Consider the following 71,475-nt stretch of genomic DNA (forward strand, 5'->3'; position numbering starts at 1 on the left):
CGGCACCATGACACCTGGTGTAGTGTGGGCAGAGGGTGTCTGCTGAAGAGGGTGAAAGCAAGCCAGACAAGGTAGGGACACGGAGTAATGGAGTGCTTACCGGGAAGGCAGAGAGTCTGGGTTTGACGTGGGAGAAGAATGTGAATGAAGACGTAAAACCTTGGTGTCTGAACCCCAGAGTGAAAGAAAACAGCGATTTTGTTTTTCCAGTGCAGACAAGAATGAGTATGCCTGGAGTCAATCCACTGCCAGAGGCGGCTTCTTGCATTCCTAAACGAGGAAGGATAGGCTGTACTAGGGAAGTAGACGTGTGCACAGGACCGAGGGCTGCACAGGAGAGCTCTGCGGGAAACCTATTGGGTTAAGGTGACAGCCCTGCTACGGGAAAGGTACAAGGGGTTGGAAGGCAAGCTCTGAAAGGAGTGATGAGTGGAACCCCTGAGCTGGTGGGGAGTGGGGCGCAGCATCCGGATGTTGGGTCTGAAGTGTTACACATAGATATATTCCTGGTCACCAAAGACAGGGAAGTCTTAACATAGGGAGTCAGCACCCTTAAAGAGGTGGCACACCTTTGAAGATAGCCACGGGATGCATAAATATGGAAATGACCAGAAATGGCAATGGTGCATTACAACAGGGACATTGGTGAGGAGTGGATGGGGGAGAGGGGACCACGTTCCTGGCCTAAAGGGAATAATAGAAAAACGTTACATTCAGGCTCTCAGCAGAGCAGGGCGGTTATGCCCTCTCTCCAGTACCCTCACAGATGAATGCAAAGTAGCCTTCTGCTCACCAGCCCTTCTTGGCTCCGGAGCCCACTTCTTCTACTTGCACCCTGCATCCTCTGCTCTTTCTATCTCTTTCAGAGATGAGGAGTGGCTCTGGGATGCTCAGGTTCGAGTCCCAGGCCCAGAATGAGCGCCCACTGTGCTGCCCACCTGGTCGGTTCTGCATCCCACAACTAGTTCCTGCTGCAGGCCAGCGCCCCTCCCGGGGGTGGGGTTTCCGCGGTCCCCCCCCCCACGCCTTTGTTGCAGGGTCCCCCAAGCCACAGACACCCCGAGTCTTCTTTTGAGGTGCCTGAGGATTCTTGGTGAGGGTCCGGGAGAGGACAGGGATGCCAACGGTGCTTGGAAGCTCCTGGGCTCCGGGCGGGAGCCGGGAGGAGGGAGCGCAGCGGGAGCCGCGGGGGTTGCGCTGCAGAAGGGGAGGAGAATGGGGAGGAGCTGGGGGGCCGGCAGGCGGGGAAGGAGGGGTCTTAAGGGGCGGCGAGCCCAGGTCGGACTTCCTTGGAGCCTGGCGATCAGCGAAGAACCCACCTTCTACTCCAGCTCTCTGCCCTGCTCCGCGCCTTCCGGAGCCCCGGACCCGAGGAGCACCGTGAGTGCGGAGAGGAGGTTGGGTGGCTGCGGGCCGCTGGGTTGCTGGGAGGAGGGGACGAGTCTGCGGGACCCGAGTAAGTTTCCAGGGTCCGCGCAGGGCCCATAACCTTCAGTCTCACCCTATTCTCTCTTCCGCAGATGTGGAAACGCTGGCTGGCGCTAGCACTGGTGGCCATCGCCCTGGTCCACGGAGAGGTAGGTGACCGGTCTCTGGGGTTTGCGCGCCTGGCGGTCGGACTTGCGCCCCAGGGATGCTCTCTGGGGGTGGGACTGGGTGTCCCCACCCTTTCGATAGAGTGGGACTCTGGAGTGCTCCCTGCAGAAATTCTACGTAACAAACTTAAATCTCAATTCTGAAGTAGTTTGGGACATTAAGCTGGAGCCCCACCACGCCTAATATGGAGGGAGGCTGGGGAGTGGAAAGAGGGGACAGACTGGGCGGATAGAAGCAGAGGCGGCGGCCAGAGCAGCAGCAGAGTTCAAAAAGGCGCCGTGAGTTTTTCTGTTCACTTCAGAGGAAACTGCGAATAGTTACGCACTTTTCCTTTCCAAGTTTTTCCTGGTGGGGGAGGATTTAAAAGATTTTTAAAATAGCAGAATAAAATTTCCTTTCTCTTTTATAGAGTGAATTGTGATTCCCCAAAATGTCTTCTCTTTGTAAAATGTCCTGGATTTTTTTGTTATTATCTGGGCTCCATAAGAGCCCTTCATTCACAGTCCAAATTTTCCCTCAAATTCTGTTGAGCAAGTGTGAGAATCTGGGTTCAGCCCTGTGCGTGGGGCCTCTGGTTCCTAGTTAAAGCATGCAGCAGTGCTCTCTCTCTCTCTCTCTCTCTCTCTCTCTCTCTCTCTCTCTCTCTCTCTCTCTCTCTCTCTCTCTCTCTTCCTCCCTCCCTCCCTCTCTCTCCCCTCTTCCTTTCTCTCTCTCTCTCTCTCTCTCTCTCTCTCTCTCTCTCTCTCTCTCTCTTTCTTTCTTTCTTTCTTTCTCTCTTGTAATGTTTTCTTTTCAACTGCAGTGACCTTCCTGAGACACTACAAACAAACCCTACACTCACAAGCCCCTCCATTAACTCAAAGGTTTATGGGCAGAAAATAAACAATTCTAAATTCCCTGGGCTCCAGTCTCCAGAAGAGTGAGGTCAGAAACTAAACATTTGATAATTATGGCAGGAAATGTGGAAGGAATTAAAAAGCATGAGAAAGAAGTGGAATGTGTGTTACAAAAGAAATAGCTCCCTGGTGGGTGGTTTATAGCCCCTCTTGGAGTGTTTCTTTCATATTACAGTTCAGCCCCGCCCTTTACATCACAGCTTGATTCTGCCCCAGAATTCATAAATGCATGCAGTCTTCTTTCTTCCAAAAAAAGAGACAATTCTGTACTGATGTTTTCTTTAATTCACTGCATTATTGATTGAGGTAGAAACAAGCTATTTTTACTTCCATTGAAATAAAAGCAGCAAGTATTTATTGGTTAGCTACTACTTGTAAGAAAATTCTTTTTCAGTCATAAAGAAACCGAGTCAGAGAAGTTTGTGTAACTTATCAAATGTCTTCAGTTACAATAGTGGGGGCAAGATGGCAACCAAAGCCTTCTAGCTCCAGACCCCAGACTCTTAATCACTGCCTGACCCCACTTGTAAGCATGAAGGCTTAGAATTCCGCCAGGTATTTCGCCATCAGACACTGGGTGCTTTTAAAGCCTTTCAAACCCTGTGAGGTGGGCTTTGCTACTTTCATCTGGCAGAGCAGGGACAAAGTTAAGGAAACTAGTTAAACCGTCCATGTTCATATGACTGATTAGCTCTGAAAGTGGATCAGTATGTGCCCATGCTACCCCACAAACCCTCCTTGAGCCCCAGCCTGCTCCTCATTCATTTTTCTTCAGAGTCTGAGTGGAGGAAATAGCCCCGATTTTTTTTTTTAGTACTGGTTAAAGAATACTCCTCCATCCCTGTTATGGCCCGCAGGGTGTTCGCCTCTAATCCTGGCACTTGGGAGGCAGAGGCAGGCTGATATCTGTGAGGCCAGCCTGGTCTACATAGTAGATTCCAGTACAGCCAGAGCTACGTAGTGAGACCCTGTCTCTGATGATGATGATGATGATGATGATGATGATGATGACGATGATGATATAGATGATATAGAAAGGCAGCTGTGCTCTGTGGTAGATGAAGTGAATCCCTGGTTACTTTTATAGCCAGCTTAAGAATTGCCAACCCCTTTGTGAACCAGCAGGAACTCTTTGCAGAGGTAAGGACTGTGGGGACTGGGACTCTTCCACACAAGGCTATGTGCCCCAAGGTCCCTGTCTGTCCTAGATAACCTGCCTTTCACTCTGGCTTCCTCTGCGCTGCAGGGAACCACTCACCCAAGGTAGCCAGGCCCTCAGCTGCAATGTCCTGCTGGAGCTCTAGGGAAGAACGGCCAGTATTCAGTTCCCAGGCAAAACCTTGGCGCCGCAGGGTGGGGGAGTTGGGGTGCTGAGGCATGAAAACCGAGGAGTTGATGCAGAAAAGAGGCAGTGAAGTCGGGACACCCACACAATGAAGAGGGGTCGCTGACGTGAGCCACAGCCATGCTATATTTCATGACTTCACTTTATTAGGGATTATTATCTTTCTGTCAACCCAGCCTTTATTGCCTGACCTTTCAGGTAACTCTTGGCAAGTTTTAATGCACGTGTTCAGTACGGCATCTCTAATCACGGCGGAAAAGTAAATTAACCCTCTATGGGAGACGTGACTTGGCACACATTTTAAACACTGTATTTGCAGTTAATGATGCTTGCAGTACAATTTTTTTCCTTGTTAACCATAAGAACATTCGGCAAACACTCAAATATGGTATTTCTAGTCTTTTGGCGTGAGTCCATTTTAGTAAAATTTAGATCTGCAGCCTTTGTGCAAATACTGTTGAACTCCCAAAAAATGAAACATAGAAAATAAGTGAACTTTCTTTGTGCTTTTCTCTGTCATAATCAAACCCAAGGAATTAATTCGCTTCTTAAAAACTGTGATGGTTCTACAACTTCTGTTGGCTTTTGAAAATCCAAAGCCTTTGGAGTCAACTTTCAGAAGCAGAGCTGTTCCTTCTCAGGGAAGGGTGGCCAGTACCTTCTTAATGCTAGTGTGTAAATTCTACTTGGTTACAATTGAGAAACTATTACCAAATCTCACTAAGGGGAAGTATTATATTGTTTCCAATATTTTCCAGTGGTGTCACACCTAGGCCCTCAAAGTAACAATGTTGGGGCTGTTTGCTCCCTCCTCCCTTTCACCTTGTCTCTACCACCAGGTTGTTTTTTCTGCCAGCCTCCACCAGAATTCTGCCCCTTCCGTGTGAGCACACACACGTGTTCTTCAGAACTCTGCATGTCTCTAGATCTACACATATTGGGCAGGCCTAGGCTGGGGGGCGGGCAGCAGCAGGTAACCATCACACCCGCCTGCTTTTTCTTTCCAGGCTCCTCCCACTGGGAATGACCACTGTTCTTTGGGAAGCTTTGGTAATGCAATTCAGGGGTGATTTAGAGAATTCCAGGCATCAGTTTGTGTGCCCATGGCATCTTGAGGAGTGAGTGTAATTTAGTTCCTTTGATATGACAGGCTAGAGGGGACACATAGCCCAACTGCCTGCTTCAGGAGGACAGTCTTTTTAATTGATTTTATTGAGCTCTACATTTTTCTTTGCTCCCCTCCCTCCTCTCCCCTTCCCCTCTCCCATGGTCCCCATGCTCCCATTTTACTCAGGAGATCTTATCTTATTTTACTTCCCTTGTAGATTAGATCCATGTATGGCTCTCTAGGGTCCTCGTTGTTGTCTAGGTTCTCTGGGATTGTGATTTGTGGCATATTTTTGCTGCGGTTCCCAGCATTCAAGGTCTAAAAACTCATTATTGTAATACACACACACACACACACACACACACACACACACACACACACACAGAGGACAGGTTTACAGAGGAGATCACTCTTTCCAGTAGGGGATCCATTCTTGAGCTGTGAGCTGGGAATGTGTCTCTTGAGACAGTGGTGAGGACAAACAGTAACAGCTCTATAGATAGATGCACTCTGCTTAGCTGTAGGTGTGCCACGCTAGCGGACTGTGGGGCTTTGTCCCTTGGAAGCCACAGGGCCTAATGTCATTTACACCTCCCTACCTGCCTGTAGTTAACCCCTAGGGCTGTCTCTGCCAGGATGGGAAGGGCTGCGAACACCTCTGCCTTCTGTAGAACCGAGCACCAGCAGCTCGCCACCAAAACCGTCTTCTGTTTATCCTGTCGCAAATCAACTACTTGCTGTGATTCTAAAGGCACTGTTGGTAACAGAGCAGGGACACCGCTGAATAGCCAAAACAGATGGGCAAGCACCTGGCAGATGGAGGCGCCGCTGCTGCCAGTGTCTCTAGAAGGTGGACCTGTTACAGTTCCTGTCAAAGAAAGTAGGGTGGCAGGAATCTCATGGGAACAAGCTGAAAGAGCTGTCCTAGGAAGAGGCTTGGGACTGTGGTTCAGGTGGATATAAGGACCCCAGAGGTATATCCCAAAGAAGTGGTCAGCTAGACAGTAGCACAGGTCTTGGCAAGAGGAAAAAGTAAAAGATGAGCTATAAATACTCAGGGCCACATTGGTGGATTGGTTTCTTTCTTTCTTTTTCCTCTCCAAACAGCTGGACACCCAGGGTAATATTTTGAACAGACACTTATTTTATTGGCATCATAATATCAGATATCATGCTCTTAGAAGAAAAATATGTTCATTTTGTAAGTGAGGTGGTGAGCGACCTTGGAAGTTAAATGCTGACGTCTTCCGAGATCGTGTAATTCCACCCGTGGCTCTGGCAATGGTAGTTTCTCCCAGAGTGAGCCATGAGTGGCACCAAGCTTCCCTTCACTGTTTTCAGACAAAGCACTGTCTGGGTCAGGACAAGCTGCCCTGCACCCGTGCACAGAGTAGAATCCAGGATGATGTACAAGGCTTGGTCTCTGCCCTCTGAGTCCTTAAGGTCCACTGGTGGTCCAGGAGTCTTCAGTGCTAGCAGATGAAATATAGATTAGAATAACATAATTAGCAAGTGAATTTGAGGACATCTGGTCAACATAGAGAGTTCTAGGCCAGCCAGACCTTCATGGTAAGAACTTGCTTCAAAAAGAGAGGAAGAGAGAGAGGACTGGGGGGGGAGGGGGTATCCGAAAGGTCCTTCCACAATTTTTTGAAAATTCCCATCTTAAAAAAAGATATATTTATTTTATATGTATGAGTGTTCTGCCTGCCTTTATGTCTGTGCACCCCCTGTGTACCTGGTGCCCTTGGAGATCAGAAAAGGTCACCAGATCCCCTGGTTCTAGAGTTAGAGATGGTTGTGATCCGCCATGTAGGTGCTGGGAATTAAACCTGGGTCCTCTTCAAGAACAAGTGCTCTTAACCACTGAGCCATCTCCCCTGCCCATGAAAATTCCTCTACATTAGTAAAATAGGCACATCTATAATGTGTGATTTGATACACTTCTATCCCAGACCTTCCCGGGTAGCCACTCCCCAGTGAAGACAGAGGGCATTGGTGAAGAAGAGCTGTAAGCTCAGAGTAGGAAAGCCACGCAGTAGAAACTGTGTGTGCAAGGCTTTGGCCTAGCGCACACTTCATCGTTCCTTGTCCATCAGTGGTTTCCTTTTAATCAGTCTCTCGGTGTCTAGCAACATTTGGCAAATTTTTAGTCCACGTTTTAGCAATAATGAGTTTTTACGAATCAGTGCAAAGGTTAATTAATTCTCTCAGGAGTCTTGCAACTCAGATGTTATGTAAGTGTTTGCATGAATGTGTAGTTGATTATTCTATTCAAGGCGAGTCTTCCTAAGATGCCAATCGTGTTATTTAGAACAGCTGTAAACTTGGAACTGCCATGACAACTGGTAGGAAAAGGGAGGGCACAGGCATAGGTGCCCCTCTGAGCTGTGCTCAAAACCTTACCTGTACATGGTGGGGTTGAAGGTAATTTTATGTTATGTGCATGTGATCTGTGTGTATGGGTCGGTATTGACATGTGTGTGGACACTTAATGGGGTGTCATGCATATGTATGTGTGTGTGGAGACCCAAGATCGATGCCAGATGTCTTCCTCCATTGCACTCCACCTTATGAACTGAGCCAGGATCTTCCAGTTAAACCCAGAGCCTAGAGCTAGGACTAGATAGGACTTGCTCCGGGGATTCTGTATCTGCCTTCAAAGTGCCGGGCTTATAGGCGGGCCACCATGTCTATCCATCATTTGTGTGGGTTCTGGGCATCTGAATTCTGTTGCCCACGTTTGCATGGCCATTGCTTTTCTGCTGAGCCATTTCTCCAGCACAGCATTAGGAGGATAAATTCTTCCTGGAAAAGGAAATGGTCACAGGAATCCTCATGACGTCAAGGCCCTAGATGAAATACTGAAAGAGGAGGAGGAACAGGGCTTGCTTTAAGAGAAAATATTGGATGACGCTCTATAGCTCCCAGGGAATTGATCAACTCAGTAATACGTGATGATTTGATTGAACACTATAGGCAGTGAAAATAAGTACTCCCAACACTGGAATAAATGGCTTGCCGAGATGGCATGGACAAAGGCTTCATGCAGTCCCTACTTGCCCTTATCCATGACAGGCATTACTAATCAATCATAGAATCCTTTCCTGCTGAATTCAGAGGAGGTTTGAAAATCTTATTCAACAGTATTCCATATAGCCACTAGCAATCAGTCAGAGTCTCTGTGTGAGATGAAAGCTGTTTGTCATTCCTCAAGCACTGACAGATTTGAACCGAAACTAGGATAATAGGAAGGGTGAGTTCAGAATGGTGTGACTGACGGAGAGAACAAGAGGTGGTAGACCAGAGGTGGGAAATGTCGAGAGAAGTCGCTTACCGGTTTCTGGCCCAAGCATCTACGTTGTTTGAGTTACTGTAAACACCTTAAAGTAAGCGAAGCCCATCATGTTAGCCATCAGCGAAGACTGGCAATGGGAGTTTTCTTGGCTGCCCTGGTGAAACACGCGCTTGCTCTGCTTCAGACTGGAAAAGAGGCTACTGTCACGGATAGCGGCTTCTGCGTTTTAGCAGAGTCTGGCAATAACTTGCTAATAGAATGTTCTCTGGGTGGTTATAATGCAAAAATATAGCCTATAAATTTGCATTTTCTGCTGTGGTTGAAAGATTTCCGTGTAATCTCTTCGTGGACTTTTTATGTCCTCATTTGGGAGTAATCAATATTTCGCTATTTTCAGGAATAAGCCGGAATTTATGCTGCCTGATACGTCCTGTGTTCTGGATAATGAAGGCACTATTTGTGGCCACTCGGGCCATTGCCAAATGAATCACGTAATATATGGCAAAAGCTATGTTGTGTTGCAGGCACATGCATGTGTGCATAGTGTGTGTGTGTGTGTGTGTGTCTGTCTGTCTGTGTGTAGTGGGATATTTGAATCCATGTTAGGGAAAGTGACTCTTTTCTCCTTTGTTATTTTTGAAATTAAAATCCTGTGTCTAAGGAAAAAATTGTATTTCCCCAGTCTTTTCCGTATCCTTCAGTGATACTTAATAAATATGACTTATTAATCTGCAGAAGCCTCGGGCCCTTGCTGGGGTGTGATATCAGTCACTTCACACGTGTCTTTCCATTAGCAGCAGTGTGAGACTCATAGGACTACACAGGTCTTTTCCTGGAGGCGCTGTCTCTATCACAAATGGTGTGCAGCCCGAATGGGTCTGGCCATCAGGGATCCCTGGAATGAGTAGCCAGCCCTTCCTGACCTCTTGCCTCTGCTTTAGACAGTTCTGAAATGCAGCAGTGAGATGTGTGGCCCGTTCCTGTCCATAATTCCAGAGGCTGCCCGAGGCAGTCGGTATCATTTCTGCCTCCCAAGCTTGTTTTCTATATCAGCATGTCAGCTGAGGCTGCATTTTGTAGAGAGCTTTATCTGAGATGCTGTCTCTTCTTGCCTAGTGTTTTCTCATTTTCTTGTCTTTCAGAGGATCCTCAAGTTCCCTTCTTCATTGTCTCTTGTTCTCAAACTAGGTATCTCCAAGTCTGTTTTGCCTCCTTTCTTTACCTGTTTTTAGTTATGTTAACGCATTGACTCCTGGCCCAACCGAGCCAAAAGCTCTGCCACCGAGTTTGTCCCCCAGCCCATGTGGCAGAATCTTGCTGTGCACCTCAGACTGGCCTCGCCTTTGTAAGGCTCCTGCCTCTGCCTAGCAAATGCTGAGGTGACAGCCGTGCCACCATGTCTGGCCTTCAAGCCTGTTCTTTAAATAGACTCTATTGCAGAGCGCTTTTGCTATTAAGTGACAGTGTAGAGTAATAAAATAGTTCGTGGTATGGGAAGTGTTCCCCGACAGCGAGGAACACAGCACTGGTTCTCTGAGGGAACCCGGAATTCATGCCCTCACAGCTACCCAGTCCCAGGCCAGGGCTCCTCACCGCCATCTTCTCGTGCTTTCTCGTTCTTTTCTGTCTAGCCTTTTCCTTCTCATGTTCCTCCTGCTTTCCTTCATCCCAAAAGGTCTGGTTCGTGTTAGGAGCTGACAAAATCCCTACAGACTTCCTGATGGTCTCCACACGGTTTAAACCGGCAAACCCGTACATGCTGCTTCTATCACTCGTCCGATACAGTTTGTTTTCTCAAAGTCTACAGGAAAGAGGGGAGTCAAAAGTTTCACACTTGTGCCCCCTGTGGGGTACTAAGCTAGTGCTGGTCAAGCAGGCCCTGGTCACAGGAGCCTTCAGTCTAGTGAGAGAAGTAGTAAGGGATGGTCACACACGGCCTCAGAATAGTCCAGTGTGAGAAACAGTAATACGGGGCTGAGAAGAACCTCCCCGCGCTGCGCTTGGAAAGGGGCAGAAAGTGAAGGAACTTCAAATTAATTTTCACGCACTGATAAGTAGCTATTCTAATCCTCATTTTACCTATGAAGAAACTACTCAGTTACCCCACATCAGCTAGGGGCAGGATGTAAACCTAGGGTTTGAAGTCCCTGCGACTGTGTCTTGTTTCTGGAAGTCCACAATCTGAAACTCCAGGACTTTGCTGGTAGCGTGGACTCTGTAAAGACCTAGTCACTCCCCCTTCCGGGTACGCCAGTGGCTGGATGGCTTTGGTACCTGAGTTGATGCTGCTGCCTCGCCTGCTCCAACCCCGTGAATGTGGTCATGATCTGCGCTTGAGTCCAGCCCCAGCTGTTTCTCAGACGCATGCTGAACTGCAGTTTTTGTTTGGGAACATTGGTAGCTAATGGCCAGTGAGTTACTCAAGATATTTTAAGGCAGTTTCTGTGTCCTTGAGGTGTATTCATAACTGTTCTATACCATGCGAGGCCAACTGAAACGGCTCTGACCTCCAATCTAGTTGCGAAGTATGATTGTCTGTTGCGCAGATACACCTGGGTGAGGGGCCGATGGAGCCAGTTCCATCCTGCACTGTACTCACCGAGCCATGTCTCCTGGCACAGGCCCCGTCTGCTACCCAGCAGAAAAGGCCCCTTTTCCCCACCGACTGGTTAGTAAAGCCTCCTAAAGCCAGCATTACCTCAGAGTCAGGAGCTTATTGGATGGTGGTGGCCATTTCTACATCTGTACCAGTTTTGATCAACTGTTTTCATCAGAGGCTTGAGGCCTTCATCAAAAGCTAGTTCTTCACAAGGACAAGCTAAAACAACACACTGGAAAGAATTTTAAAATGCAGCCCTTAGCCCCTACAGTGTGCCTCTTTTGGCTGTCGCTCACTTCAGTTTCCATGGGGGAACTAAGAGTTCTCAGGAATGAAGAGAAGCATCCCCAGCTCCCCTCTGATGGATGGATTACCAGAACCTCCCTCAGCCTGTAGCTGGATTCCAGCTCCTGAGAGCCCCCAGCCTGGAGCCTGTCAGGTTGTGTCGTATGTTTGCCTTAGCTGAACAAAGAGCTGCAGGCTTTCTGGCCTGGCTCCCCTCCTCCCTCACTCGCCCCTCCACTGGGAGAGGCCAGCTAAAGTCTAGACAGTGTCTGTTTGGCACCGAGCCTTCCCAGCAGCCCCGACTGCCTCAGCGGTGCTCGTACTGGTTCCTCTCCTTGCTTACTTCCTGCCTTTCTCAACGTCAGCCCTGAGTTGTCTTGGGGGACTGGCATGTACCCACACATGTAGGAAGCCAGTGAGAGGATTATGAGCCTGCCCAGGATTCAGCTGCCTTGTGAGGTTCTGAAGGAGAAGTGCTGGCTGACGATGTGGTGCCCTTGGTGGAAGCTAGCTCGAGGAAGCCTCCTTCTTTGCCCAGAGGAGGCTGGAGTGAATAACTCAACGGCACCCCACGGGAGAACTGAGACAAACTTTTACCCCCATTCCCCAAAAGGAGTGAGAGTGAACTTCAGTTTATAGTCCACCCACTTTGGGTTGTCAGAATACTCTATTTAGAGAAAGTGGGATATTTGATTACTTCCTACCTTAATTTTCCATCTTGGGGACCATTGAAAGAGGTTGGCTAAGGAGTAAGAACACAGAGTGAAGGGAAGCAGGATGCCCCTGGGTCCTTCTCTTACGTACTGAGTGCAGCATAGAGGTCCAGGGTGTGGTGTCTGAAGAGTCTTCATGCTCCAGAACCCTGAATCCTGGTACTCCACAGATAAAAGTCATTTGGTTTTCTACTTCAAGTGTCAACTGTGTACGAACACCAAGAAAGAAAGAAGAGATGCCAAATCCCCTTGGGATCGAGAGAAAGATCTTTTTAAAAAATATACAGAACAATCCAAAATCCAAAGAGTACAATTTGAGATTTTGGTTTGGTTTGACTGGTTTTTTGAGACAGCGTTTCTCTGTGTAGTCTTGTAGACCAGGCTGGCCTCGAACTCATAGTGATCTGCCTGCCTCTGCCTCCTGAGTGCTGGGATTAAAGGTGTGCGCAACCACTGCTCAGAGTGAGATTTCTTGACACAAACAACTTTCTTCTGATTTTTTCAAACCTTCACACTTTCTTTCAAAAAAAAAAATGGTGCAGTGTTGCAAATGGCTTACAAAATAGCTGTGTAGAAAAGTTGCTTGGAATTCTTCTTGTCTCCCACCATGTTGCCTGGCCCATGACCAAGATTCAGGAGTTCCTGGACAGGTGCTGAATGTCCTACCTTGGTCCCCTGGCCTTGATCTATGAGTCAGTGTTGAGTGTTTGTGGCTGTCTCCGGCACTGGTCTTTTTGTCTCTGAGATATGCACGCTGAAATCAAGTGACTTGTTGGAATGGCCTTCCTTAGGAAGCCAAGGCCAACATGGATGCTTCAGTCCCACTGATGTTGGTGCCCTGTCCTGGCTCCTGTTTCCAAGCCCAAGTAGATGGCCAGGTGCTCAACTGCCCCGACGTCTGGTTCTGAATAGGAGCTATTAATGCACTGTATGTGTCCTCCCTGAGAAGGGGTCTTGTACAGGTTAGAACATGTATGGATTTGCCCATGCAACTGTCATATGCACACCCATGCATACTGACTTAAATTTCACCCCTGGGGGGAACACAGTCATCTGCCAGTATCCCATAGTAAAACTTAGCCTCAACAACAAATTCCTATGGGAGCTAATGGAGAGGGGCAAGTGTGTATGGGAATTCCCTCTGCTTACCTCCCCTGTTTCACTGTGTGATTTCTGTTGTACTGCCATGTCGTCACTCTAAGCCTAGGTACAGTGCCTACTTTTGTGACTACTAGTGAACCCATATGTCATTCATTCAGTCAATCATTCCATTTTAACCAAAAATGGCCAGAATGCCTGTAATTAGTTAAGCCAACTACATTTGGAGAGAGATCCATGTTTGGGGCATAACATTTATTAGACAGTATGAAAATGGATAAGGGACTCAAAGACAGCCCAGAGGAATTCCTGGCCACTGTCACAGGGATGCTTGGAGCATTTAAAACTTGGGGTGGTACTGATACAGGAGGAATTTCTGCTGGACCAGCTACTAGACAGTAAGGGAGATGTGCAGGTGTTCATGGCGACCGTCACAGATGCTCGCACACCCAGGTCCCCTTTACTGATGCAGCCTCGGTCGTGAGGGCCCAGGGAAGCTTCATAGCTTCTCCCTGGCCCAGCTTAGTTCCCAAACGCTTCTGTGGGAGAGAGAATTTGTATGCACCAGTTCCTGGTGGGAGCAGGTTTCTCAGAATGCTGCAGCTATAATGCTGCAGCAGTCAACTAGGGCTGGGCCAAGCTACCCAGAAACTCCAGGCTCCTGGGTCCCGAGAATCTCAGGAATGTGAATATACCCCATTGCTCTGTTCCTCCCCCTCCTCTTCTCTCCTTCACTTTCCACTTCCGTTCCTGTCTTAGCCTGCCTTGCCTTGACGTTGCTGACAGGCATGCAGGGAGTCAGAATTCCTGGGTAGGCATTTATTTTAAAGGCAAGACTTTCTCTTTCTGCATCAGTCGTGCCTGCATCTTGCTCAGCAAGATGTCTGCACTGCAGCGCGGGCTGGCTGAGGACCAGGAGGACCCCGGCCAAGGAAGACCCGCTGGCCTTGGCTTCCTCGGTTCCCTTCCGGAAGATGGCAAAGGGAGAGTGAGGCTCGGGTCCAGGGGCTTGCCAAGGTTGGACGTGTCACATGCGGCCTTCCCTGTGCGACCGTCGTGGCAGGAATGATGGTATCCCACACTTGTGCCCTACCCTTTGGCTATCAGAATAACTGAAACAACTGGCCCCGAGAGAATGGACTTCCTCCAGGAAGCTCATGGTGGAAAAAGCTGAAGCCTGGGGGTCGCCAGAGGGGGACCTTGTCTCCTCGAAGACGTCACACAGTTCTTACAACTTGTCAGGCCACTTGGCGGTAGTGTCTGGAGCCAATGGTGAGGGGGGGAGGACCCCACCTTTTCTGGACTCCTTAGCACACCTTATATTATCTGTTTAAACCTTAATATCACTAGGACCTTAACAATGGACTTGTGGGGGAGGTGATACTCTCTCTAATGTGGCCTCGTTGAGGAAATCTCCTTTTTCTACTTTCCACTATTGCTTGTTTGTTGATTGGCTAATCGAGGATGGGAGGCCCAGCCTGGCTTATCTTAGGGGTTGCCAGGGCTGAGATTATGTCCCCAATGACTCCAGTTAATAACTTCAGTCTATTCCTTTTCTAATTTTATTTATTTAGGTGTGTGTGTGTGTGTGTGTGTGTGTGTGTGTGTGTGTGTTTGTCTGTGTCTGTGTGTGTAAGGGCCCATGGAGGTCAGAGGCATTGGTTCCCTGAGCTGTAGCTACAGGCGAGCTACCTGATGTGGGTACCAGGATTTGAACTGAAAAACCTGCATGCACTCTTAACTGTTAACTCAGTCTTCTCTCCAACTTGCTTGCTTCCTTTCTTTCGACAAGTTTTCTTTGTGTAACGCTCTGGCTGTCCTGGAACTCACTCTGTAGATCAGGCTGGCCTCAAACTCACAGAGATCCACCTGCCTCTGCCTCCCAAGTGCTGAGATTAAAGGCATGTGCCACCACTGCCCAGCCAGCTCCTTATTTTTTGATAAAATTTCCTAATTTTTTAAGGGGCCATATTACTTTCAGGGCAGTTATAAAGTTAACAGCTTTCTCCTAGAAATACAACTGGGAAAAAGTCTGTTTATTTTCTACAAAAGGACCTGTATAGTTTGATCTGGATGAGATGTGGCACTGACTGTTATGCATTCAATATCATCTTTTAGGCATTTTTAATCCCCCCAGAAAGCCATAGTGGTGATATAAAGTCCCATTAGAATAACTAACTTTCAAGGATTTTGAACTGGTTCAGTCACCTTACAGCTTAGGAAATTGTATTTCCCCTCAAAATCCCCTTACATGTTTAATCAAACAGAAGGCTCCTTATGTCCTAAGTTGTTCCACTGAATGGTGGTTTAATTAGGAGCCTGCTCTCCACACAGGCTGTTCCCTTGGTTGGCTGCATTATTTTTACAGGTGCTGCTGTCATTGTGCAATGACCTTAATTGCTCATGTCACAGGGACCTGAGATGTGAAGACCTCCTCATTCTCAGGTGGCTGGTTTTAATTATAGGGAATGTCTTCTTTTTGCTTGTGCTGGGAAGTGGGGCAGGGCTGGCTTTCTGCATGGCTGGCTGGCTCTTTGACGTGTTTGTGTGTGTGTGTGTGTGTGTTTGTGTGTGTGTGTGTGTGATGTGTGCACGAGTGCGTGTTCATTCGTGTGGAATGAGAGTGTGTTTGGCTCCTGGGTACCTGGATACTATCATAAGCCCTAGACAGCCAGCCTGTGACCTCAGATGTGACAGGAGCCATATTCAGAAAGCCATAAAGTTCCCTTTATGGGAGAAAGGAAGTTAAGAGCTTCTATGGCTGGGGTATTCGAAGCACCAACTGTTCCATGGTGAGCTTGTCCTAGAAATGGGGGCGGGGAAGCGCAGATAGGAAGTGTGAAGGCAGAATGGGCACCACTGTGGGGAGGAAGGGGACAGACAGGAAGAGGATGGGAAGGGGAACGAGGAGCAACAGAAATGCCAAACAAAGTCTGTATGAAGTTGCCGTGGTGAAAGCCAATGCTTTACACAGCAGTAAAAGCCGGAAAGTAGAAAATGACGAGGAGGAGGATGGGGAAAAGGAGAGCAGCTGCCTAAACGCACGCACGCACGCACGCACTCACGCCGGTGCTGCGGCTAAACAAACGAGGAGGGGTGCTAGGGTGAAGAATTGCTGATCCGCCGTCAGTGTTTCCTGAGATAAGCTGTGAGAGGACACTGTGGATGGCATGCATGGTGGGAACGATACCTGGGTGGGTGGGTGGGTTGTTTTTGCAAAGTTAAGATAGGGTCTGAGAGGAAACTTAAGGAGAAATGATGTTTCTGGAAATTTAAAAAGCATCAGTTTATAGTGTGTGGCCAGGGAGGCGAGGGATCCAAAGTGTCTTGTGGAAGATAAAAGCTCAGTTGAGACCGCTTTGGTTCTGGCAGGCCTTCTTTCTCCCAGCATTCAGTTTAGTTTTCTGCCCTATCAATAGGCTGAGATAGTTTCTTTATTAACCAAAGGTATCCACAGCATACAGAGGGGAATCCCTCATCACCCCCCTTTTCTGTTTAAACAAAAAGGAAGGTTTTAACTTTAGCATAGTAAAATTACATATAACAAAACAGGTATCAAGTAAGAATTACAGTTACAATACTTATATATACTTTATCTTTTATCAAAACTAAGGAAAACTATAACTATAAATTCTTCAACCTCATCAAAGACTCTAGAAGATATGATATTAACTAAGTAAACAAGATGTGTATTGTAAGCAACTTCCAAAACTCTAGAATTGACAGAGACATCTCGCTGCCTGGACATTCACCCAGATTTCTTTTGTACCATTGGGGCATCCATCTTCAGCCTACAGGCCCATAGTATCCAGCAGACTTTTCCATGAAGCAGGAAATTTTAAAGACAGTTCCACCTATATTGGCAGTTTGTCACTCACTTTCTTCTGTGTCCTGCAGAATATCTAACAGACTCCATGAAGCAGAAACCCCGAAGGACCATCTCTCCTTTAGGCAAGTTCAACAATCATTTCTCTGCAGGTCCTGCATGTCCAGTTCACCCAACATACTATCAAATGGCTAACAAACTCTATAAGGAGCCTCTTCAATGTCCATCACCCTCTTGAAGTAATTGGTGCTGCTAGGAGCAGATGTGTCTCACTGTCATGAAAAATCCTAACTGCTGGAAATATTTAAATGACATGTTCTGAAGGTCTCTGAAAGATTTGAAGAATATCTATCTAAATAAAATATATCTATATATATATCTAGGAAACCTAACTAACGTGACTAGAAGCTTGGCTATTATAAGTGATTATCTATTAACCTATATTTCTTAATTATACATTACATTTTTAAAATGAGCTGCACAAACATAATACCTTAATCAAGAGCAGAAATATATATACACAGTATAACAAAATTGACCTTAAATTTGTATCAATGAACCAAAATCTAGACCAATGCTAATCTCTGTATCATATTCCCCTTTAAATATAAACATTTATAAACAATATTTGGGAATATGGGCATGGTTCTCTTCAAACTGCTTTCTGCTGTTTACTAGAAGTAATTTTTTGAGGGGTGTTCAAGGCAACCTTTCAGGGGCTCTTAATCCATCAAACCACATTAGCCTGGAATGAATCCACAGGTTCTCATCATGCTATATGGAAATAAAAGAAGAGCATCTTTTCCAAAGCAACATATCCTTAGACCCAAATTTTGAAGACAAGATACCTTTAAAGTATATATGTTGGTTTAGCTTTGCAGCCCGTACAATTAAAGGCTCTTGTCACGTAGCTCTTTAACAGTCAAAAAAATTCAAAGAAAACACAATAGTATACATAATCCAGACTCTCTGTATATATGCCATCTTTATGTGGCTTATTATTTTTCCCAAGCCTATGTACATTTTTTAAAAACAGTATGTCTTTTTTAGAGGTTTTTATGAATCTTTCCTATTGTGTATCTTAAATCATTTTCTGTTCAAGAATACGTTTTAAAATGCTAAGCAACTTGGTCTCAGTGGCCCTGGGTGCTTGCTGGCTTCACCTCTCTCAGGCTTTAAATATGGTGGAGGTAGTTTACCACAGGTTCTAGGACCACCGGGTGGGAGCCATCCTCACCACTTCAACTCTGGGTAGCCCTGTGCAGCATATAAAGCCTTTTTATCTGAGTAAAAGCTGAATCTGTCATGCAGTGCACTGTGCAACCTGGATATATCTCTGTGTATGATGTCAGAAATCCACCATGCTCTCCTTCCTGTGCACTCCTAGCAGACCTGATTCAGCCACCTACCCAGGTTGGAGGGCACTGAGCCACAGGCATGGTCTCAGCTACTTTTCCTCCTAACCCCAAGCATACAAGCATCTGGGCACACAAACTCCATTCAAGTACTCTGTAGGCAAACCATCTAAAAGAGTCAGAGCCATTCATGCTGGTGAACCAGGAAGCCGCCATCTTGAAACCTCCTGGGTTTTTTTTTCTGCTGACACTGAATCAGGAAGACCTCTCTTGAAGGAGCTGCAGCACACTGCCAGCAAGCAAAAGCCAATGGGGGGAATGTGGCTAAACTTTTTTTTTGTTTTGTTTTGTTTTTTTGTCTAGAGTTCCTTTTTAAGCTTTCTCAGGTTTTGTGTGGATATAGCCAACCACTTTGGAGCACCAACACATACACACACACATGCACACACACACATATATGGTAACACTCTGTAGCCCAGGCTGGCCTCAAATTCATGGGCCGTTCTCCAACTTCAGCTTTCAAATTCTAGGATTATGTGTGAGCCCCACTGTCGTGAATATTTCAAGGCTAATGTTCCAGGAATAATCCGGACAAACTTCTGCAAGCAGAGCCTATCTGTATCTATCCCTGGGCCGTGTGGAACTTGCTTCCCAATGAACCCCTTTCATGAGGGTGATATAGGACCTATATGGAATCCAAGGCAAGCCCAAGGAAAAGTCTTCTGGGAATGACTCGGGTTGGGGCCAACAGCATGGCTCTGTGTGTAAGTGAAAATATTCAAGAATTCTCTCTGAATTAAGACAGGGTCTCAAGTTGCCGCTCTAGCTGTCCTGAACTCACTGTGTAGTCCAGGCTGATCTAAAACCCACCTCAGTGACGGGGTGAAAGGTGTTTGCTGCCACATCTGGCCTTCCTGGTATCTTATTTTCATTACCCAGTCTCTTGACAAACTCTGCTACAGGCTCTCCTGTCGGATTGCATCACCTGTGTTGAGAGTCCTCTGTCTCCACCCCCACCCTCATTGCATGCCTGCAACAATCGCATGCCTGCATCACTATAGGAGCATCCTGGATGCTCTGTATTTTCTCTGTATCTCCTGGCCATCTGCCTCTCTACACAGCATCTCTAGTAGCCTTGGTAAAATCCCATCTACAGTGCCACTTTCTGTGCACTGCCCTCCGATGTCCCTTATTGTATTATTTATCTTCTCAGTGACCTTACGGCCCTCGATGCTCTGGCCTTTGCCAGCCCCTTGCCCCCTCTCTTCCCATGGTACCATGTATCATAGTCACGGTGGCCTTCTTCCTGCTCTGGGAGCAGAACACCTGTTCAGGCTTCAGTTTTCAGCTCAGATGTTACCGACCATACGAGGTAAGGTCTTTTCTTCCCCAGCTTTCGGTAATCCGTACCATGTGGGCCTCCAGCATCGAGGTGCGAAATGGACTTGTTTTTGTTTGTTTACTCTCCATCCTCCTAGAATACATGCTCCTTAAAACAGCCCTTGTTGGCTTCACTTACCCCAGAGTCCCCAGCTCCCCCTAGAACTGTGTTTATGGAATAATGGGTTATTAAATGGGTGCCTAGTAAGTGCTGGTTGCATTGCCCACCAACTGGGCGATTAATGAGGCTGTTTTCCTATGCAGTGTGGTGCCCTGCCTTTTATTCTGAATCCCAGGGTCATCATCTCTGTGCCAAGGGAAGTGGTTGACTATCCCGGCCCATCGACCCTTTGTTTAACCTTGAACATCCTAGCAACACTGACTTTGCTTAATCAGACTCCTGGATTCTAATCCTTTTGGGTCCTAAAGAAGCTGAAAGTTTAGCAGAGGCTGGCTGAGTAGTAAATATTTTTTTTCTTTAACTTCCATGCTCAGCAATTCTGGTGTAACTGGGCACCATTCCCAGAGGAAGCGAATGCTCCCCAGAGTACAGCATAAAGCGTGACATTCCGTTGCTGGTGGATTCATTTCCTGCAGCCTACGAGTTACTGTCCCTCTCCTGACTGCCATTTACTGTGACCCTCACTTGGGGAGGTCCTTCCTGTCCTGGCACTCGCATGCCACAAGAAGCACAAAGCCTCCAGTGCTGCCGGATGGATACATGTGGGTCTCGTGGAAGAATTCCTTTATTCCGGAAAAGACTCCCCCAACACAGTGAACAGCACTGAAGGGAGACCAGGCAAGCAGGGAGCTGCCCCTCCCAAACCCCAGCTCTCCTGGTACCCGGCTTTCCAGACTCTTACATTTGACCCACAAATCAGTTTTTTCCTGACTTATCACAGCCTGTCACTCCACCTTTGAGTGGAGTCGGAGGTCTCTTAGGGCAACCGAAAGCAGCCAAACATGTGGCATTTCTCCCGTGCCGATCAGTTAGAAGCAAAGAGAGGTGGTTTCTGGAACTATCCTGTTACATAGTACTTGGGCTATTTTTCTTCCATAAATGCAGATCTGACCGTAGCAGCTAAACCAGGACAGCGATGTCAGCCTTTTGCCCAGAAAAGGAGGTCTTTGTGCATTGTGGGTGCAACATGAGGGTCTCATGGGATTTTGTTCCCTGCAAAAAACTAGAGGGTTTTACTGCAATGGAACCAAGTTCCTCACCCTCACCATCTCTCTGTAGGCTTCCTGTTAGCTGGGGCCTGGGCTAATTGGGCAGCACATGTCGATTTTCCAGCTTTTTCTTCCCAGCTGCACCAAGGGAAGAATGCAAGGCAGAAATGTTCCAATAGTAAAACGTGTGTTTTCAATGCTTTAATCTCAGAACACTAGTAGTGTGCATCTCTCTCTCTCTCTCTCTCTCTCTCTCTCTCTCTCTCTCTCTCTCTCTCTCTCTGTCTCTCTCTCTCTCTCTCTGTGTGTGTGTGTGTGTGTGTGTGTGTGTGTGTGTGTGGAGAGAGAGAGAGAGAGAGAGAGAGAGAGAGAGAGAGAGAGAGATGTAAATGACAAAGAGGGAAGTTTTTGACAACACATAGCCACCTTATTGTCTAATGTGTCCATGAAAGCTCAAAATATGTTGCTTATTTAGCCGTTTGTTTATGTGATCCACAAACCAAGCTGCTCAAAGTCTAAACGTAGAAAATAGCAAACTTTATTTTTGGACATTTTCACTTCCTTATGTGGGAAAGATTGGTGTGTGTGCCATGGTATGTGTGTGCGTGTCAGAAAGCAATATGCTGGTGAGGTCCCTCCTTCAACAATGTGAACTCGGGGATAAACAAAGATCATCGGGTTTGTGTGCACGCTCCTTCACCTGCTGTGCTGTCCCACTGAAGCCAGCATTTTTCTCATAGAGGAAACCGTCCTGCTGATGGACCCGGGCTCTGGGCATTGAAAGCAGAGTCCAGGTGAGGCTTATGTGCCCACAGCACTGGCCCACTGCAAAGTCTATTCCTTCCTTCCACATCTTGCTCCCAGACACAGCGCAGTCTGCTGCCTTGCCCATATCTTCATACCATGTGTGGACTTCAGTTATATATACCTTCCAGAACATTCAAAGCTCCTCTGATTCAGTAAGGTCAGAACTGAGCACTATCAAGAGCTGTGCCCTTTAGTATGAGTGGCTTCTCTAGCCACCGAGTAGCTATAACTGCTCCAGTATGGCTAGTTCAGATGAGAAATGTCAGGATGGATATTTCTAGGCTCACAACAAAAAATATAAGAGAAATATCCGGTTATCTTCTTACGAGTTATTCATTAGATGAGCTCAGAACCCACCCACCCCGAAAAACCACAGGCTTTTGCCATTCACTGCCTTCCCCACCAGACCGAGTTGAGAAGATCCTATTGCTGATGGTACTGCACATGTTCACTGCAGGATGTAGAGAAATCAAACTGGAGCTGAGGTGGATGCTTCCTGCAGGCTCTCTAGCTTTCAGAGTTCCCAAAAAGCCACTCTGCAGGCTGCCAAAGGCATCAACGACTTGAACCAACTGAATCCTGCAAACGTCAATGACAGGATATCAGGTAGGAATTCCTGCCTGGCACTGTCATTCCAGTCAAAAATCCATTTTTGAGGAGGTCTGAGGTCGTAGATGGTAAGTCACCATTGTGTAGCTAGATTGACATGTTCCTGAACTGTTGTAGAAATATTTGTCTGTAAGCATAGACACTTGCTGCTCACCTGTATCCGAGGGTCATCCTTCGGCAGTGAATGGTGCTGACTGCAGAGATCCACGGCTACTCCGGGTTCTTGGAGCAGCCGAGTACCCAGTTCTAACCAGGACACTGATATCCCCCTCTGTAACTCTTAGGGAACTTTGTAGAAGAGGAGACAGGAAGATGGTAAGAGCCAGAAGTTGGGGGGTAGAACCTGCCAAATGCTGTCTTCTGGGCACCATTCAGCCGTTGCAGTTGTGACATCACAGCAGCTGAGGTTGCAGCCACTGGGCCTACTAAGCCGAGGTCTGTCAGTCATTATTCAGGGATGGCAGAGGTGACTCTGGGGGAAGGGCACTCATTGTCTTCGGTCATCTACCCATGATCCTCTCTGGCTGCAGCAGACAATTCCAAACTCATAGTCATACAGCTCGCCCTCATTAAATGTGGATCACAAAGCAAAACAGAAAGACCTCCACAGAAGGGACTTAAGGAATCGGGAGTGTGGCAGCTGTGGGTGGAAGGGAGGAGAGGATGGAAGGAAGGAAAAGATAACCAGAATGCATTGTGCTCCTGTATGAAATTGTCAGAAAAGAAAGTTAATAAAATTATTTTTTTTAAAAAAAAAAATATACAATTAACAGCCGGGCACTGGTGGTACACGCCTTTAATTCCAGAACTCAGGAGGTAGAGGCAGACAGTTCTCTGTGAGTTCGAGGCCAACGTGGTCTAGAGAGGGAATTCTAGGATAGCCTAAGGCTACACAGAGAAACTCCGTCTTGGAAAAAAAAAAACAATTAAATCAAGACAGTATGAAAAAAATACATAAGCTTTTCTAATAATACATTGAAAGGGTAACATTTGGGAAATATGGTTTAAAATAATTTTTTGCTTCTATTTGTCTTTGTAAAGCACTTCTTTTAGCTTTATAGAAAAGTGACCAGTATTAAATTAATAGACAACGGTCTGAAGCTGGTATTCCATGTTTGTTAGTTAAGTGTTGTCCAAACAACTCTCACTTACGTTGGTTGCTTTTCTGGCCAACAAACAAACCTGACAGATCAGAACAATTCCAACAACAACTTAGAGAGAACAGGCTTCCTCTGTCACACAGTTTCAGAGAGAGTTCAGTCTATGACAGCAAAGATGGTGACAGGAATGACAAAGTCCCTAGTGCTGGGAACTTGCTCCTGTGGCTTCTCATCACATGGCCACCAACCAAGAAGCAGAGAAGAGATCGAGTCAGGGACGGCCTAACCGTCAAAGGCCTGCCCCTACTGGCCTGCTTCCTAGCCAGGCCCTCCCTCACCAAGGCCCCATCACCTTCAAAGCAGTGCTGCAAGCCAAGGGTAAAATACTCGAAACATGACCCTGGGGTGGGAGGTCATTTCGGATTTGAGCTACAGCCTCGCTTAGCCATAGATTACATTGGCCTTGCATTGTCTCGAGTCAGCATTGTTAGACCACAGTGTTTCTGTTCCTTGAAAGCCCACATACATGTTCGCTCTTCACCTGTCTGTGAGCTGTTCAAACATGTACTGTGCTTTGTTCTTCTTCGAGCCTCCAGCATATGGATACAGCACGGTTTGGGGGAGAAAGGATGAAGGTGTGCGTGCGTGCGTGCGTGCGTGCGTGCGTGCGTGCGTGCGTGTGAATGTGTTTGTTATTTTTACTGCTTGGTTATTTGGCCTGTTTTCGTTGTTTTATTTTGTTTTTGTTTTTCACTTTCTTAGAAATGGAGTCTACACATTTCACCTTGGAGAAATAAGGATTGTTTAAAGATTCATTTCTGTTTAGAGTCTTACCTTTCTCCACAGGAACTGGTTTTACGTAGCTCTTAATTTGTTCTAGAAAGACTGACATTTCTCTAATCAGACTTGTTAAAATCCTGGGAATGGCCAGAGCAGAAAGAGAGAGCAATGGGTAAAGACTGATCCTTGTACGTCTTAAGGCGCCCTTCTTACCTCGGGAGTCTTGGGGAAGTCCCAAACTTGGCAGAGAGCTGCACTCCACTTTTCCAATCTGAGAGTCTGAGCCTGAGTACAGGTAAAAGAGGATGGTAGCTCAATAACTTCTGGTTTGAAGCCAGACTGGAGATCAGGGCCACCGCCGGCGTGGCTGTGCAGTGACCATCAGGACTCCTGCTAGACACAGATGGTGGGAACTGGCAGTGTCTGAGACATTACTAGAGGATGCATCCTGGGTGGGCCTTACCCTCTAAATAGCCTGCAATTTTGTAACTGTGCTTGTGGCTGAACCAGATGCTCATAGTATTCAGCCTGGATCTATTATGCCTAAAATATAGTCATTTCTGCTGGTCTCCCGGGGGACCCTGACCTTTCCCTGCACTTCCTGACCACAGGAACCCAGAGCCACTGCTTTTGGTTAAGGAATGTGTAAGAATGTACCCCAAGAAATGTCCCCTCTTCTGGGGAGATTTATTAAGCCTCCCTACTGGGAATGATTAACTACTGGCCCTTTTACTGCCAGGAAGCAGCTCAGAGGCACCATCTTCCTTCGGTGACAATGTATGAGGTGGGGTTACCGTTTTAGAGAAGCAGGTGAGAGGAGTTATAATGACCAAGGCTTAGAAACATGGGTGCACCCTCTCCCAAATTTCCCAGCATCATGACTGTTGATGCAGGGCCATAAGAGGCAGCCTGTGTCCTGAGTAGTAATTTCTTAGGTTCTCACTGCTCCTAAGTACAGAGAGAGTTCCACTTGCGTTTTTTTAGTATCTGTATGACCCATTGAAATCCAGTCCTCAAATCTGTACCTGAGTTTCTGAGTACCCGCAGACATCAAGGTAGAGTTCCTACTCTATAAAATAATCTCCCCCTTCCCTCCTCTGTAGACCTCATGATCAATGAGTTTGTACTGTTGTCTGTCCCCTTTCAGTTGTTCCCGGGGATAGGATAGATTGCTGAAAGCCACACCCACAGCCCCTATTCTGCTTGTTCTTTATCACTGGTCTTCCCAGAGCCGCTGACTATAATAAAACAGAAATGGAGCGTGTGGCCTCCCCTCTAGCGACTTGCAACTCCCTTCCTTGGGATGACGCCAAGGGAGCCATTGGCTCACATTTAGCATCTCTGAAGGGTGGGATAGGGACCCAAGAGCCTGGAAGCAGGCAAGCCCGAGGAGTAGCACCTGCCTCAGGCAGTTCCCGGGAAGACTATTCCTGGGACACCAGGTTTCTCCTGGCCAGCAGTTTCCATGGCAACACAGTGTCTGCACACTTCTAATTACATCTGTCTGCGTCTCCTAGAACCCTCCCGAGCCACACACATATGGAGACTTCATTTAGTTGGGAGTTTCTAAGTTTTAACCCGTTCGACACTTTTAGACTAGGAAAAAATAAATTGTCGGGATGCTGGAATCTTGACAGCTGTTTTGTAACCACACATCCTCCAGATGAGTCTCGGAGCTCTGTCCCCTTTTTAAAGTGAAGCCTCATCGTGCTGCCCCCTATACCAGGTCTCCCAGTTCCACTGACAGAAGCTCTCTGTCTTGGTTGGGCCTCACAATCCCTTTGACAGTACCTAGTCCCTGGGAAAACACCCTCCATAAGTCCAGCTAAGTCTGGGCCTTCCCTCTCAGTTCTCTTTCCAGTAAATTACAGCCCATTACCAGACTAGCCATGAGCTAGTCTTTAGTTAGTTAGTTTCGTCTTTAGTCTTTAGTTAGTGGGGTGCCAGGAGACCCAGATGTTCTGCCAATAGCCAGAAGACTCAAATGTTCTGCCACAAAAGGGACAGAGCAGTTTTTTGAGCAGCCCAATTGTTTTTACGTCCTAGGATAATGAAGGCGCAGGGTTCCTAGGAAGAGGTTGCCAAACAGTGGCCCCAAGGAACCAGCCCACTCCACTCTTTCATCATGTCTCGCTTGCTTCTCTGACTAGGCCACCAAGGTGTCAGGCTGCATTTATCCAGCCTGAACCTACGCCCTGCAATCCCACCGGACTCCGTCCACCTTCCTTCTGTCCTTATTCGTTCAGCACGTCTCAGCTGGAGCACACAGGAATCATAGACACGCAAAGTCATTTCTGCCACCCACTGCCTCTCAAGCTGCCTCATCAGGGCACACGTGCCCATAGACACACACCTGAGGTGTCTTTCGTGGGTCGTAGACAATCTCAGATTGGTAAAATTCCAGGCTGGATATTAATGGTCTGGTGGAGATTTGTGGGGTCTTCAGTCTCTTTCTGCAGAAGACTCCACCCTTGGGTCAGTTCCAGGAGAGGAGTCAGTACTATCATTGTGTCTTGCTTCCGCAACCCAGAGTGATGGGACCCAACTCTGCCCTTTAACTCTTCCTTAAGGTTGTTTGAGCTACGTGGCTGATGCTAGGGCCTACAAAAGGACGCTAAAGCTTGACTTCTGTCCCCTAGAAGGCTGTAGCTCAGCGGGAAGGAAAATAATCAAAATGGGTTCATCCAAGGGAGAATTACAAGTCAGACAAGGAAGGAGGAGTTTATAACAATCAAAAAGGAAGGCTCATGCCGGGCAGTGGTGGCGCACGCCTTTAATCTCAGCATTTGGGAGGCAGAGGCAGACGGATCTCTGTGAGTTCGAGGCCAGCCTGGTCTACAAGAGCTAGTTCCAGGACAGGCTCCAAAGCCACAGAGAAACCCTGTCTCGAAAAAAAACCAAAAAAAAGGAAGGCTCACTGAGGATGAAGTGGCATGGCCCCAGCTAAACCTTGAAGGGCAGGAAGAAGTTAGGGAAGCCAGGTCATAAATCAGACTTCCCAGATGTGTGATAGTGTTTTCTAAGCTGGTCTTGTGGGACATTCTCTGCCCATCTGAAGGCTAAAGAAACATCTAGCCATATCTCCTAGCACCATTATTCTCGAAGGGTAATAATGAGCTCTCATTTGGACTTGGAAATCCTCAGGAGCCCAGATTTCTGCTTTTGACCTGTCCTGGCCACTTACTCTGCTCACAGGTCCCTCTCCCCACCCCCGCACTCTCCACAGTCGAGCAGTCTGAAAAGAAGAGCATCCTTCGTGATGAGGTCAAGGATGCCAAGGCCACGTTAAACAGGCAAAGTCACACAGAGTGGGGAAGACCATGTGCTGTGGATGTGTCTAAGTAAGGGCTGGTGTATGCAAGTCAGGCAGCCAACCCGTGTGGAAACCACTTTGCAGGACAGTGACGTCTCTTGAGAATAGGGGAGTAGAGAGGTTTGAATAAGAGAGCCCCCATAGGCTCTTTTATATTTGAATGCTTAGATGCTGTTTGAAAGGATTAGAAGGACCAAGAAGTGTCATCTTGATGGAGGAAGTGTGTCTCGAGGTGGGTTTTCAGAGTCTTTCTAGCTGCTTGCTCTCAGCTGCTTCTCCAGCACCGTGCATGCCTTCCACCGTGCTCCCTGTCATGATAATAGACTAAACCCCTGAAACTCTAAGTGAGCCCCCCATTTAAATGCTTTCTTTCATAAGAGTCTTCTTTGTCGTGGTGTCTCTTCTTGGCAGCAGAACACTAAGACAGGGAGCCGAATGCAAATTGGGGTAATGGAATTAAGCCGCAGGTAGGGGTGAGGAGTAGAGTTCACTATTCCCCAATCATGATAGTTGTTGTGGTTATTTTGCCACAGCCCATTCCTTTCCTGGCAAGTGTCTGTTGCCAACAGCCACCTCCCTGGTATTGCTGGAATTGGCTAATGGAGAAAGATGCCTCTTGGTTGTATCCCTGTCCCCACTCCCTCCCACCAAGTGGGAACAACGAACTCTGCATTCCACTCAGAATTCTGAAGAATAGATACTAATTGGTTCCTGGCTGGGGAAGCCTGGGGAGATGGAGGGTCAGTTTGCTCAGGATGGAGGGAGGGCTGGGAGCAAGCAGGGATGTCGGAGGTCCAGATGTGGCTTTGGCTGCAGGGGATGCTTCCAAAACGGGCTGTCTGGGATGGCTCAGCCAGCTGAGCTGGAGCCTTCGCCTCCCAGAATTGAGAGTATTGGGGATTTAGGTGTGGGGGGGGGGACTTTTTTTTTTTAAAAAGAAACTCTTGATGAGGCATTTTTCTTGAGCTGCATGTGGAAATAATTAGAGCATGAATGCCGAGTAAATGTGAGGCCTGGCAGCACCAGACATACTTCTGTGACAGGTTCTTGGCAGGAAAGGGGGCTCTGAATCGCCAGTGAATTTCCGTTAGCCATTTTCTCTTTCTTCCCCCTCTCTTTTTTTCATACAAGGCAAACATAAGTAGAATTAAAACTTTATTAGTAGCGTTCTGGTGGAGTAAAACGTTCCAGCGGGCTCCTCCCCAGGGAACTACGCCCACTTGGTCCCCGCTGTTTCTCTCCAGGTCAGTGGTTCTCAGCCTTCCTAATGCTTCGACTCTTTCTAATACAGTTGGTTCCTCATGTTGTGGTGACCCCCCAAACACAAAATTAGGAGTCATAATGTAAATATCTGATATGCAGGGTTGGTCAATCCTGCGAAAGGATTAGTTGACCCCCAAAGGGGTTGCAACCCACAGATTGAGAACCACGGCTCTAGAGTGATCCAGGAGAAAGTGGAAAAGCATTTCTAATGAAGTCCTTAGAGTCTAGGAACCTACTCTAATGCCTCCAGCCAAAAGCCTTGAAATGCCATCAAACTGACGGGTACACAGGACATGATTGTAATTCCAGTACCCTGGAGGCTGAGGTAGAAGGATTGCTACTGGTTCAGTACCAACCCTGACCTGTATACACAACACGCTTGAGGTAAATCGGGGCTAGTTAGTGAGATCCTGTCTCAAAAAGTCTGTAGACAGTCTTTCTCTTAGTGTAGGCATTCCAGTGAGCTGACTTGGGAGATAAACAGTACTGGGAGGATCACATGGTGTGGTAAAATGCTTGAGCTAGTTGTAATCTGCTGGCCTGTCACCTGGGCACACTGTCCCTTTAAGAGACAAGCCCCGCCCACTCCCAATCTCTCCCTTTCCCACCACCGAGGCTAGGGGATCTCCTGCCTCCTCTCCAGCCCCTCCTTCCCTCTTCTAAAGAGGTAACTACTGCCTCTCTACCTTCTCCCCTTCCCTCCCTCCTCTCTCTTTCCTCTTTCTCTGTACCTTCTTCTCTCCTCTTCTCCATAACACCTTACTCTAATATACCATTCCCAATACCCACTAAATAAACTCCATACCCAAGCTCTCTCCGCATTGACATATCTCTCTGCCTCCCACGCCGAGGCCTCGGATCACCTGCCACTGCCCCTCGTGGGACTGGCCTTGAATCACCCTCGTAATGAATATAACACTAGAGTTAATGGAACTCAAGCAATACAAGAGACCTGAGCATCATGTCCAACCCTTGCGTACCATAGACATTAAGCTTCTTCCCTAGGTCACACCATACCGGAGGCAGGTGCATTTTCAGGGTCCTCTTTCGGGTGTGTCTCTTGGTGACTGGCTCAGAGCTCCAGTTCTCTCACTGCCTCATCCTAACATTTACCAGATCACTTCTCACGCCATTGTGCCCATCTCTGGGGCTCTTTGGAGTGCTTAGCTAGCTGGGCTTCTCCCCAGTTTCCCGAATCTTCCTCCGCCACTTTTTTCTGGGCTGTTATCCCTTCAGAGCCCTTGGGCTGTGGGCAGACAGAGAAATGAGAGGGTCTGCTACCCAATCCAGATTGTGCTTGTCAGACTCTGTACCCTGGCCCAGCACTGCGTCTGCCTGGAGCAAAGATGTCCTTTCTGATTGCCCTGTAAGCTGGTGGGCACACGCTCTGCCATCCCTGGACCCTGCTTCCGATTCCTCCTCCCCTCCCCCTGTTCTCAGCCTCTTCCCCACCCTTTCCTCCTGAGTCCGAGCTCCTCTTTCCCCACCTCTCGTTCCTACACAGATGGCATCCAGATGTGCATCTGTCCCTATTTCTGGCTGTCAGTGGGATGTCCTCCTATCTGCTTTGACTTGTTTCCATACCTGACTCGTCCCTGCCTACCTTGTGCTCACCCTACCCTCTTGCCATGGCTGTATCTCTGACAGACTTTGTTCCCCCAAAACCAAAGGCCTCCACAGCTCCCAGGCTCATCCCTTCCTTCCTCTACACCCAGTATATTGCCAGACCTCAATATTTAGAAAGTTCTAGACGTATTTCAACCATATCTCTACCCTCCTCCCATGAGGCAGTCTCTGTGTACTCCCAATCCTTTCTTCTCTGTTTCTTCACGTGTCCACAGGGTTTGTAGTAGGCCCTGCCATCCTGCAGGGAGTGGCGTAAGCCCCATCTTATACCACTATATGCTCTATCCCTCGTGCCATGCTGGTCACAGACTGTTATCTTGATTAGTTTTTTTCCCTTTGTTTACTTGTTTTGATACAGAGTGTCCCTTTGTTTCCTAAACTAGCATGGAACTCCTAGATTTGGGTGACTGCCTCACTCAGAACTGGAGGTACAGGTGTGCTCACCATCATACCCAGCTGGGTCTTTGTGATGTAGCCCTGGCTGTCCTGGAACTCCCTCTGTAGACCAGGCTGACCTCAGACTCACAGAGATCCGCCTGCCTCTGCCTCCTGAGCGCTGGGACTGCAGGTGTGCGCTATCACACTCTGCCCCATCCCCATTCTCTAACTAATATTGGCCTTCCTCAATTCTAATTTTAAGTACATTTAAACGATTTACTTCCCTCATTTGAAGAAACCTGGAGAACTCTGTATATGCCCCACATTGGCTGTTAAAGTGGACAAATCTTCGGATGAATCTGAAGAACAAAACTGAATCTCTTGTGCAAATCCACTAGGATAATTTGGAATAGATAAGTGTTCTGTGCTTGGAAGTTTCACCCAGGAGTTCTAAACTTTGACAGGTATACATACAAAAATCGTTTGTATTTAAGGTAAGCAACTTGATGCTTTTTGCATCCCTATTTTTGGTTGTGAGCCTTAGCCTTTAGTGATTGAAACATCTCTCCAGCCCAGTGTTTTTATATTCATATACAATCAAGCTACTGTTACCTCTAAGATGTAGTTATTATTTTGTGCATGCCCCGAGAAGATTTAAGGTCCCTTTTCTTGGCAAATTAAAAACACCCATTACAGTATAGTTTAAATTTTAAAAAAAGCATCGTCTGCAGAAACTTTTCATTTTGTACAACTGAAACTTTGCATTCCCAAATGCCATTTAACATGAAAGCTGTTCCCTGAGAGGGGGTCTGTGGGCAGCCCAAGTATGCAAGCCACTTAGTGCTTGCCTGAGCTAAGCCATGTGTGCACAGGCTATTCTGCAGGGCTCTGACAGGCTGACGAGAGGCCCAGAACCGTTGTTAGAAAGCTCTTGTTAAAGAAGGAACCCATGAAACAAACGGAGAGTTGGATTGCCCTGGATGCTAATTAAGCATCTGTTTCGGTGATTTTGTTTGCCAGGTCCCTCCCAGAACCCTGGGCTCCATTGTGCATTCCCAGTTGCCTGCTCTTATCGAAGTCCCCACCAAACAGTCACACTTTGGGCCTCTCAGACCCCATAAGGCATTGGCTGGGAACACACACAGGCAAAGGACACTTAAGCGTGGAGTTGGCACAAATGCTTTGCTGACTGCCAAGCCAATCAGAACGACTGCTGTAGAGCGCCGCTCTCCCTTCCTCTCCTCCTGCCCCTGGTCCCCCTTCCTCTCCTCCTGAGCAGGGCAGCCTGCACAGCCAGCATCCTCACCTCTGTGTCCCTGGCCCCATCTCCCCAGTTCTGTAGACCCATTTGTCCCCAGCACCATGGCACTCTGCATCGGAGAGGCCCTGATAGTCTCGTGAGGTTCCCATGGCTCATTCTGGCAAAGCAAGGAGAGCCCTTCCCATGTCAAACAAGCCGCTCTGCTACAGGACAGTGGCAGACGGGGCCCGGATGGAGTGAAGGCAGGGGAGGGAGGCATGGGAAGGGGAGAAGAACTAAGATGATGCTGACCCAGTTCCAATTAGTGAAGCGATGTATTAAGCTGACATTTATGGCTTTGCTTATGAGCTTCCGTCCTTGCCAGTGCACATGGTTCCTGCAAAAACTGTTTTACTTTGCAAGGCTTTTTAGAGAGAGAGAGACATTTTCATGTGTATTTTGAGCTGTTTGGCCCTGAGACAGGATCACCTCTACCGGTTTTACAAATAACCTCCTTTATCATTTTGCTGGCAAAAAAAAGATTGCAGGTCTGCAAGACCTTGGGCTGAAGATGCCGTTTCTCGACTTTAATTTGTAGCCAGAGAGAGCGGTTCATTGGGAAGAGGCTGGAGTTGAGAGCTGGAGGCCAGGATCTAAGGTCATCTGAGGGCAGTCAGGCACGGATTTCAAATCTGGAAGAGCCTAGAGTTGGTGTTCTTTTAGAAAGAAAAAAAATGCCTATCAAATCTCCAAGCAGCGGTGAAGAGGACTTGCTGCCCTTCCAGAGGCCCATCAGTTCCCAGCACCCATGTTTGTTGGTTCGTGACCACCTGTCACTCAAGCTCCAGGGGATCCAGTACTCACTTTTGCCCTCCTTGGGCACCCACAGCATATTCCTCACACAGGATGCATACCCACAAATGCCAACTTTAAAAAAGATTAAGTTTAAATTGATTTAAAAATTGCTGTGCAAACAAGCAGCAGCATTAGCATGCGTGAGCGGACAGGGCAAGTTTTCAACTGGGAAAAGGTGGAACTGCTGGGCATTCGTTTGCCAAGAGGGATGTGTGGGGTGGAAATTATCCAGGAGACCAACTCTTCAAAGTCTAGCTTGCCACGTACATCCAGAAAGCAACATGGAGACAGGTCAGAAGAGAGAAGCCCACACTGGAACTCCTGATGGTTTCCCGTTAGGAGACTGCTAGCTCATGTCAACTTGACTCAAGCTGAGGTCACCTGAGAGGAAGGAACCTAGAGAAACCATAGATCAGGCTGTAGGCAAGCCTGTAGGGCATTTTCTTTATTAGTGATTGATGGGAGGGGAAGCAGCTCCTGTGCAGGTGACACTCCTGGGCTGATGGTCCTGGGTTCGATAAGAAAGCAGGCTGAGCGTGCCCTGAGGAGCAAGCCAGTAAGCAGCACCCCTCCCCGGCCTCTGCATCAGCTCCCCCCTCCCCGGCCTCTGCATCAGCTCCCCCTCCCCGGCCTCTGCATCAGCTCCCCCCTCCCCGACCTCTGCATCAGCTCCCACTCCAGGCTCCTCTTCTGATCCTAGAGGATGAACAATGCTGTGGAAGCTTAAGCCAGATTAACCCTTTCCTCTCCAAGTTGCATTTGGTCATGGTGTTTTATCACAGCAATAGTAACCCTAACTAAGACAGATTCAGACATTTTTTTGTTGTTGCTTGGGGTTTTGTTTTGTAGTCTGGGATTTATTTGTTATTGTTTTAGTATCTTTAGTGTCTGGTTATGTAGCCCACACGGGACCTCAGTGTCTTCCTGCCTCAGTCTCCCAGTGCTAGGATGATAGGCACGTGCCTCCACGTCCAGATGGCTTGTTGGCTTTTTTACGTGTTTTTTAGGTGTTCGTGCTTCAAGAGCACACCTCCAGTCATGCCCAGTCCGTCACACTCACGAGTGCATTCAGATCTGTGTGTCTGTTCACACTTTTATGGACATGCCGGAGACCTTGCATGACGACTCTGCAAAACCCAGTGTGGCTAACTATCCCTAAAGTCACTATGATTGGTGACGGTGCGACAGTTCTATATGCCATCCCCGTGCCAGGCCTCAAAACTGGCCCCTTTGCCCGCCCTCCCTCAGCCCTACCAGAGAAGGGAACATGGAGACCCAGGGACAGGGTCAACTTGTGTTCCTTCTCTGACTTGCCTGTCACAGGTGCTGCTGCATGGGGCTTTTCTGAATCTCAAACGTCCCTGCATTTGTTACTTGCAACTGAAAGACACACAGACAGATGGTGAGGACAGAAGTCTACAGAGCTTAGCCGCAGCATGTCAGCTCTTCAGGCCGTGGCCTCAGGCCTTTGCGACCCCCAACTTAGACTTTCTGAGTGGAATCAGCCACTCTGCAGAAGCTCCAACCCCAAGGAACTTTCCAGGAGCCTTGGGATTAGCTCTGACACTCTGCGGCTTAAAGGACAGCTCTGAATAGCACACAGACAACACTTCTAGGGAGAATGCCCTTCATCATTGACCTGGATTTCTGCAGCCAAGCATACCTGTGAGTGAGGAGAGGAAGGGCATTGAGTGTCCCAGGAGAGATGGCCTCCCCACACTGGCAGCTCCTTCTGCCCATGACCCCATCTGTCTACCTCTTCTCCCTCGTTCCTGCACTTCTACTAGGAGGCCAGAGCTGGGTAGAGCTGCAGCAGCAGCCAGGAAGGCTCTTCTGCATTGCGGCTCTGAGCTGTGTGAGACAAAGAGAGAGATTGCCACCTATTGACAGACTTGTCACCTGCAAAGAGAAGGCTTGTGTAACTGGGGCCCCTCCCCCCCTCTCTGTGCTCTGTCAAAGGCCCTCCAGGGTCTGCCTGGGGCCCTTTGCATTTTCCATCCTGACGGTCTTGCCCTCAGCTGTACCTTCCCACTGTAAGTGAAGACAGGGAAGAAGGGGGCGGTGACAGTCCAAGGTGACAGTGACAGCACTGCAGCGGGAAAACTGAAAATAAACCACCCACTGTAATGACAACCACTTCCTGTTGCACAGCACACAGCCTGCCCCCTTTTAGTTCTCAACGCAGTTCAACCGTCAGTATTGCATGTTTGCACCCGAGGAAACAGGTTTCAAGAGACTGCCCTGCTCATTACCATGACCGCGGCAGATATGGAAGAGCGTTGGATATGAGAGTCGGGTATCGCATCTCAGTGCCTAATGCACTCAGCCCCCGTCTCCTCATGCCTCCTATTGTAGCACCCGTATTCCCACTCTAAGTTCCCTAACCAAGTCATATGGATGTAAAAATAAACCAAACAGGGAAGAATTGCTTCCCTTTGGTTGGAGGAAGATCCAGCTCTGTTGCTTTTTTTGTTCCTGGACCTCTAAAGTCAGCTTCCTCACCTCTAAAATGGGGATGACATGGCATTAGGATTAGGGACTTACAGAGCTTAAGTAGCATCACCAGTAGTTGGGCACGTTGCAGGATGCCAGGTGTTGATGAATGGGTGATTAGGCACCCGAGCCCTGAATACATGGTCCTCTCTTTTTTTGGCTTTAGGACCTTAGGCAAATTATTGACCTTATGGAGCCTCAATTTCCTCACTTGTAAAATGGGGCTAATAATTCTTACTGGGTTAGCCATGCAATAAGGTGAAATCATGTGTATAGAAACATTGTGCAAGTTTTAATTGCCCTCTTCAAATATTAATTGTTAGGGTGTAAGGAAAAGGTATTTTCCGAACGTAGTTTTGAGAACAAGTTCTGCAAACGACTTGGGTTGAATTCAACCTCCACAGAACAGATTTTATTTGTATTATTTTTTTTTAAAAAAAAAAGCAAGCAGTGAGGTGAGAGAGCTCAGTGGGTAAAGGCACTGTGGCCAAGCCTGACAACTGAGTTTGATCCCTGGAACTTGCCAGATGGAAAAAGAGACCCCGAAAGTTGTCTTCTGACTTCCACACATACCCTGTAAGGTGCACCCTTGGGGACACAACAGATACACAATAACCATACACATGAGACAAAGTGCTCTGAACGCTGCTGGTTTTCTAAGCTGTTCCCATTGATCACACTTTTTTTTTTTTTTACACTCTATTTACTCCTGTTTCGCAGATGAGGAAATAAGTGGCTAGAAGACTCAGAGGGACTAATTTGAAACACACAGGGAACACTTCCAGTGCAGACACACGTCCAAGCTCTCTGTCGTGTGCGTTTGTGCATCTCTTGCTCATTTCATGGACCTACGGGTTAGAGTCAGGGAGGGGAAGAGGCCACCCGAGTTATTTTACAACAATCAGCAATCGCTTTTCTTTTCCCTTCTAGCTTTGCTTTATGCTCCGAGGTCCAGCGCCCACAAAACGTCTGGATTTTTATCCACCCCACTCCCCACCCCACCCCGTTTAGGAAACAGACATCTAAATCCATTCTTCCAACTTTTGAGAAACACTTCCTCTTTTCTTCACTGTTTGCCAGCTTTTTTGAATTCTCCTTAGCAACATAAAAAGGTGGGGAGAGTTTAGCAACAGCATGTAAACCAATGAGATGTGAAAATGCAAATGAGCTATAGACCAATGAGAACCCTGCATGGCAGGCAAGCTGGCTTATGGGAGAAAAGAAAAGCCTGGAGTTTGCAAAGTAGCCTCCAGGTGGCAGCAGAGCAGCTATTTTGGACCTGTCTCACGGTTCTCAAACCTCTACTCTTTTGGGGGGGTTGTTTTGGTTTGTTTTTGACCTGTTCTTGATTTTCCAGCTAAGATACATTCTGCTACAGATTTGAGGGTTTGAGTCCTTTAGATGACACGGTAGACGAAAGCTAGAAGCGTGGACTTTGTCTTAACCCCAATCATTCCTAGGCTCTTCCCTCTTTGTTTTGTAGCCCGCTCCAGCCCAGTAGGCTTAGGCGGGAAGCTTGTAGCGAATCCCGTCCTCTGCTCAGACACCACTACTGTAGGGTTCGTGGTTAAAGAGGAAGGGCTGGCCCTCTACTACCAGGGAAAGGAAGTAAAGGGATGTGCCACCAACAAATTGTGCCTATCAAAGCTCCCATTTTCATGGGACATACAGACCTTCTTTCCTTGGAGTTCTTTTACATCTGTCTGATTACCAAGAGGCTTGTGGGCCCTTCTGCTCTCTTTGGGGTGCTTTGGTCCTCTTTATCTTGTAGCCTGGGCACGCACAGTGGCTGAATCTCAAACAATAGCATGTCCGCATTTTAGCCATCCTTCTCCTGCCCCTTGGGATGGTATTGCTGTGAACAGCTCTTGGTGTTCGGATGTCTGGATGCGTCACCGGTGTTTCCGTTTCTTCCTGGCTTAGTCTTCTCATCCTTAAAGAATTAGTTAAGGCGTGGAGTCTTCAGAAAGTCTCTCCCGATTCTCCCATACACAGTTGCTCCCTGGAGCTCCCACTGTGACACTTGCATATATGTGTCCTAAGTGCTTCCTCTCTGGGAGCCACAGAGCTCAGGAGACCAAAGACCTTTGTTTCTCAGCCCTGAGAAACTGCGAGCTTTATCACAAAATGCACAATGCATTTTTTTTAAAAATGAGGAAGAAAGCAAGAAAGTCATTCTTGCTTTGCTCTTAGGGGAACAATCTGGGATTCCCAAACCTGAGCCAGAACAGTGCCTGTGAGGCTGGTGCCTGTTATTGGAGGACAACATCAGGGAGACAAAGCCCCAAGCCTGAAACCATTGTTTCATCCCGTAGTGGGCTTGTCTCAGTAATGTGGCTCCCTTTCTGATTTGTGTTTTAGGAAGAAGCGAGGAGCAAATCCAAGATCTGCGCCAATGTGTTCTGTGGAGCTGGCCGGGAGTGTGCAGTCACAGAGAAAGGGGAGCCCACGTGCCTCTGCATTGAGGTAGGTCCTGGTGGCGGGCGCGGGGGGGGGGGGGGGGGGGACAGCAGCTGGGAAGTTCCAGGAATCCCACACACAACTTGTCTGTTCTAAAGACACAAGGAAGGCTTCCCCTAGGGTTAAGAGTGAAACTTCTGGTTTTTAAATTAAATTTTAAAAGAGCTAGCGTTTCATTTATTAAAAAAAAAAAGTTTAGGGAGGCTAGAGAGTTAGCTCAGCAGGAAACATGCTTGCTGTATTATATTCAGAGCCTCGGGACCTACACAGATGCCTGGGGTGGCAGCAGCAGTCTGTGACCCCAGCACTGAAGGCGAGGGGCAAATCCATAGAGAGCATTGACCGGTCAGTTACTCTACCAAATCATGAACTGAGAACTCTGCCTCAGAAAATCATCCAGAGAACCAAGGACGATGCTCAATGGGGAGCTCTGGCCAATGTGGGGTGTGTGTGTGTGTGTGTGTGTGTGTGTGTGTGAATGTGTGAGCGTGTGTGCGTGTGTGAATGTGTGAGCGTGTGTGTGTGTGAATGCGTGTGTGTGTGTGTGTGAATGCGTGTGTGTGTGAATGCGTGAGCATGTGTGTGTGCGTGTGTGTGCATGCACACGCACACGTGCTTGCACATATGATACATATATATCTGGAAATGGAACCAGTTTAGATGTCCGCCAGCAGATGAACAGATGCTGAAAATGTGGTCCATATGCACAATGAAATATTACTCAGCTGTAAAGAAAAAATTGCGTTTGTAGAAAATAGGTGGACCTGGAAGGTGAGATTTAAAAGAGGTGACGCAAACTGAGAGAGGAAGACAGAACACATGTTCTCTTGTGAGGCTCCCAGACCACTGTGCAGCGTAAAGACGTGTAAGGGTGGCTGTCGTCTCAAGGGTGAAAGCGGGCGTGAGAGACCGCGGTGACAGGTGAGGAAGCACGGAATGTAGAGCAAAGGACACGTGAGTCACGAAAGAGGATATACTTAAACATTTGTGTCTAGTTTCAAATCTCTCAGAGTTTCTGTCTTTTGAGGTTTTGGTTTGTTTCTCATGCTGGAGGTTGAAGCTCGACGTTCTAGGTGTGAAGTAACAAGAACTGCTCAGCTTTCCCTAGGAATCTAGTGTTAGTCCTTTGAGGCAATGACCGCAAAGCTGAGCTGTCTTTAATTCCACTGACCACTGGTGTAGCAGGAAGTAGCCACACCCGGTCTGGCACATGCCTTTAATCCCAGCACTTGGGAGGCAGAGGCAGGCAGATCTTTGTGAGTTCGAGGCCAGCCTGGCTCTACAAGAGCTAGTTCCAGGACAGGCTCCAAAGCTACAAAGAAACCCTGTCTCGAAAAACCTAAAAAAAAAAAAAAAAATTTTAAAAAAATCTACCCGGTCACCCCATTGAAGTGTTATTTAATAGGTAAAGTGTATTGAAATTAAATATGGTATTAAATTTTAAATTTTTTCTTCAAATTAGAAATTTCCCATTGTTTATGTCTCAAATAGGGTAGGCGTTTAGACATTTGTGCTACCAAAATCTCGGTTCTCCTTAGTCTGAGGTAGCGGGCATTAACAGCGTTTCTAAACACCAAGATTCCCCTGTTTTATACAAAGTACTGTTTCCACACCTCCATGTGTGCAGTTTGTACTCTGCAGGCGGTGGTGTGCCGTGGCCGCATCCTGGATCAACTCAGATTTGACCTTTCGTCAGACACCGAATAATATTTAGTGATGTAACTTTATTCACTCGTTTCCTTGGCGACGGGTGTGTTAGTGGTTCTCCAGGATCTTTGCTGCCACGGCAACAGCATCCTCTTGCCAATACCCTTTAGTTCTTAGAACTGATGGTCACTGGGGGCTGCGGGGTCAAAGGATATGCAAATTTTTAAATTATCAGACAGAATGTAAACTTTGGAGTTTTGTTTTTAAATGGCATTTGGAAGTCAAAATGAGCCTCTGAGAAATAGACAAGACTTTAATTTTCATTCTTGATGTGGATGTAAATAACACAGGCCATGGGCTTTTCCGTCCTCCCTTCTATCAAGTCTCTCCATACCCTGGAAATGGGTTTTTCTTTAAATAATACCCTGTTAATCTCTGGACCCTGATTCACTGCATCTTAAGGGAAAGTGTACCAACTTCCTAAAACCTGGTCCTGCTAGGATCCCTTCAGCCTGGCCGTCTGCACCAGAAGGACACTGACCACCATGTGATGGCATAAATCAGACTCTGAGCAGAGTCTCAGCTTGTCCACGGATAGTCATGGGATTTTGAGCAAACGAATTTCCGGGAGTTGCTGTAAAGATGAGCCCGCGCTGGTTTTGTCCAGCACCCGAAGCAGCAAGCACGCCATAGTGAATGTGGGCTGATGAATAAATGAAGTTCACCTTTCTTGCCTTGGGGGTCTTCGTTTATAAAATGGAGGGGTTGGACTTCTTTCCTGCTCAAGAAGGGCGTCCAACCGGTTTAACATCTGTCCTCTTGTCTCTGTGCCTCTAGCAGCCCTAGCCCGCCTGCAAGCCAGGTGAACTTTATTCCATATTTCTGTCCATAATGATTTCCTGTTGTCTTTCACCCTCACTGCCAGCCACACAAGAGTGGTTGTGAAATTAGGCCAAAAGCTCAATGACTCCCCAATGCTGTGGAGAATATGAAATCCTTTTAATTTGGCTCTGGAAAAAACAGGTTTTGTGTGGATGTGTGTTTGCGTGTGTGCGTGCATGTGAGTGTGTGCGTGCATGTGTGTGTGTGTGTGTACACGAGTACATTTGTGCATTGAGTTTCCATGCTCCCAGCTCTCAGCTCTGCTCTTTTGTGTCATGAAAAGTAATATTAGTTCATTTCTCTTTCCGTAACAAAATGCCTGAGCTGGGCACTTTCTAAATCAAGTAGAAGTATGCTTCTCACAGTGTTGGAGGCTGTGGCATGCAAGATCAAAACAAATTCATTTACTGTCTAGTGAGGGCCTGGTCTCCACTTGCAAAGGAACCCTTGAACACAGCATTCTCACGTGGCGAATGGTAAAGGGGCCAAAGGGTCCGATGCTGTGTGAAATCCCTTTTGTAACCTTAATTCATAACTTGTTTATGAGGAAGGAGCTCTGGTGACTTCAGCTCCTGAAAGCACAGCTTCTTTGTGCTGTTGCATTGGGGATACATATGTGCAATCAAGTATTTCAGCCGCAGAAGGGTGTTTGTGTACTCGCAAGTTGGCAGTGAACCAGGAGGCACGGAGAGACGCGGAGAACTCGAGGTAACAGGATGCCTGTTGTATCAAATGGAGTAGAGTCACTGATGGTGACCAGAGCTGGGGTTCATTGGGCCCTGGTTATATACATGCTCCATCTCTGTCGATGGCTGTGTGAGTGTGTGCTCTCGCCTGCGTGGCTGCACAGACATCCTCCCGCCCATCTGTTTCAGCAATGCAAACCTCACAAGAGGCCTGTGTGTGGCAGTAATGGCAAGACCTACCTCAACCACTGTGAACTTCACAGAGATGCCTGCCTCACTGGATCCAAGATCCAGGTGGATTACGACGGACACTGCAAAGGTGAGGCGTGCTGTCATCGCTGAAGGGCAGGGCTTGTGACGGGGGGGGGACAGAGACGGAAACCAGAGCCGTGTGGCCTGGCTGACCACACAACCATTTGGAGATGCTCCTTCCTGACCTTCAGGAGCCTGCTAGGTTTGACCTGGCCTACTGGGGCCTTGCCCTCTGCTTCCTGCTTCAGACCAGGGTCTGCTCTCAGCATCGCCTGAAGCCAAAGAGCAAATAAGGTGACTGTATCATTAGTCAGCAATGGTAAAAATGGTCCTTAAAGGACTTCCACACCTTTAGAAAAAGTAGATCAGTTTCTCCTTTTCCTGCTTTTAAAATATGGGCTTTTCTAGCCTAGTAATATGCTTCCCTTGTTTTCCCTCTTACCATTGGGACCCGTTGGAAAGATGGATTCCCAAGCATGGTTGTTTGTCACCAGACCGTTCCGAGTGTAGAGCCTGCCCAGCCGTTCCATCTTTAACTTTCCCTGGAGAAACACAAAGATTTATCCCAGACACCATCTCCTCTCTCCTCTGTACAAAATTAATCTCTATATGAAGTTTTGAAATCTCAGGGACCACTCAGCCCAGCAGGAAGAAGTATAAATTTCAAAAGGCACTCCATTGTCTGCAGGCAGGAAGGATCCCAGTCCTTAGGTCCTACAAGAAAGAAAAGGATATAAGAATTGAAGGCAATGGGGCTGGAGAGATGGCTCAGTGATTAAGAGCACTGGCTGTTCTTCCAGAGGACCTGGGTTCAGTTTCCAACACCCACAAAGCAGCTAGCAACCAACTGTAACTCCAGTTCCAGGGGATCCAATGCCCTCTTCTGACCTGCAGGTACCAGGCATGCACAACAGTGCACAGACATAGCTGCAGGCAAAACACCATACACATAAAATAAAAATAAACAAATCTTAATTTAAAAAAAAAGAATGTAAGGCAAAGTGATGTCAGTGTTGCAAGACTTCACAGTTTAATCCTAAAATCCTCAGCATATCCTTTTATCCTTCACTTAGTATTACAAATCTCCTTTTGTCTTGCAGAAAAGAAGTCTGTGAGTCCCTCTGCCAGCCCGAGTAAGTACCTGACATTGCTTTAGTGTGTGTTCATCTTAGGGAGGAGCCTTATCACAGAGGAAACGTCTTGTCTTCTGCAATCCCCGCTGGGCTGCCAGGATCATCTGTGGGGTCAGGACTTTTGATCCAGATCCGGTCTGAGCGCAGCACAGCTCAGTAAAACCATGAGACTGCATTTTTTTAAAAACTTCGTTTGTTTTAGTGTCTGTTGGTCAAAGCAGTTGTTTGGGTCTAAATGTTGGCTGTTCTGAATTTTTGCTAAGTGGTGAGTGTCCTGTAGGGACAGCCAGTGAGCCCTTCTTTCAGGGCCTTCTAAGACACGCTTACTAAGACACGCTTATGTCGTGGGCGCAGAGAAATCAGAAGACACGGCCACTTTTGTAAGAGGACAGTTGGAAATGCTGGCACGGCGACTGCCGTAGCTTTCTATCAAGATGCATCAAAATCTCAACGTGGCTTCTAGGCCCGGACCTCACAGTGATCTTGCAGGTCTCACCGTGACTGCCTTAAAGTGATGGTATAAAGGCTCATAGGACTGAATCCACTCCTAAATCATGCAGCTGGAAGGACAGAGTGGGAAATGCCCATATGTTCACTCCTGGCCCTGTGCCCTCTCCAGGTCCTAGCATATGCTGTCTTCCAGGAATTTCTTTTGGCCCGAGCTGTCTCCTCCCTGCTTCCTTACCCACGTGACTCCTAACAGCTGCCCAGAGCAGGGCTGAGGCGTGGCTCTTCCTTGGCCTTGTTTTATAACAAAGTATGATGGGAGAACATTTTGAAAGGCTCAGTCGGTGAGAAAGGGAGAATTTGAGAAATCCAGGAGCATGAATAACACATGTTTTCATTTATTGATTTGTTAGGACGTTCAGCTCATCTCAGAAGCATGAGAGCTACTTTATAGAGGATGATTTTTTCCCCCATGCCCCATAATGTTCCTAAAAATGTCCTTCATTGTTTCCTTCCTTATTTTTTTTCTTAAATAACAACTCCTCTGTTTCACCACAGTTTCAAGTTTCTAATCCGGTGCTTCTCAACCTTCCTAATGCTGTGACCCTTTAATACAGTCCCTCATGTTTTGCTGACCCCCCAACCATAAAATTCATTTCGTTGCTACTTTGTTACTGTGATTTTGCTACTGTTATGTAGCAAGATACATTGTAATGTCAATATCTGATATGCAGGATATCTGATGTGCAACCCCAAGGGGGGTTGAGATCTGTAGGTTGGGAACCACCGTTCTGGCCATTATTGGTGTTTTGCATACGTGAGCGTGACTACTGGGGTAGACACATTTCTGTACTCTGGGTGCCATAAGTGAAGACTGAATCGGATGACGCATTCAGAACTGAGTGGCACTGGGTTCTGGGCAGTGGGTGCTAATGATTCCAGGGTTCTCTGCCTCACCCCCACCTCACGCCCCCCCCCCCCCCCGCTGTCCCCCACAGTTGTTTGCTATCAAGCTAACCGCGATGAGCTCCGGCACCGCATCATCCAGTGGCTGGAAGCTGAGATCATTCCAGACGGCTGGTTCTCGAAAGGCAGCAACTACAGTGAGATCCTGGACAAGTACTTTAAGGTACTCAGCATTGGGGTCAACCAGCCATGTTCAGTCCTGGAGAAAGCGGGACTTCCTCTTCCCCTTTTGTGGCTTTCAGGAGACCCTGAGTGCGCCCTCATCACCAGGTCTTACTATGGAGCTGTGAAAGTTGTCTAGCAGCCTGCTTGACCAGTGAGTGGGCCAGCAGTTGACCTTTAGGATCCAACATGCATGTGCTGTTCCTCTTGAGCATTTAAAACCACCAAAGACTCGAGGAGCTGCCATGGGAAACGTGGCCAGGCTTTCTCCTGCCCTGTGTAATCTTGGGAAGCTGGTACAGAGCGCTTTCTGGTATACCAGACCCACTTTGGCTGTTCACAGTGCTTCATCTGAGAAGAGTCAAGGAACACGTGGGCCTGGAGATTGTTCCAGGATCCAAGTACTGCTGTTGTCTACCGTATTAGTAGACGAGAGAGACAGAAGAGTTCCTTGTGGAGACCCAGAAAGAACTGCTTTTGAAGGGGAAACGAGTGAGGAGAAATCATTGGCAGTGGGTATGGGTACCACACATGAGGATCATTCGGGAGCCTTGAGAGTCATTGGGAGAAGTAGTTAAGGGGCATTCTCCTCCCTAACTGGCAAGAACATAGACCCGTACCCACGGTATTCCAGACACGCAAACCACCCACACCCATCCCAGACACTTCTTACACTCAGCCACACATTCAGGTACCACATTCCCACGGGAGCACCAGGCCCCTGTGCTTTCAAGATGCTCATATTAAGATCAGTGCCGTGGATGCTCACTCCAGGTCGTGCTCTCAAAACCTGCTGTCCCAACAACTAGCCAGCCCTGCAAGGAACTTCCCGGGAGCTCTCAGGCCACACAAGCATGTTTCACACCATCCTAATCGGGATTCTTTAGCTGGCATTGTGAATACCCACAGATGAAGAGATGCTGGGCTGGGCTGAAATGAGTTTTTGATCATTTAAGGCATCTACTGTATTATTCGTATTAGAATTTTTTTCCACTATGGCAGAGAGTTAAACTCTGGGGTTCTAGTTTTCATCTTACACTGGAGAGAAAGCATGGCTTTTCCCACCGGGCAGTATCTCAGCCATTCCCATGTGGTAGCACTGAAGACGTGGGCGAGTCCTCTTCTATAGAAAATGCCATCGCTTTGCTGAGCAGGGGAACAGACAGCAGCAGGAAGAAACATAAAACTAGGCCTGGCTGGCCGCCAAGGCTGATGACCTGCGCTCGATACCAGGACCCACATGGCAGAAGAAAACCAAGTCTTGGAAATTATCCTTTGCCTTTCACACATATGTTATGGCATAACACCCCTACATACACACACATACATACACAACAAATAAATATAATTTTAAATTTTTTTAAATAAAAATGATTTTTCCCAATACTGAATAAGTAAAATAAGCCAAATAAGTAGTATCTGAAAAGTTTATTGTAAGTATTTACTCTATCCTGTTCTTACAGCGTGGAGCTTTTGGGCACAGGATACTAATTCCAAAGGGCTACCTGCTATTAAATTGGATTGCCAAGTACCCAGGCCACTGTGCTACTCAACACATCTCTGTGTCCCCAGGCAGTAACACCCTTACAGGCTCCTAGCAAAAAAAAGAAAAAAAAAAAAAAAAAGAAAAAAAGAGAGAGAGAGAGAGAGAGAGAGAGAGAGAGAGAGAGAGAGAGAGAGAGAGAGAAAGAAAGAAAAAGAAAGAGAAATAAAAGGCATCATGGCCAGCTGGGAAAAGAGCTTTTTCTGGGGCCATCTCCCATCTCAGAAAGCTTCCTCCCAGCTTACAAACACAAAGCTCTTCTCCCAAGACATATAAGAGAGATGCTGTCCCACCAAGTCCATAGCTGCTGCAGGTGACAAAGTCTATGTCTCAAGACTTCTCTGTGCCAGAGACTTGTTCTCCAGCCCAGCTGGCTTTCCTCACATAGCTGAATGGCGAATCCAATCAGTTCAAGTAAAGCCCATACTGCCTTCCCCATCCCAGTGATCCAGTCACCATTTCTTTGGTGAACTCAAAACAGAAGGGGAGCCTGGTATGGAGACCCTTTCCTACCCATGCTGTTCATACCTTGTGACACTAGATGGGAGACTCTTAGACTCTGAAGTCAGCCTTCTTCCCTCCCTGACCCCAGTGTCGTATACCCCATTGCTCCAGCTGCTTTATATGAGTGAATTCCTGGTTCAACCCACCATCTCCTCTGAACACTATGTTGACTTACAAATAAGATTCCCTAGTACGTGTCTCCAGACATTCCTCTTCCTTCCGTTCTACAGCCACACAATCAAAACTGACTCAGAAACAGAGCTACAGACAAGCACGCAGATGTATCCGGCCTTGGTGGAGGGTTAGTTGAATCAACTATGCTGGATTCTGGCCAGAGATTGAGATGCCGCTGGGCTTAATGCTATTTCTGGGCGGGTACCAGACATAAAGGATGAGACTGAAAGGAGCTGGGATGCCCCCTTTTTCAGGCCTGCATTCTGGGTCCCTGATGGTTGAAGTGTGCACACGAAGCACTGACTTTTGAGAGCCAGCTGGGACTGTCCAGAGTGCCCAGGCAGTGGCTGTGTACCTACTACGGGACCCTTCCTTTCCCTCCATCGCTTCTGTCGTGAGAAAAGGGTCGTGATTTGCTCTAGTTGTACTCAGGAACATTCTAGGGTTGTCGGAATGCTCCCTCTCTGATCAAGAGTATTGAATTGTGCATCTTTAATTAGTCAAAACTTCACAAGTGGATCTGGGACTCTCAGGACAAGAGTGACAAACAGGTCCTAAGCAAAGATGTGGCCTCTTGTGTTGCCCTCACTGTTTATGCCGTAAACATTTTACATGTGACCCGTGGCAGTCCTTAGAGGAGAACTCCCCCTGCCCAGGAGTCTAGGCAGACATTTCTTCCAGACTCTTCTTCACAGTGTAAGGAGCCAACTTGAAAAAAGCAAAAGGATGGTGATTGTTTCCCAGCACAGCCTAAGAAAGGTGTGGGGAATGAAGGGGTCCCCCTAGAGCTCCTTAGGATAGCAGCAGCATCCAACATGGAATCTTCCAGGTGATGCCTCCTCTTGTTGCTAGGGCTTAGGCTTGTTAAGTGGTTCCAGATGGCTGAGGTCTTGGTTCAGGCATCTTGTTTTGGAGGGAATGATGCCCGCCCTCGGCACTCCTTGTTCAGCCAGGTTCCCGGGGTATCACAGGTTGTCGGCTTACACGGTGTAGCTGAGGACCTGTGCACACGTGTGCACTGGCACTGCAGTGTAGGGCAGAGGTGGAGGCTGGCCTTAAACAGCGAGATAGACTCCTGTGGGTCCCAAATGGAGCCTGGAAGATCACTTAACGCTGCTGCTTCTCCTGAGCAGCCTCAGAATCGTAGACCTAGGGCTTTACCTCCCGGATTCTAATTTACCGCTTATGATGCCACGCATTATTATGTGTTTACTAGGTGTGAGATGATGATGTCACCAATGGCCTGTAAAACAATTTCAGGGACTGGATCACATGGTATTCTTAAGTAATGCAGACATCTGTTCAGGCTGCCCTCGCGAGCAGGATCCCATATGGAAAGAAACCCCCTGATGGCTTCTGTTTGGGCACTTTTACTTGCTCACCTTGAGTACCACTTCCTAGTTTGGGTGCCCACTTATCGGAGCCACCAATTCCTACAGTAGTTCCTTGTGGCCAGGCGAGGACAGGGCTGGAGTATATTAAGAATAAGATGAGCTGAGCAGTTAGGCCAGAGGATACACCATAAAACAGGCTTTCTAAACTCTCCTGAGAGATCTCTTCATCTCCCTCTAGAACTTTGATAACGGTGACTCTCGCCTGGACTCCAGTGAATTCCTGAAATTCGTGGAGCAGAATGAGACAGCCATCAACATCACCACTTACGCTGATCAGGAGAACAACAGGCTGCTCAGGTGGGGACTGAGGGCCTGGCCCTAACCCCAGGGAAGGGTGCTTGAGAGGTGGGGCGGGGGCTTGAACCCCTTCCACCAGCAGAGGAGCTGCCAGTGCCGATGTGAAAGAAACAGAAGAGTAGGCTTTCTCTCCTAATCTAGTCTGGAGACATAATAAAACTGGGATATCAAACAACAGTGATATCCGGTCAATCAGTTATTGTTTGGGGTCAGAACTTGCAAGGAGAGAAGACTGTCATTTTGGAACACAGTGTATGTCCTTTTCATATTAGCTTAGAATAAATATTAAAAAACAAAGTAGTTTCTGGCATGGTACTAGTGCATCGGGAAGAATTAACCATGGGAAGGTTGCCTCTCTTTTGTTCAGAACAAGTTCAAAGTGCAGCTTCTTTGAATCTTTCTAACCATAGTCCTAGACCTTAAGGAATAGATAGCCACTCATATTTTGGTAACCTGGATTTTGATCATTTGATAATTTCGATGTTTGACCCTCAAAACATTCCAGTGAGGGAAGGACTTTTCTTCCTATCTTTAGAGGTGGGAAAATAAATCCAGAAAGATGGAGTTCTAGTTCAGGGACATTAGAGTAGGAAGTAGCTGAGCCCCAGGGCCCAAGCCTTAGTCAGCAGAGGGGGTGACGGAGCCAAGAGTCTATAAAACTTCTAAAAGAACTCCTTTTAGAACGGTGATGGTGGTGATGCTGGCTTGAATTTCATTTTCTTTCAAGTCCTGTGTTCCTTTTCACGCCATCTGTCATCTCTCTTCTGCTTTGGTTTTACGGACTGGTTGGACTGACAGTCGTACCATGGGAAACGCCTATGCGATGTGAGATCCAGTCAAATAAGCTAAAGGCCGGGTGCTTACAGGGGTAACTGGGTGATAGCGAGACAGACAGGTCGAGGAGAGAAGAGTTCAGTGAGCAGCCACCTCGCCTGGGGCTCCAGGTGTCTGTGAGCCTTGTGCTTGCTCCTCTCCTAGGGAAGAAGCCTCAGCCTTGCCGATGACATTTCCCTTGTGTTGTGTTTCAGAGGACTCTGCGTTGATGCTCTCATCGAGCTGTCTGATGAGGACGCTGACTGGAAACTCAGCTTCCAGGAGTTCCTCAAGTGCCTCAACCCGTCCTTCAGCCCTCCTGAGAAGAGTATGCCTGAGCCAGCAACCGAGTGTTGGTGGGGATGGGAGGGTTACAGAGAAAGGAAGGTGTAGCCAGAATTAACTGGTAGAGTTCTCCTAAGATAACCAAGCTAGCCCCCATCCATGGTACTGGGCTGTCCATCCTGTTGTCTCCATGATGGGGGTAAGGTCATGAGTTTATGGGGCATTTGGCCATGAGAGACAAGGCAGTCCTTGTCTGGGAAAGGGGGCCATGTAGGTGCTCAGCCTGTACCAAAAACACCACCCCATTCCACCCTTGTGTCCCAACTGCTGCCTTAATTTTTGGTCCAACAGAGTGTGCCCTGGAGGATGAAACCTACGCAGATGGAGCCGAGACCGAGGTAGACTGTAACCGCTGTGTCTGCTCCTGTGGACACTGGGTCTGCACCGCAATGACCTGTGATGGTGAGCCATACTTAGGGCAAAAGGGGGGACCAGAGCTGTGACTTGGGTGAGAGAAGGTGACATGGGTATGGGGGGAAAAGAAAGCAGGGGCTGGACGTAAGAGGCAGCCCTGCAACCCCGCTGAGGAGCACTGTTGGTGGAGCACGTGTTCCAGGGGCATCAAATGAGAGAGATTGGTGACCAATAAATGTCGATATGAGACTGAAATAATCATCATGAAAGAAATTTCTCACTGCGCGGTGAGAAATGTGTGCCAGCACTATCTATCCCACCACAGTCTTTGAAAATTAACCAACTTAATCCTTCGGACACTTAAGGAAATACTGTATATAAAGAGTCAGGTGGTCAGAAGTCAAAATGACTTAATTTGCCATACCATGCAGGATAAAAAGTAAATGAAAAATGTAAACAATAAATTTAAAAAGTAAAAAATTAAGATCATGGAGACAGGGGCAAAATGGGTTGGGGACATATAGGTGTCAGAGTTTGGGAGGCAGAACAGATCAAAGGATATGTTGGAACCACTCGCATCCCATCAGAGACCTAAGCTGCAGGGATGCCAATGATCAAGAGGAAACTTACCTCAAAGTCAGACTGAAGCAAAGAGCCAGATGAAAGTGAATCAGAGAAGGATATTAAAGCCAGGTCCAGAACTCAGCCACACTGAGTGTGAAAATAAATGTCAGTTAAAACCAGACTTAAAAGTTACACCTGCAGGAATGACCCTGGGGTTATAGTTTAAGAAGTTAACTGAGGCAAGAAAAAGTTGATACTTAAAATGATGTGCAGGGGGATTGCGTGTGAGAGACACTGAGAGACAGCAATCAAAGACCCAGGGAACACTCGCCAGGGAGCCCAGACCAGTATAGGTAGAATCCAGTGTTATCCGTAGATTCAGTAACCTTCCTAGGTCCAAATCTGCTTCAGTGTGAGAGAATAGAGCCCAGCCTAACCATAGGAACAGATGAGAAAGTGGAAGAGGCTGTTTAGAGTCTAGAATTTCCTGATAGCCAGACACACACACACATACACACACAGTAGCTACGGAAGCCATCAGAGGACATCTTTAAACAGGGACCCAGCCTGCATCAACCAGGAAGCACCCCCAGTTTGTCTTCCCCAACTCCCTTCCATATATCTTAACTCTCTTGTTCTCTCTTTGGAATGAATTCCTCTCCATTTCTAAGATACGGGAAGAGTAAGCGCACTGACTTACGGAACCCTAAACACAAACATCTGGGTAACAAGCCAATCACCGTCCATCAGACAGCATACCACTCCCGTGAGCCTTTGTCAGTTTCCATGGCCACGCTGTGGGCTGCATGCCCTCCTGGCAGAGAGTTTGGTCTATGGGACCTCAACACGTCTTGGAGTACAGACTGTGACGTAAGAGGAAATTGAAGAGGCTTTTCAGGCCCATATCTGAAAATGAGCAATATCATCTTAGATCACAGATCTCAAAGGCACAAACAAACAGGGGCATTGAGATGGCACCAAAAAAGGGGCCAAGGCCATGAGAACTGGCTGTGAGGGACATACGGATACCAGTGTCTGTTGTTTCCTAACGGTAAATGTTGTGTTCAGCAAATGGATTCCCGGGCACTCTCCCAAGCCTTCTAGATGGTAATCTACAAGTGGAATATCTCAGGGAGGTGGGTAGGGTTTTGGCTTTTTGCTTGGTCGGTTGTTTGGGAGTTTATTGTTGTTTCATTTGGAATGTTTTGATTTGGTTTTGCTTTACTATTTTTTTTCTTTGTACTTAAGAAATGTTTGTTCCATGTCATAGTTATCAACCCTGAGTGTACAGAACCTTCCAAAAAGCAAAAAAACTCTGGGACCCAGCTACCTCCCATCCCAATCAATTACATCAAAATTTCTATAGTTGAAAGCCAGGCAGTTTAAATGTATTTGTTTGTTTCCCGGTTCGGAGGGGTTGAAAATGGGGGTGGGGGCGAGATTTGCACGCTAGGCAAACCCTCTGCCGATGAACTACATCATGGGTCAGAAACTGCATTTGCAAATGTTCTCTGGGACATTGTGAGGGTGTGGGAATGGTTGAGAATCACTGCCCTGGTGGAGTTTCCTGAGTCAGGACTCGAGTTGTCGCGCTGATTTTCTATAGGACCAGCCTGTCTTGTGGGTGTGTTAAAGAGAACAGCAGGAACGGAAGCCAGAGAATTAGAAGAGAAGGTTTATTTGTATGACACTGGATGCCTTACTGCTAAGAGCGAAGTGGGCAGTTCAGCTGTCCTCCGAGAGTCTATTAGGTAAAGTCGTCCCTGGCTTACCACAGCCCCCACGGCTCTGAACTTTGATTTCCATACAGGAAAGAATCAGAAGGGGATCCAGACCCAGACAGAGGAGCAGAAGACCAGATATGTCCAGGAACTCCAGAAGCATCAGGTGAGCAGCCACTGTGCTGGTTCAAAAGTTGCTATTTCCAACAGGCTCTTAATGCCACTCATTTCCAGAGCCCCAGGAAATGAGAGAAACATACTTCGTTTAATACAGTAGATGCCAAAGGATGCTACCTCACCTGTACTACCAAACTGTGGTATAGACCGTACCCTGAAGGAGTTGCTGTAGGTGAGAGGAGCCGGGGAATCTCTCCAAACCTTCCACCAGCCATCATCTGAGAGCTGCTACCAGGAAACAATGTTTAGCATGTCCATCCTCCAGCATGTTTGGGTAGACAGGCAGAGAAAGCCCCGAGGCAGAGATGCAGGTGCAGACTACGAGAAGGCAGCTGGACATGGAGTACCAGCCGGGCCTGTTGGGCACCAGCCAATGTCAGCAGTTTCCTAGGGTCAGTTCTGAAACTGAAATCGAATTCCCATGTTGTATAATTTACCCCTTTAAAATGCGCAGTTATGCAAGGGGGTGACTGCAGTGGGTTCCTAAGATTGTCAGCCATTCCCCACCGTCTGTTTCCGGAGTGTTTTAACCTCCCCCAAAGAAACCCCATGCCCACTAGAAGCAACTCCTCTTTTCCTTCCTTTCCCCCTGCCCCTGGCAACTGCTAACCTGTTTTCTGACGCTGTAGATGGGCCTGGTCATGGCATGTCAGGTAGCACGCTCTTCTTTCTGATTTCTTGTACTTAACATAGTGCGTCTCAGGTTCATGCTTGCAGCATGGATCTACTGCACTCCTCTGTATGTGAGTGCCATTCCACACACGTGGCGTTTTGTGTATGTATCCAGTAGCTGACGAATATTTAGGTGGCTTCTGGCTCTGACGAATGATGCTGCTGTGAGCTTGACTGTATAAGTTCCTGTGGGCATGTTTTCACTCCCTATGTATTTAGGAATAGAATTCGGGTCATAAAATAACGCTCTGTTTAATCTCTAAGGGGTTGCCAAACTGCATTCCAAACACCATTCATTCTATGTCCTCCCCAAGACGTCATTTTCTCCACGTCCACGCCAACGTTTGTTACTATATTCTTTATTTCGTCTGACCTACGGGATGCATCTCATGTTTTTATTTGCATTCCTCTAATGCCTAATGTTGTGTCCTTATTGGCTGTCTGCACATCTTCTTTGGAGGAATGTGTCAGGCATTGTAAGAGCTGAGACAGTATAGACCTTGTGTTACAGTTGAAGACGCTAAGGTGTAGATTTCAACATACCCCCAAGGACACTAGGAAAGCTGAACAAGCCAAATTCAAGCCCAGATAGTCTTCCTCTGGGCCTATTGATTTTAGTTATTTTTGTAGGACATGGTATCCCTTTTAGTATCCTTAAAACTGGAACAATAATATCTGATTTGCATATTTTATAAGATGTTCTTATAGGGTCAGCTCTTAAAGTCAGTAAACTATTTGACCATGCACAAATTGGACATAGCTTTGTGTTGTTTATCACACAAAGAGGAGCCGTACAAGTAAGCAACTAAAGTCTAGCATAATCGTGTGACTATTGATGCTACAAAAAGTCTGGGGCCCCAGATAAATGCCAGCAACTTTTTAATATTTGCATAATGATTATTTCTTCCTCCATCTCAAAGGAAACAGCTGAAAAGACCAAGAAGGTAAACACCAAAGAGATCTAACAAGAAGCACACAGCGCCTGTCTGGAGCCCAGCGCCACCTCTTCAGCGCTGAGTCCGGTACACACGAGCGTCTGCCGCGATCACCAAACCACCAGTATTTGCTTGTCTGGCAATGAATATTATTTTGTTTGTTTTGCAATGAAGGAAATGAGGGTGCTGGCTAGCGAGGGAAGGCCACGACCTTCATTTCTAGGAGTGCTTGAGGAGAAACTAAAAGGGTGCTGTGGGGCCGGAGGCGAGATGGCAGCTGCATCAGGCTGGCAGAGGAGCAGGCGCGGTTCCGAACGAACTCTTCCTGGGGTCACAGCAGCTGAGCGGAGGCCACAGGGAAAGCATGTGATGTTGTAGGGAGGACTGAGCTGGCTCTGCTGGAGGAAGGGAGGAGCCCTGCTGCCCCGGACCCTGTCACCACTGTCGCATGCAGCATGTCGGCTTCCCCTCTTGGTCCCAACAATCACCTGAATACACAGCCACCCCACTAGTTACCTGTGCCCCTCATATTTGGATGGAGTTCCCAGGAGGCTGTGTTTAAATGATGCAGATACTTAGTGTACTTCAAGCGCCATGGAGACCTATCCAAAATTTTAAAATACATTTTTTTTTTTTACCAAAGGTGCTATTTCTCTGTAAAAGACTTTTTTTTGCAAGCTGACTTCATTCCTCAGTTATTATCATTATATTATTATTGTCATTTTTTAGTATCTTTTTCTTGACTAGATATTAAGCTTTCGTAATTATTTTTTTCAGTAGTCCTACTGTTTCAAAGGTGAAAGGGGGTTGGGAGCTTTTCTTGGTACAGGGAACTCTGTGGCATAAATGGCCCCTTCCCTGCCACACACTAGACTAGATGCACTCCAGAGCTGCACCACCCCACCCCTGGCTTCCAGAAGGTAAGCTACGTGCCAAGAAGCATGTGATAGATGCCTCAGACAGAAGCCATAGGAAGAAGCATCTTCATAGGCAGTTGTTGAGATCCTTTCAGGTAGCTGGGGTGAGGACTTCATGGGTCAGTCTGCTCAGGAAGAGAGCATGAAGGAACCCCCCCCCCTTCTCCACATGGTGCACGTGAGTGTGGTCTCTAGTTGAAGTCAGAGATTTCCCCATACAAATGAAGGCAGAAGTTTTCAGATTTGAAAACAGTTGAAAATGAGGACGGAATCTTGGCACAGGGGAAGGTGGGGGAGTGACACACAACTGAGTTATTGCAAGTCCATTCTTTCTTTGGACCTCTGATTTTTTAACTCCCTTATTACCATGTTTCATGTGCACTTAACATCCCCCCCCAAAAAAAATGAGACCATTACCTCATTTGCAAAACTCACTATAGACCCTGCAGATAAAGTATTGAGGTTTTCCTGCACAGGCAACTGCGGAAAGTCGGGATGGAAGTGGAATTCCCCCTGCATAGTTTCCCTGCTCTCTTTCGAAAGGAGATGACTCTGTTGCCGAGTGTTTCAAGCTTTTATGTAGCATCCCTTTCAGAAACTCTTTGAACCCCTGGTTCAGTCCAAATTTCAACTCCCTCTCCAAGTGCCTTGGAGAACTCACAGCAGCAGCAGCATGCCTTAATCAAAAGTTTTGCCAGTTCTTGGACGTGATGGGGGAGGGCAGGAAGATCAGTTTGCTGAAGGCAAGCAGCTACAGTACCTGTTTACCAGTCATCTTTAGCACAGTGGTTTTCAACCTTGACTATCCCACCCCGGAACACTGAATACCCGAGGGCAAGCCCATATTCCTCTTGAGTTCCGCTACTTTATGTAAATAAGGCGGTTGTTGTCTGCGCACCATAGATTATGTGGTGCCTAAACCATTCATGAAAAGCTGCTAAGTAGCCTAGTTTGGGGAGCCTTAGGTAGAGCTTTGCGTGGGACCAACAAGCAGGATTGCATCCAGTTCCGCTCCAACAGTCCATCAGAAGCCTGTAGGCAGTGACTGCAAGCTCCTTGGGCTTTGTGTGTGTGTCTTTAATAAACAGCAGTGTCTCTTAAAGATTCAGAGCCCAGGGAGGACTTTCCATGTACAAATGCCAGGACTATGGATTCTGCTGTCAGTCTTGGGAAAGCAGGCTCCTCCATCTACAGCCAAGTCCATGTGAACAGTCTGAATTCCTTCATTATACCCATGATCTAAATGTTAAACATCAGAAAACAGTTTCAACAGCTTTCTGGTGCCCGTGTGGTTATGAAAATGCATTTGTATTTAGTGTGCTTCCATAGTTCATTTAACTTGTTTTTGTAATTTCTGATTTTTGTTACTATTAATAAATAAAACCAAAATCATAGTTTTGTTGGTTCTCTTATCTCCAAGGAAGGCCAAATGAAATTATGAGAGCATTTACCTTTTACCATATAAAAGTAGGTGAGCCTTGGTGGGGGTGATATTAATAAATGATTATTTCCTTCTATTTAATGTTCAACGCTGGGCCACCATACACGGCGACAATAATTTATTCTCATCAGTTTGACCAGTTATGAGTTTCCACAATAACTCCTGCCCATAACTTACCAAGGCTGACAGCAACAAAAAACTATGGCTGTGAAGAACAGTCTAGAAGGCCATTTAACAGGCCCATCACAGCTGCCTAGAACAAGGGCAGTAGCTTCCGCCATTGGGATCTTTCGCCTCCCCCGGCTCTGGCTTGCAGTACCAAACCTAAGTCCCTGCCTATGGAATGAGCTTTAAATCCAACCAGAAGGTAGTTGGTTGCACCAGGAAGATGGCAGGCAGTGCAGCGTGCTAACCCGTAACTACGAAGTGTTAGGTGTAACACATCTCTCCAACAGCATATCTGTAAGATGCTTAAAGACAGCAATTCTATAATGAGACTTTTTTACAAGGATTGGAGAGGATTCACCACTGTCCATTTCAAGCAAGCGTCAGTTGGCCTTGGGATTCAGCAGCTTTAGCTCTGTCTAACTCAGTTAAGAAGAGTTAGCAGGTTGGAATCTGCTTCAAGGAGAGAACAAGAGCTTGAGAAATGGACAACGCTAGAGAGGATACAAGCTGGACACAGCTCCAGCCGTTTGGCTTCTGTACTAATCGGGGTTACTCCTGCTGGGATAGAACACCATGACCGAGAGCAACTTGGGAAGGAAAGGGTTTGTTTGACTTAATTTTCATATAAAAGTTCAAAAATGAGGGCAGGAGCTGAAGCAGAGGCCATGGCGGGGCGCTTCTTACTGGCTTTCTCGTGTCTTGCTCAGCCTAATTTCTTTTTTTTGTTTGTTTGGGTTTTTTTTTGGTTTTTTTTTGTTTTTTGTTTGTTTGTTTGTTTTTGTTTTTCGAGACAGGGTTTCTCTGTAGCTTTGGAGCCTGTCCTGGAACTAGCTCTTGTAGACCAGGCTGGTCTCGAACTCACAGAGATCCGCCTGCCTCTGCCTCCCGAGTGCTGGGATTAAAGGCGTGCGCCACCGCCGCCCGGCAAGCCTAATTTCTTATAGAACCCAACACCACCAACCCAGGGATGACACCACCCACAATGAGCTGGCCCCAACCCCATCAATCACTAATTTAAAAATGCCCCTTATAGGCTTGCCTACAGCCCAATCTTATGGAGACATTTTCTCAACTGAGGCTCCTTTCTCTGGCGACTCCACCTTATGTCAAGTTGACATAAAACTAGCCAGCATAGCTTCCCAGAAGAAGTGTCATTCGAAAGGTAATCCAGCTAGTTCTGGTGACAAGAGACAGGCATTTACGCCCTCAGGACCTGGCATGAGATGTAATGAGTCTTTCTCTGTCCCTCCAGCTCCCAAATAACGACACAAGACTTCTTATTATGAAAGCTCAGCCTATAGCTAAGGCTTCTTTCTCACTAGCTCTTATAACTTCAGTTAGCCCATTTATTAATTAAGCCACATTCTGTCATGTTCTCATGGCTCTTACCTCTCCTGCACATTCTGCTTGTTCTGTGTCTCCTAGTGCCTCCACTTTTCTTCTTCTCAGAGTCATCTCTGTCCCCAGAAGTCCTGCCTACCCCCTTCCTGTCTAGCTATTGGCCATTCAGCTCTTTCCTAAACCAATCAGAAGGTGCCCTGACAAAGACACATCTTCACAGCGTGAGTCTTAAATATAGCAGCGGGTTTTGGTGAGACGGATTACAATGGCGGACAGGTAGATGGAATTCCCATGCAGTTTGTCACTGTATGTTTTGCCAGGCAGTGGCCAGATACCATCTTTTGAAGGATCTTATTTAGAATTTAGATAGTCTGTGGGCTCAGAACTCAGCATAGCACAGCCCTGGGCTGAGAGACAGACCTGGGAGGCAACTGTGGAGAGCAGGAAGGCCAGATACTGACAAGCCCAAAAGTGTAAACTCTAGAAGGCTCAACTCTGACAATGTGATGCTAAACCCTGCCATCTGTGTTTAAGAGCAGATCTTATCCACTTAAAGTAACATTAGAGTTTAATGGGCCCTAGGCTCAGGTCAGCAGGATGGATCAACCTCTAGGGCCACCTATTGCTGTACTGCTGTAGAGCCCAAGTCTATGAAGTGGATCTTTCTAGTAGGGTAATTAATATTTAGGAGGACTTTAAAATATGCGGAGAAGGCCTATGCTGCCTCAGGGCTCAGTTGCTGACCACAGTCCCAATACACTTCGCCCCACCCACTGACGGGTACAGTCTGGAGAGACTTGGGAGGGTGGGAGAGCCTGCAACAGTCAACAGGCTGCAAGGCGAAGTGAAGCCAGCAGAGGCCCCTGGTAGAAAAGAAGAGAAGCTTTCCAAATGAAGACAGCTTGAGCAGCTACTGGACACTTGCCCAATGTAGTCACAGCAACAGCATAAACCACAGGAAAATATCCCCACCTGCCCATGCAGGAAATGCAGTCTCCAGTTTCTGAGCAACCAAAAAGAAGCTGCTCTGACATTTCACTTTAAAAAAGCAAGCAAAACCCCCTACAGCTTTGCAGTATTTTTACTTGATCATGTTTAAATTTTTTGGCTTATTTATGTATATGAATATTTTCCTGCATGTATGTATTGCATCACATGTCTGCCTGGTACCTGTGAAGGTCAGAAAAGGATGTCAGATACTCTGGAATTGGAGTTACAGAGGGTTGTGAGCCTGCGTGTGGGTTCTGGGTACCAAAATCAAGTCTTCTGCAAGAGCAGCCAGTGGTTCGCTGAGCCGTCTCTCCAGATGATTCTTTATATGCTTTTAGTTTTCAAGATCTATTTATTTTATTTTAATTATATTAATCTTTTGCCTGCATGTATGTATGTGTATCGCATGCCTGCCTGGTGTCTGTGGGGGACAGAAGAGGGCATTGGATCCCCTGAAACTGGAGTCACAGACAGTTGTGAGCTGCCATGCAGGTGCAGTTGCAAGCTGCCATGCGGGTTCAGTTGCGAGCTGCCATGCGGGGTCAGTTGCGAGCTGCCATGCGGGTGCAGTTGTGAGCTGCTATGCAGGTGCTAGGAATCAAAACTGTTCTCTGCAAGAGCAGCACCCAGTGCTCTTAACCTCTGAGCCATCTCTCCAGTCCCCAGAATTTTAAAAATTATTCTTCATATATTAAAATTGCTTCCAGCAGTATTTTCTATTAGTGGGCAATCTTTTCCTTGCTACCCCATTTCTGTGCTTCCACTCCACACACACTAAATGCTTATTAGTTTTAAATTTTCTCCTATTATATCTTAAACTTATATTTTTATATTTTATTCTCCTTGTAGTTCATTCTTATTGTTAGGAATTTTTTGTGCTGTCCTTTTTATTTTTTTTTCAGCACTTCCTGCTCTTTTCCCTTCCCCTCTATGACTCTTCTCCACCCCATTACCTTTCGTTTATTTAACCTTGCTTCCTTGTTAGTTTCCCTTGTCTCGTTCATCTGCTATTTATACATTTGTTCTTTCATTTCTGGCAGAGTTGCATTCTAAAGCGCTACCTGGACCTCACTTTGTAAACCAGACTGGCCTCAGACTCGTGGCAATCCTCCCAAGTGAATGGTTTCAATAACCCACTCTCACTTCTGCATAGGTCATCCAAACAAAACAAAAAATTTTTAAAGTCAATGAAAACACTTCAGAGTATACCATAAATCAAATGACCTAAATCTATAGAACAGTGGTTCTCAACCTTCGAATGCTGCGACCCTCATATAATTTTTCATGCTGTGGTGACCCGGAACCATAAAATTATTTTGTTGCTACTTCATAACTGTAATTTTGCTACTGTTGTGTATCATAATGTGACTCTCTGAAATACAGGGTATCTGGTATGCCACCCCCACATGGGTCACGACCCACAGGTTGAGAACTGCTGTACTAGAATGAAAAAGCAGCCTACAGCTGAGAAAAAATCTCCACCAATTACACAGCAAACTAGAGGCTGACACCCAGGGTATGTAAAGAACTGCCAAGTGTAAACGGCAAAAAAAAAAACAAAAAAAAAAACAAAAAACTGAAATAAATAAATAGAATAACAAATTTAATGATGGTTCTCAAAAGAGGAAAATCCAAACAGCAAATACATTAGAAATCTTCAACACTCTTAGGCATCAGGGAAATGCAAATTAAAAGTAATTTCAGCCCAGTCAGAATGGCTATGGTGAAGAAAACAAACGACCACGAATGCTGGGCAGGATGTGAGGAGACAGGACCCTTATCCACGAGCCAAGGGAGTTGCTCCGGGAAACAGCGTGGAGGCTCTCCAACAAATTAAGACTAGAGCTGCCATATGGCTCAGCTACAGGCTACGAGCCCACTGCCCACAACAGCTGAGGAACAGGACTGGCCTTGGTGTCTGTTGGTTGATGGATGGATAAAGAAATGAAGTACATAAATGTATACAGGAACTCCCTCCAGTCCCAAAGAGAAATCTGACATCTGCAGGGGAACAGATGGGTGCAGAGCAGTATGTTATGTGAAATAAGCCAGACTGTTTCCTCTCATATGCAGTAACTAAAGTGTGTGTGTGTGTGTATGTGTGTGTGCACGCATGTGTGTTTGTCTGTGTGTGTGTGTGTGAGTGCGTGTGTGGGTGTGGGTTTGTGTGTGTGTTGAAAATAGGCTACCATGAGAGAGGAAGAGGAACTCCTAAAGGAAGAGGTAAAAGGGAGGGTAATGGAATTTGTATGACAGAAAAGCATAAAAAACAAGTATTTCAGGAAAGGAAGGGAGCCAGCAAGAGGGGCTAAGGGGACCTGAGGAGATAATAGGGGATGGGGGTGAATAATAACAAAATAAAGTGATATATTTATGAAACAGCTTAATGAAACCCATTACTTCCTATAATATCTCAAATTTATAATTAAAGAAAATGAAAACAAAAATGTTATCCCATTGAAAGATACCATGAAAACATCTCATCACTCAGACCAGTTGTTCTGTCAAGAGAGAAATATTGGGCACAGCTACAAGGGTGGGCCCGATTTAGCACTCAGTAATCCAGTCATTATCCATGAACGTGGCCATCTCATCCTGGGGTACAGCCATGGGTCACTTGTGCGTGTCCCCACCCCTTGACAGACTACGGAGGAACAGCGCATGCTCCTCATTCCGGCCCATGACCGCTGGGAACAGGCCGTGCCCTCACGCATGCCCACTGCTGACACAGGGTCTCCGAGTCAGACAGATTGCAGGCAGTGCCCTGTACACTGACTCGCTGTTGACTAAACTTGGCTGCAGAAAGGGCCTCAGCCTGAGTAAACAGTGTTGGACACTAATGCCCCCCTGGTGTGCTTTGTTGCAGAGGAGAAACGCACACAGCATATTCTGGTGATCTGCCACCTCTGGGACAAGCTCAGTATTTTGTACCTGTACTGCTCTGACTTCCACCACCCTGAGGAACTGTTGCTCAGGATGTGAAGCCTTCCCGTGGCTCCCTAGTCCAGCATCTGCCTTTCTATCACCCCACACACATTCCCCCCACCTTAGGAATTCCAGCTCAGCACGTGTCTTGCTAGGTTTGTTTTTGCGTGACCTTGAACAACGTCCGTAGCCGTAGTAGGCTTTCCTCTCTTCTCCAGCACTGCTGCAAGCTTCAGCACGTGATAAGCCCAATTTACACGCCTGTCTAAATCACACAAATCTGCCAGAGCCTCTCCTTACCACGTGTCTGAACCGCTACAGCCGCATACTGGCATTGAGATTCCTGCTGAATTCACTTCGGTCTTAACTCTCCTGACCCCAGGCCTATTTGGATCATGGACTGTACATCACGTACTGCTTCTCTCTTGCCGTTTCCTTCATGCCTGCCTCTCCTTGACTGTGTTCCAGTCCCTGCTATTCACAGGGACCTCAGCCAGAACTGATTGCCCACCTCTTGCCTAAGGTTACTCAGCCTTTGTCTTGAGGAGGGGTGAGTGGCTACATTATGCAGTTTCCCACCTCCATGGCCCTCCAAACACCTCATCTGTGCCCATGTCCCACAGCCTCACAAGCCAGGTGTCTCTTACAATCCAAGCAATTCAAGTCAGAACACTCCCTGATCATCACAGTTTCCTGCACCACAAGATCAAGGCCCTCATCTGAGTGCTGATTCACAGACTTTTCCCCACTTTCTCCATAATAAAGGTTGGATCTGGTGTATATCTTTAAAAACAAAAACAGGATCCCATATAGCTAAGGCTGGCCTCAAACTCATGAAGCCGAGTGACCTTGATCGTGAATTCTCTTTCCTCTACCACCCAAGTGCTGGGGTTACTGGTATATGCCACCATACCCAGATTAAATGATCTCTTACAGGGTGGAGCAGTACCAGGGGTTGAATTTCGAGCCCTGCACATGCTAGGCAGGTGCACTGCCACTGGGCTATAGACCCAGCTCTCCCTGACAGTTACCTTCTAAGAAACACTTCTTCCTTACTCTCTCCTCCCTCACTGCTCAACTCTTCCCCGGGGTTCCAAGTTTTTATCTCCTCCCCCTCCCCAAGAAGGGGTCTTTAGTGCAGATCTAATCATTAGCCTTTCTCGCCAGCCCCATTAACTATAAGAATAACACCTCCATTTCCTCCTCCCTTTGCTCATCAGTGGCCATTGCAGAGAACAGCATCTGCCTGTCCTTTTCCCTGGGCTGTATTTCCTTCATTTCCTTTCGGGCAGAGAGCTTGGCCTCGGATACATGTATTCCCATCCACAGCCGGGGTCCTGTACCTGCTGCCTTTGCCTGCCTACGTTCATGAGTACCGCTTTCAGGGCTCGCAATATTCCTTCATCTCTCAGCCGTTCTAGGAGACATTCCTGTAGTGACACGCTACACCCCGTACTACATACAGGAAGAGGATCACACTAAGGTTTCCCCTGCCAGTGCTCCATCCTCAGCTCAGCCTCAGACACGTGTCTTCTCACCCACGGCAGGAGCCAGGCAACGGCCGCTGCAGCAAAGAGGTACACAATCCCATGTGGAAAGGAATCCATATTGGAGCTATGCCGTGGAAGCTCTGCCCTTAGCACTTGCACGTCTTATGCGTAGCGGGAGTCATGTGACTGCTGCTCCCAAACTTACCTTTGGTTCTCTTGGTCCCTGTGTTGTGTGACTTTTCCTGTGAAAACAAAAATCCGTTCACCCCAGAAAGGGCACTGATAACAGACTTTTAAAAAACAAAATCCTCCCAAATCTTAGTTGGTAAACCACAGAAACATGGGTAAGAGGCTATGTTCTCACAACTGCATCACCAGAAAGCCCACCACAGCATGTGTGAGGAACCTTACAGCTCCTTGTCATCCCGGCTGGTTTTCTTTTCCCAACTTGATAGGAAGCCACCTACCATTCTGTCTACTTGGAAACATGTATCAAGAGGATGTCAAGTTATCCAACCCATTTCTGCCCATGCATCCATGTTCCCTGTGTCACTTTCCCAAATTTATTTGGTTTCTCGTGTAGGTTAATTTGTAGTCACCATTCCAATCTCATAAGAATCATGGTGACCTTAGAAGTCATGTTGGGAGTAATAGTTCAGGAGTGGTGGGGGTGGGGGGACACACTTGCTTGGTATGTGCAGAACCCAAAATGAAATGAAGAGAAGTGAGGACCTCAGTTGAAAAAATAACCCCATCAGATTGTCCTTTAGGCAAGCCTGTGGGGCACCTTCTCGATTGATGAACATGTAGAAGGACCGAGCCCCTTGTGGGTGGTGCCATCCCTGAGCAGATGGGCCTAGGATATAAGAAAGCAAACTGAGAAAGCCAGAGGGAGCAAGCCAATAAAGCAGCATCCCCTGAGGCCTCTGCTTCAGTTCCTGCCCTGACTTCCCTTCACCGTGGACTGCAACTCTAAACTGAAATAAACGTTTTATGCCCAAGTTGCTTGGTGTTTTACCACAGCAACAGAAACGTTGCTAGGACATTATAACATCCCAAAAAAGTATCTTCTCTCTCTGTCATCATTTACCACTTAAATAACCTTGGGGTAGGAGTTAGTGGACCTCAGTCTGGTGGTTTGGTGAACTTCTTCAACCTTGTAGGTTGCGTGAACTTCCTGTACCTTATGAGTTTCCTTTCTCTCACCAGGAAGGACTGTTTCAATCCTGAGGACATAGCACACTATAGTTTCTTGATCTATTCAGGCTACTATACTAAAATAGCTTATACTGAGTAATTAAAACATTGTATTGTTCATAACCTGCAGGTTAGAATGTCTAAAATCAAGGCATGGGTGTCTGTTGAGGGCTTGCTCTTCCCCTCCAAGATGATGCTTTCTGGCTGTGTTCTCACAGGACGAATGGGATAAATACACTCCCTCGGGCCTCTTTAATAGGAATATTCAATATCATTCATGATGGTAGAGCACTCAGCGTTAGGTTTCAACTTGTGAACTGAAGGGTGAACATGTCCAGGCTGTAGCAGGAAGCGTTCTGTAACTGGGGAAAGGTTTGATTACATGATTTTTAAGAGTCCATCTATAAATCTCAGGCTGGTATCAAACTTGCTGTGTAGAGCAGACTAGTCCCCATCCTGTGATGACTGTCTTCCTCCCTCTGCCAGCCAAGTGCTGGGATTACAGGTTTTTGGCACTGTGCCCAGTTTTTTTCTGAGACCCAACACAGCATATCCCTCTCATCTTCTTCTTTCATTTCATTCTGGGCTCTGCACATACAGAGCAAGTGTTCCCCTCCCCCGCCCCACTCCTGAACTATTACCCCTCAGATGACTCCTAAGCTCACCATGATTCTTACGAGATTGGAGTGGTGACAGCAAATTAACCTACACAAGAAACCAAGTAAATTTGGGAAAGTGACACGGGGAACATGGATGCATGGGCAGAAACAGGTTGGATAACTTGACATCCTCTTGATACACGTTTCCAAGCAGACAGAGTGGTAGGTGGCTTAGATCATCTACTTCATTCCAATTTTAAAACATACAAGCAAGTACCTGTTTTCGGCTTTCATCCTGCACCTCCCCATCTCCACCAATTTGCCTTTCAAAAGACTGCATTATAGTTAATAAGTCTTTTTAAAAATATTTAAGTTTAAAGTCTCTCTTTAAAATATTTTCTTAAATATCCATACATGCATGTTGCAGGGAACCATGGAGTTGGACTGAGAAGCATGTGTCATAGGTTTTTCGGGTTAGAGACCTTGGCTCCTGGGGCACAATGTGCCTTCCAGTTCCTGAGAGATTGATTTGCTCCCTTAGGCAGCAATGTGTTCCGGCTGCTTTGTGTTTCTCTTAGGATTCCATCGTGGTCAAGGAAGCATGGGAGCTTGACAGGACAATTGGTCTTAGACATTAGGCTGTGTACTGTGCATAGCTTGCAAACTTAATTGTATCCTGGCAACTACGATTTTACTGATCCTAACAGTTGCCATTATATCTGTTTCTGATAAAGTATAAAAAGTCTGATTGCTCTCAATATAATTGCCACAACTCAAGTTTTGTTATGGACTGATGTGGGATTCTCTTCTGTATGCTGTGAATATGTTTCATTGCCATTGGTTAATTAAGAAGCTGCTTTCAGCCAATGGCTTAACAGACTATAGCCAGGCTGGAAAAGATATATAGAGAGTAGGCACAGTAAGAAAGACACCATGTAGCTGCCAGAGAACGGACATGTCCTGAAACCTTATTAGTAAACCCCGAGCCTTGTGGTTAAATATAAAATAATAGAAACGGGTTAATTTAAGATATAAGAGCTAGCTGGAAGTATGACTAAGTGATTGGCCAAGTAGTGTTTTAATTAATAGTTTTTTGTGTGATCATTTCTGCGGTGGGTAGCTGGGAACAAACAAACAGTCTTCTCCAACAGTGGACCCCTCCAAATGACCTCATTCAATTTCTTGAGGCCATACCACTTTACCTTGACCCAGTAAGTAAGTGCAGGCACTTACAACATATAATGTGTTGGTATCAGCAGTTTAAAGTTGCTTGATTTCAAGCATATATCTATAAAAGACATATACATGTCTTGTTATTGTTGTTTTTTTTGAGATAGGGTTTCTCTGTGTAGTCCTGGCTGACCTGTTCTGTAGACCTGTCTGACTGCTCTCAAACTCACAGAGATCTTTCTGCCTCTGCCTCTGCTGGGTTTAAAGGTGTGCGGCATCACCAAGTGGCATATAGAAGTTTTTTCTTAAAATTGTGTGCACGCGAGAGTGTATGGGTAAACATGTTCATGTTCATGTGTGTGTGTGTGTGTGTGTGTGTGTGTGTGTGTGTCTGAGTACGTGTGCAGATGTGTGTGTGTGTGTGTGTGTGTGTGTGTGTAGACCAGAAGTTGACATTCTTGTACTCTTCAGTTACTCTCGGCTATATTTTTGAGTCAGGGTCTCTCACTGAATCTGGAGCTCAATAATTGGCTGGACCAGCTGGCCAGCAAGTCTCAGGGGTACCACCCCAACCCCCTGTCCACACCGAGCACTGGCAATTACAGATGTGTGCCTCTGCACCTGGCTTTTACAGGAGTTCTGGGAATCTGAAATTGAGTCCTCAGGCCGGTGCAGCAAGCGCTTCCTATCTACGCAAGTCCCGCTTCTCTATTACAGCCAGGTCAAGTAAGGTTGGATTTAGGGAATTACCCAAATGAAAATCAAATATTAAAAGGCAGTTTTCAGAGTAGGCAGAGAATTCATTCAGAACAGTGCCTGACTGACAGCATCAGGACCTTCCATCTCCAGAACCCACATGAAAATGCCCATCATGGTAGCATGTGCTTTTACTTCCAGCCCTGGGGAGGCAGAGACAGGAGAAACCCTAGGTCTTTCTGGCCAGTCTGGATAGCCTAAGTGAGGACCTCCAGGACGATGACAGACTTTGTCTAAAGGAAGTGCGCCCACTTTAGTATTTCTAAGGATGACATCTGAGGTCATCCTCTGGCCGCCATCCACCAGCACTCAAACATGTACCTGCACACCCATGAAAGGCATGCACACAAACACACACACACACACACACACTTAAAAAAATCAAAAAAATTCTCATTGACCATGTTATTGCTACAGATTACTAATCTCATCGTTCAGTTTCATTCTTCAAATTTTTATTCTCAGAAATAAAATTTCACCCCATTTAATGAATAACTTGTCCATCATCACTTTTAAATCTTTGCTGACTTTTCAACCTTCCACCAGTCTCTGGAAATATGTTTACAACACATGTGCGTTTAGGAAGCGAAAACACATTTGAAAAACTTAAATGAAGCACAAGTCGGAGGAATAAGAATTACAAAAGATAATTTTATTCTGTATTATATAAGTCTAAATTGTAACTTACACAAGCATAAGTTAACTCTAACTTTAGAAAACCTGGGTCAAGCTGGCATCAGTTCTTGAACCAATAAGGGGAGAAAGGAAAACCACACAGAACACGAATGATTAGACAGATCTGAAGCAGATGCTGTCAGACCCTTGCGGTAAGTCTAGCATGGATGTGGGACTTGAAGACATTCGTAGATTTGTTATGGAATATGAGTCAAAGATGTGTTGCATTTGTTTATGATGTGGAACATTTGTTTAACGATATAAAAATGTTTCACCTTCTTTTATGTTGCATTTGTTTAACTCTGTAAAGCTGTTAGTTTGCCTGTCTTGGTCTAATAAAGAGCTGAATGGGTCAGTAGCTGAGCAGGAGAGGGATGGGTGGGGCTGACCGGCAGAAAGAATAAATAAAAGAAGAAAAAGAAGAGAAAAGTGAAAACCAAGACAAGAAGAAAAGGAGGACGCCAGGGGACGGCCATCCAGCCAGCAATGGAGTAAGAAGAAAAGAAAGGTGTATAGAATAGAGAAGAGTAAAAGCTCAGAGACAAAAGGTGGATGAAATAATTTAAGCAAAAAAAAAAAACTGTCTAGGAACAAGTCAAACTAAGGTCAGACATTCATAAGAAAGAACAAGTCTCTGAGTAATTATTTGAGAGCAGGTGGTGCAGCCCCCAAAGAGCAAAGAGAAAGGATTTTAAAACAAAACAAAACCAAAAAAAAATGACACAGACTGCTGCTACTAGCAACTATTCTATGCCATGACCTGCATGGCTTCGGATTGGCCTGGCTGGGGTGACAGGAAAAGCAGACACAATAGACAGATGAACAGAAAAGCTGAGGTGGGGTGGCCGTGCTCGCTGATGGAAACGCACCAGCACCCTGGGAACTCAGTGTGTTTATTACGTACCGCTGAAGGAGGAGGCAGGTTAGCTAACACTGGCAAAGCATCTCTGCTAGGGAAGCAGTCTCAGGCTACAGTCATCCAGGAGGCAGCAACTGTGGTCCACACACTCTGTGCATACTGCCGGCACCTACACATGGACCAGGGGAAGGCCTTGTCATGCGCACAGGTCTGTCCTTGATGCAGCCTCATGTCCCAGCATGCATCCCCTCAGGAACTGCATTCCCCACGTCTCTCAGTTTCTTGTTTCTTAAATTTTCCAGATGCAGCTCAACTTCTAACCGAGGAAGAGTTCTGTGTAGTCTCCAAAACAGATTAAAAGAAAGAAACAAAAACCTTCCACCTCTGGCCTAGGTTGTTCGGGTCATCCTGCTCAAAAACAGGAAAAACTTGAAAGCCAGCGAGGTTCTCCCCTGCAACATGCAGAGATAGTGTGATTGGTTGCCAGTCCTTCCTAAGGTCCTGTACAGGGTCATGTTGTCTTCTCCACAAACTAGATTACACTGCACCTGGTCCTGACATAATTCCGCAAACCCAGTCTTGAATAACAGGTAATCCCCTGGATTGAGGTAAGATTTTGCCAAGCTTAGTCAACCAGAAGGAGGCCAGGTATTGTCTGTCACCCAGGATACTCTGAGTAAATCCATGTGCACAAGGAGTCATAGGCCCTTCTGTATCTTTGTATCAACCTGAATTGTTCCCTTACATGTTTGTACATTCAGCTACCCATGAAGAAGATCCCACAATAACTCTGTTATAGAGCGAGGAGTGGTGGATTCATTGAATCTGTAGAAAAGAAAGGTGGATACGTACATTGTTAACAGATGAGAATTGGGAAGTCTGAACAGATAATGGAAACATTTCTGTAGTCCCTGGTATCCCCCCCCTAAGAAAGAGGTAGAGTGGCAAGTGTAATAAAACCAGCCCCTTCTCCTAGGGAACTAGGTCAGCAGGCTGTTATCTTGTGAGCACAATGTAACAAGGAAAAAAAAGACAAACACATTTTGTGTGGGAAACGAAAATCAGCTCTGTGGAGTTTTCTAACCCAAAGTCTGAGGTTTGGTATGGTGGTGAATGAATGCCCCGATTGTAATCCCACTCCACAGGAGATGCAGGGAGGGAAGGGAGAGGGGACGATGGGACACATCATCACGACTGCACTGAGACCTATCCATCTTCATAGACATAGATTAATTTGTTTTTAGTGAACACAGTGAAGAGGTAAGGACAGTTTGTCAGAGTCAGAAGGACAGTGTCCTGAGCAGTGGAACAAGCAGCTGCTGACCTTAACAGCCTCAAGAGGAGGAGGTTGAAGGTTATGACTTCTGAGAGGAAAGAAAGCAGACAGGACCAGCAGGGAATGCCTTGAGCAACTACCCCAAAGGGTGGGACTCTGGGGATACAGAAGTACATAGTTCATTAAAAGGACAACTCTTCCTCCCGTTTCTTTATCTTGTCCTCGGGTGTCATTTTTCTTCTCATCTTTTGGCTTAGGATGGTTGTAAAACAAAATTTTATTTCTAAGGCAGTACAGTTTTTACATCAAATAGACCCCAGACATGCAGAGCACTGGCTATTGGCATCAAAGGCCATTGATGATTCTGCCATTTGCACTAGAGAATGCAGTGCGTAAAGCTAAACTCTGGCACAGTTATCTTGACATACTTCCAGTGGTCCCCCGGAAGCTACAGAGGCCCTTTCTTCATTCTCTTTCTTCCTGCCTAGGGCCCCAACACATCAGAACACAGGAGGATGAGGCAAGAGGTTTACAAATTTGAGGCTAAACTGTGCAAAGGTTAAGAGACCCTGTCTCAAAAGGTAGAGAAAAGAAAAGAAACCCTTCACAAACAACAAGCAGAACTCTGCCCCAAGTAGGATTTTCCTGGAGTCCACTCAGAGGGAGTTGCACATATGGAGATGTGGAAATGGAGCTTGGTCTGAATCCACTCTGTCCTCAATTATTGTAGCACATCAGACAAATGTATTTGTAATTTTCTTCATTTGTAAAATGGAGATAATAATCACCTGTATGTTACAGAGTTCTTATGAGAATAAAATGAAATATATAGTATATAGAAAACCTAAAAGTCAGCCAGGAGGTGGTGGTGCACACTTTTAACCCCAGCACTCGGGAGACAGAGGCAGGCGGATCTCTGTGAGTTTGAGACCAGCCTGGTCTACACGAACTAGTTCCAGGACAGGCTCCAAAAGTACAGAGAAACCCTGTCTCCAAAAAACAAACCAACAAACAGATAAAAGCCCTGATGTGCTGAGTATTTGCTGTTCTTCATTGTGGTGGCAGGTTTCCTTCCCTGTAGAAGGGAAATAACAATTCTGTTGTGTAAACTGAATGAAGCAAGCAAATAAATGTTAAGACCTCGGCAGACAGTGAACTTAAAAAGAAAAAAGTAACCATTGTTGGTCTTGTGGCATAGCTATTTGTATAACCCTTATGTGTCTTGTGGACAGCAGAAAACTAATGGGGGTGAATGGCCGGAGAAGGGCATGGCCAGATTCAGCGTCTAGTAGAGGTAGCAGAGATAGGATGAGAAGTCCCAGCAGATGACTGCAGAAATGAAGGAAGAAATTATAGTGATTTGAACTAAGATAATGAGTAATCCTGGGGTTACCCAAAGTGTAAGGAGGTGACCTCGGTAGGAATTGGCTCATGGCGAATAAATGGTTACAAAGTACAAGTAATGGTCAGGAGCTTCAAGGTTCTCACTGGAACAGCTGGGTGGAATACAGTGCGGTTTCCTAGACACAGGGCTGGGGAGGGAAGCGTGGGAGTTGTCCTGAGACGTCCTGGTGTATGGGAAGGCGTTACGATGTCTGGAATGCAATCCAGATCTGGGACTGGAGATGGCATTCCTGGGGACAAGACAGCAGCCGTGGACAATGTATCGAGAGGGAACATTGCCGAATTGGGCAGACATACAATAAATCACAAAATTCCGTACCCTCTGTTGTTAGAGAGAGAGTCTCATTGCATGGTGTAGGCTGTCCTTGACCTGTCTCAGCTTGAATGACAGGGAATAAAACCTCTTGAGAGACCCGAGATATGTTTTTCCTGCATTCTCCTGGCCTTGTCAACAGAAGGCATTCACAGAAACATTGTGCAATTAATCAGATTTACAGTTAAGAGCATCACATGTAGAAAATCCAAATAGGAAACAAAACTGAAACGTCCTGGGAGGTTAAGGCTGGCCCAGAAGCCTCGCCATCCGTATAACCACATGGAATAGCACAACTTTGCTGACACACAGATAGAACAAAAAGGACCAAAGAGGAAGATACGCCCTGATGCTTAGCATCAGGGTGAATAGGTCTTGCCTACCTGCTGTGGTCAGATAATTAAAAACTAAAACTAATAGGAACCTGAAATTGTGCGGGTCTGTAAGAAGAATGAACGCATTGCCAGGACAGATAAGAATGGCAAGAGAGAGAGAGTGAAGCTCAAAGGCCTCATCTGATCCAGAAATGCGTACACACTGTCAAGAGAATGAAGTCTGTGGAGAAGACCATTTTGCCTACAGGAGAAAAGGGACTTTCGCTTTCTAGTTCTTGATCTTGTTTTAAATACACAAACTATCAGAATTTCTCCTTTTCAAAGAAGCCAAGACAACACTGCTCTAATTCCTTCCCGA

The 71,475-nt window shown here is 46.8% G+C and overlaps 1 protein-coding gene across 1 annotated transcript; it reads left to right on the top strand.

The window, feature by feature from the left end:
• Window positions 1-1,258: 1,258 nt before the first annotated feature.
• Window positions 1,259-55,572, top strand: Fstl1 (follistatin like 1). Its single transcript, XM_038345266.1, has 11 exons — window positions 1,259-1,380; window positions 1,521-1,577; window positions 37,495-37,599; window positions 40,998-41,127; window positions 42,161-42,193; window positions 43,639-43,769; window positions 47,562-47,680; window positions 48,709-48,821; window positions 49,130-49,240; window positions 51,567-51,643; window positions 53,247-55,572. Exons 2-11 carry the CDS (start codon window positions 1,521-1,523, stop codon window positions 53,289-53,291), a joined length of 921 nt encoding a protein of 306 aa, XP_038201194.1. The 5' UTR covers window positions 1,259-1,380; the 3' UTR covers window positions 53,292-55,572.
• Window positions 55,573-71,475: the final 15,903 nt, after the last annotated feature.

The sequence above is a fragment of the Arvicola amphibius genome, chromosome 10, assembly GCF_903992535.2.
Source record: "Arvicola amphibius chromosome 10, mArvAmp1.2, whole genome shotgun sequence".
NCBI lineage: Eukaryota > Metazoa > Chordata > Mammalia > Rodentia > Cricetidae > Arvicola > Arvicola amphibius.

Bases quoted from the DNA above. Each gene is read 5' to 3' on its own strand.
- Fstl1 (XM_038345266.1), top strand. From the start codon at position 1,521: ATGTGGAAACGCTGGCTGGCGCTAGCACTGGTGGCCATCGCCCTGGTC. The intron at 42,194-43,638 runs GTAAGTACCTGA...TGTCCCCCACAG, and splicing joins GAGTCCCTCTGCCAGCCCGA to TTGTTTGCTATCAAGCTAAC. The intron at 43,770-47,561 runs GTACTCAGCATT...ATCTCCCTCTAG, and splicing joins TCCTGGACAAGTACTTTAAG to AACTTTGATAACGGTGACTC.